Source organism: Cryptomeria japonica, chromosome 5 (assembly GCF_030272615.1).
Source record: "Cryptomeria japonica chromosome 5, Sugi_1.0, whole genome shotgun sequence".
NCBI classification, from domain to species: domain Eukaryota; kingdom Viridiplantae; phylum Streptophyta; class Pinopsida; order Cupressales; family Cupressaceae; genus Cryptomeria; species Cryptomeria japonica.
Window position 1 is genome coordinate 412,048,920 of NC_081409.1, and position 72,089 is coordinate 412,121,008.

General features: G+C 36.0%; 1 long non-coding RNA gene across 2 annotated transcripts; it reads right to left on the reverse strand.

Moving 5' to 3' along the window:
• Positions 1 to 16,663: 16,663 nt before the first annotated feature.
• On the reverse strand, positions 16,664 to 35,516 carry LOC131076473 (uncharacterized). 2 transcript variants are annotated; one of them, XR_009113350.2, is made up of 5 exons: positions 35,372 to 35,516; positions 34,966 to 35,022; positions 31,678 to 31,762; positions 17,219 to 17,304; positions 16,664 to 16,985 (listed from the first exon to the last, which is right to left on the reverse strand). It is a non-coding gene; the product is annotated as an uncharacterized LOC131076473 (long non-coding RNA). The 2 variants fall into 2 exon arrangements; XR_009113349.2 differs by having other exon boundaries at positions 34,966 to 35,444.
• Between the last annotated feature and the right edge of the window lie 36,573 nt (positions 35,517 to 72,089).

Consider the following 72,089-nt stretch of genomic DNA (forward strand, 5'->3'; position numbering starts at 1 on the left):
CAACAAGAAATTGGCATCCAAAACCCAGCATTACATATCAATTGAACACTTGTATAGACTCCTCAGCATCCTGAACCAATAGAATCATTGCCTTGGCCTCTTCCCTCGGATAATTTCTCTCTTGTTTCAGCTGGATGTCTTTCATTTTGGTCTCCATCTCAATGGTGTTTTGCCTAGTCCTTCGCCTGGAAATTTGATGGGTGGAGCTGGAGGTAGGTACATCTTCAATGATTACCAAGTTCTTATCTTGATTTTTCCTCTCTAAGTGATCCACCAAGGCATTCATATTATGTGACAAAACTCTTAGGACCTCAAGACTGTGGTTCGTGAAGCTTTTCAGGGCCTTCTCAGTACGAGCAACCCGGTATTGATATTGTCTTTATCCTTCTTAGCTTGTTGTTTCACAATTCTAATAACATCCTCTAGATGTTTCAAATCCCCTTTAATCAGGTCTTTTTCCAGCCAGTCCTCCATCTTGATTTCCTCCTCGGCTTCACTAGTTTCCGTCTCCTCATTCTTTTTCCCTAAATTTGTTTCCTTAATCAAATTGTTTATCTTATTTTCCAAGTCCCTCTGTTTTCTCTAAATGCTAGTAATGTTGTCAATAACCCATTTCTGGAAGTTGAAGGATTCTAGAGTATAGTTATGGGTAGTATTCAAAATAGTATTCGGTGAATCCCTACCCTATTTAGTGCCCACAAAATTATGGCTGTCTTCCTCCTTAGAATTCAAGGCGACATTCTTGCTATCCAAGCCCATAGGGTTAGAGTAAGGGTTTTTAGAGTTAACCCCTTCTTCCTCTTCACCAACATTCTCATCCTTCTCACTCTCCATTTTTGTCTCAATATCCTTCCCCTTTTCCTCCTCCAAATCACAGTGCACCTCCATTTCCACATTATCTGTATCAGCTCTCTATTTTTTATGGGTAGGGGCATTAGGCTGATCCTCATCCAATTCAGAATTTTTACAACTCTCAGAAATATGTACATTAGTGACCAGGTGATCATCTTTTCTAGCCCTATATTTTTCCTTCAGGTATTCATAAATGAGCAAGATGAGCCCCTGATGGGCTATAGGGTAAGAATTAGGCTTTTTAGCGTGATCAGCCAAACTCTCATTTAGAGAAGATGCTAAGTAAAAATGCAGGGAGATTTTAACCCCATGACAGAAGTGATTAAGAATTGCAAAATGATAGTTATAGATTTTAGTGAATCTACCATCAATAGTGAGAAACTCCATCAAAACCCTTAAAACTTTCTGCCAAAAGGGCTTTACCTACTGGGGAAGGTAGTAGGAGATGTTGTCTTTCTTGACAAGCTTAGCCTTCTCATCTGATTTCGGGAAGTTTTTGAACACTTCAGCAGCAAACTTCCAGTCTCTATAGAATTTAGTGCCCTTCTTCTGAAGACCCATGACCTCCACAACCAGATCCTCATCAATTTGCCATATCTCCCCAAAAAATATGACTATGTTGTTGTTCCAGCCTCTAGCAAAGCCATGTGACACCGAATTTTTGCTTCCGTGTAGCTTTTCCATATAGTCAGTAAAACCATATCTATGAAGCCTCCTCCATACTTTTCGTTCACTCTTCCAATTTTCGCAGCCAGGGGGCTCATTCCTGTTTAAGTTACCACCCATTTTGAATAGCAAGTAGAAGTACCCAAAGATGTATCTCACAATCCACAGGTATAACCCCAAGTTCTTGTGGAAGATTTTGGAATAACATAATAGAGTCTCTTTCGTAGTTTTAAAGCTTATGTTAATGGCCGCACAAAACTAGCATTTATTATTATAATCCTCCTCACACATTTGATCATAGAAATGATGCCTAAAGGCAATCATTAACTAATAGTTAATCTGCCCCCAAACTCTGTCTTTGGAATCTGGACCCCAAAAGATAATCATGATATTAACTTGACCCATTGATGCAATCAAAAAATAATTGCTCTCTAACATCCCTTTTACAATGGGTCTCTCCAATATATTTAACATCCACCTCTAAATTGACCCCTTCATTAGCTAAGAGGTCTGCAACCTTATCGCCTTCTCTTAAAGTGTGAGTTATGATAATACTAACATAGTTATTTAATAATTTTTTAGCACTTTCAACTAAGTTAGTAATATTCCAAGAAATAGAATTAGTACCTTTAAGGGCCTGGATGATATTTAGGGAGTCCCCTTCCAGCCAAATTTTTTAAAATTTGAATCCTTGAGAAAGCTGGAGGCTTTTTAGCATGGCTAGAGCTTCAGCCACATGATTATTTTGGACCCCAAAAGGAGAAGCAATAGCTGCAATACAGACACCTTAAGCATTTCTGATGACTCCTCCACCACTAGACTTCCCAGGGTTGCCTTTAGTCACCCCATCGAAATTCACCTTTATCCAATCATGATCAGGAAAGCACTAGACAATATTATCTCTCCTATTCTTATTGTCAGATCTGTAAACTTTGTGTATTAAGTTCCATTCAGTGAGGATTCCTTTTTCAATTTCATTCATATCAGTAACAAGCCATTGCTTATTATTCCTGTGAGGAATATTTATGTTTTCTTTTATAGCCCTGCAATTTTTTTCAAAGACCACCTGAGAGGTGCACTTAGCTTCCCTAAATATTCGGTTATTTCTCTCTTTCCAAATTCCCCAGCAAGTCATGGGGAGGATCAGGGACCAAAGGTTCTTGATAAGAGGACAATTGGTGGGGAATGTCCACTACCAGATAATTTCCTTGAGACTCCTATTCATGACCCAATCAACTTTCCATTTCTCCCACAACTTACTCCAAATTTCCCAGGTAAATGAGCAGTGGAAAATAGATGATCAACTGATTCTTCCTCTTTCTGGCATAGCTCGCACCTATTAGGGAATTTGAAACCTCTTCGGACCAAATTGTCAATAGTTAGGATCCTATTGTGAGTAGCAAGCCAAAGGAATATATTGACTTTAGGGATCAGAATTTTGTTCCAAACTTTACCCCAAAAGGGATTATTGGTCTGAGTGAAAGTGTTTTTGTAGGCAGAAGCAACTGTAAAGTCACCTCTAGGATTACTTTTCTAGAGAAACACATCATCATAGTCTTTGTTAATAGAAAAAGACAGCAGCTCCTTTCTGGAGCAGGGAAAATCCAGCATGTATAACATCAAGCCTCACTCATTTGTTCTTCTTCCAGTAGTCACACACCATAGGTCCAAACCTCCTTTAACATTCCTCAATAAGTTGACTGTTGCCTTGATCAAAGAGAGATTCATTGTTCATCCAAGGATCCTCCCAAAACCTTATTTTGTCACCTTTTCCAAGGACCCATCCAGCTCCAGCTTTGGCCACTTTTATGGATTTGATAATACTATTCCAAATGAAGGATCCGACAGGGATGTCTTCAGAGTTAAGGAAATCCTAGATAGGCTAATTCTGAATATATTTGTCAAACCAGATTCGGTTCCAATCTTTCTTGATGTCATAAGCTCTCTATAATTGTTTTGCAAGGAGAGCTTTATTAAAATTTTTTAGAGCTTTAATCCCATGCCCTCCTTTTCTCTTTGGTTTACACACTTTGTCCCAAGAAACCTAGGATATCCTCTTTTTTTCTTTAACTCCTGACCATAGAAATCTATTCTGGATTCTTTCTAATGCTTCAACAAATTTAGTCGGGATACCAAATAAGCTGAGAGCATAAACAGGGAGATTCTGGAGAGTACCTTGAAGAAGCTGCAACTTCCCAACCTGAGATAAAATGGATCCTTTCCATCCAGCAAGTTTTTTGTTGAGTTTGTCAATAAGCATATTCCAAAAGGAGTTTGGGGGAACTAAGCCCAAGGGGAGACCCAGGTAGGTGGAAGGAAGCATGTCCACCTTGCAACCGATAATTTTAGCAATTCTCTGTTGTCTTCTGACCCGAGTGTTCATGAAGTATATAGTCGATTTCTCCCAATTGACTTGCTGGCCAGTAGCCAAAGCATAAGAATTAAGAGAAATTTTGAAGGCATTAGCCTCCCCAACAGACGAATATCCCATAAGGATAGTATCATCAACAAACTGTTGGTGAGAACAAAAAACATTAGCAGAGGAAGGTTGAAGGCCTTTGATGATTTTATTCACTTTCAAATCATAGATCAATTTGCTCATGCTCTTTGTCAAGATGGTGAAAAGAATAGGAGATATGGGATCTCCTTGTCTGAGCCCCCTTGACGATTTAAAGAATTTAGTAGGAGATCCATTAATGAGAATTGAAAACATAGGAGTGGAGATCAACTCTCTGATAATTTTGATTATCTTCTCATTAAATCCAAATGCCTCCATGATTCTAAAAAGAACTTGCCAATCCACTCTATCATAAGCTTTTGCCAGATCCAACTTTATCAAAAATCCTTCTTTATTAGCAGCATTGAGGGAATGAATATTCTCATGCACAAGAATGATAGAGTCTAAAATCTGCCTGCCAGGAACAAAACCTTTTTGCTCCTCAGAGATGATGAAGGGGAGGATAGCCAAAATTCTAGTAGTAAAAACTTTGGATATGGTCTTATAGAAAGAGTTACATAGACTTATTGGCCTAAATTTTCTTATTGAATCCACCCCAACAACTTTAGGAATCAAGGCAATAAAAGTGGAATTGAATTCCTTAAGGATTCTTCTAGAGCCAAAAAATTCTTTTACCGCATTGACCATGTCTTCTCCCACAATATGCCAGAATTCCTGGAAGAAAAACATAGGGAAGCCATTAGGACCCAGAGCTTTATCCCCTTGAAAAGACAAGACAACTTTTTTAATTTCCCCAGCAGAAGGGATAGCAGAAAGGGCCTTATTCTGATTAGGATTAATGATCTTGGGAATGATATTAACCAAATCTTGTTGTTGGGTATAATCAATATCCTTGTTTCTGGTCAGGAGCTGAGAGAAGAAACTAACAGCTTCATCCCTAATTTCATCCTCATTAAGAAGAATTTTGTCCTCAGCAATTAATCTAGAAATTTTGTTCGCAACTTTATGTTTCAAAGAAGTCATGTGGAAAAATTTAGTGTTTCTATCCCCAGCCTCCAACCAAATCGCCCTAGATCTCTACCCCCAATAGATTTCCTCCCTAGAAATGATGTTGTGAAGTTTGACTAAAACATCATCTTCCATATCTTTGGGATACTTTTTATAGCCATCTTTATGTATTGAGTTTTGGATCTGTTCTAGTTCCTCCTTCAACTTTTTCTTTGAATAAAAAATATCACCAAAGACCTTCTTGTTCCATATCTTAATGTTGACTTTGATGTTTCTAAGTTTTTTAGCAACTTTATACATGGCAGTTCCATTCACATCAATATTCCACCAGTTGGCAATAGATTTTTCAAGATAGGGGTGAGAAATCCACATCTTCTCAAACCAGAAAGGGAAGCTCTGATTATTCTTAAAGTTCTTAGCAACAAAATTAATGGGATAATGATCCGAACCAATTCTATTGATGACAAATAGGGAGCATCTATGAGAAAGAATCCAATCATTAGTAACAAGGGATCTATCAAGTCTTACCTAAATGAGGTCTTCACCATCCCTTTGGTTAGACCAGGTGTAGGAAGCTCCATTAAGATCCATACCAATAAGAGCATTGACATTGATAAAGTCCATCAAATCAGATCTGCTATTCGGTTGAGCTTGAGTTCCTCCAGATTTATCAGTGCCTTGCAGAGGAGTATTGAAGTCTCCCATCACAACCCAACTTTTCTTAGGGAAAGATCTTTTTTTTTGCTGGATTTTATCCCAAAATTTGCTTCTAGCAAATTTGGAATTAGGGGCATAGATATTGGTAATCACACATTCCTTTCCTTCATAGATGATTTTAACTTTCATGGATATTATGTTATCATCTTCATCAATCATTTCTCCTGAAATAGTTTTCTTGTTCCATAATATAGCCACCCCACCAGATGCCCCATTCGAGCTGCTACCACATACCCCTCCATTTTTAAAGAAGTTTAAATTTCCACTTTCTCCTTACTCATTTTGGTTTCCTTAACAAGGATAATATCTGGTTTTTGGTCTCGAATGAGATTAGGTAATATATCCTATTTATTGAGACCATTTAGGCCTCTGATATTCCATGATATTACCTTCATTTGGAAACCTAGGGGCAGGATTCCTGTATAGTTCGTTGCCTTCCATCAGCTATGTTTTGTTTGCTCTCCTGGTCCCTGTGCCATTTCATAGTTTTATGTCCCGGTGGGGATTTTGATGCACCAAAATCAGCCTTGGATTTGGTCCTAGTTTTCACCCCATTAAGGCCTCCTGCCTTCTTGTTTTTTTTCTTTTTTCCATTCCCTATTATTTCTTCTTCTTGCTCCTCTCTGGGCTTGTCTTGCATAATACTCCACAGTTCTCCTCTTTTCTAGGATGATGTGGGCGTATCAACTCCAATATTCTGGAATAACGCATTTAGATTAACCTTAGGTGATCCAAACTTGTTACTCCTTCCAAGTTTAATTTCATGTCCTTCAAATTCATCTAGGCACTGTTCATCTCTTTTTGTTATAGAAACTTGAGGGACCTCATGATGAGAGCCAGTGATATTCTCAATCTTACCATCTTCAAGTGTCTCTTCACTGATAGCATTCTCCTCCTCCTGAATCTGTAGAGCCTCAAAAGTATTGACTGTTTTGATCTCAAACTCCCTAATTTCATTCTTTTTATCTTCCTTCAAAGGGGGATTCTTAGGAGGGTCATTTCTATCTCCTTCTGATAGTTCTGGTATATTACCAGGACTTTCGCTTCTTCCTTCCACTTTGTTACCTTCCTTATTATTATTCTTTTCTTTCCAAACTTGTTTGTGGGTGTTTAACATCACAGGTTTTTTAGGGTTGCTAGGGCAGGGCTTAGCCTAGTGACCATCTTTTTTGCAAGAAAAGCACACAAAGGGGAGTGATTCAAACTCTATTGTCTGGTCTCATAATCCAAGTTTGGAACTTATATCAATAGTGCTAGGAAGGTCCATCTTCTATGAAACATTGACACAAATGCGCACATAAACCAATCTTTTATGAGCTGTAGTCATTGGATCTATCGCAACAAGCTCCCCAAAGGAGTTAGCAATTCCTAAGAAAACATCCTCAACCCAAAATTCCATCGGCAAGCCTGGTAGCCTTACCTAGACTGGAGCAGATTCAAAGAAAGAGTCATTGAGTTTCATGTTAGGAGACCATTTTCTCATAGATAAAGAGGATTTACCAAACATCCAAGGGCCACCGCTTAATGCTGCTTCCATATCTTCCCCACAAGAGAAGGAGAAAACAAAAAATCCTCTGGACAGGGCAGAAACATCAACCTGACCTTTCATTCTCCATTTTCTCTTTACAAAAGACCTAACATCCTCAATATTGGATCGTGGTCCAACAAACTTCCCCACCAGAGAGAAAGCCATTAAAGAAATGATATGATCGATAACCAAATCTGGAACCTCAATAGAAAGTTTACCCATTTTTCTATCAGATATATCTTTCATAAAGGGAAAGGACGATTTATCAGTCGGTTTTCTAGATGCTTTCCTTGCAAAAAGACTACTCCAAGGTTTGAGGGCTTGCACCTCCTTGGTCTTTTCTAAGTCAACTTTCACACCCTCGGGACCCAATTTTGGGGAATCTAACATCTTTTTGCGGTCAGGGGGAGGGTCTCATAGCCATGGGTCCCCATCCGGTCTCCCATCCTCATCATCCATCGCTTGTCCTTGAGCTATAGTGGCATCTAAACTAGAGGATCTAGCCTCATTGTTCCCTCCATTTCCAGTTTTCAAATTTCCCCCCCTTCTTGTGTTATTCCCTCCATTCTTTGTCAATTTTTTGTAGCAGGGATTTTTCTTTGTGATGTTAACTAGATCTTGGTTTTTTTAATTTTTCAAAAATTCAAAATTTTCTCTTAAAATCATAATAAAACACATCAAATCATTTTTTTTTTAAATTACAAGCATAAGCTTCATCAAGAGTTCTACATTTCTTTATTTTATATCATTTTCAAAACATAAATGCCACTTTTATGTGGTCGAAGTTGACATTTTTTTGTTGTTTTGGTCATTTCCTTTATAAAAGTGTGACACATGATTGCACTTTTACCCTAAGGCAATGCGTGAAGATATTTCCCACCTTGGTATGAGGATTCTTCCACTATCTCTTACCAAATTTCTCCCTTACTTAGGTGTAATTTTATCTATATTAAGTTTATTGGTTACTAAAGGACTATGACTAGTATTAGGTCCATCATCAATCATTTTTTTGTTGTATGTTCTTTTTTTTTCTTTTCCTTTATTTCATCTCTTCAATTCTTATTTTTATGAGATAATGTTAAATCACTATGTCTTGATGAAGTCATCATTGAACGAAAAATCTTCACAAGTCTTCTCCCTAACTTTGTCTACAACTACACCATTTTATGATTGTCAAAATAGTAGAGTCATTTGTTTTTATTAAGAAAAAATAGGTTTTAAGGGACCCAAAACCCGCTTACATTACAAAAGATAGGCAATAAAGAAACAAGACAAAACAACTACAAAAGACCAGCACAAAAACCAGCAGCTAGGACAAAAGGACAGCAAGGAGCCAACAAGAAATTGACCTCCCAAACCCAGCATTACATATCAATTGAATACTTTTATAGACTCAGCATTCTGAACCAGAAGCATCATCACCTTGGCCGCTTCCCTCAAATCATTTCTCTCCTGTCTCAGCTGGATATCTTTCGATTTGGTCTCCATCTCAGTAGTGTTTTTCCTTGTCCTTCGCCTGGAAATCTGATGAGTGGAGCTGGAAGTTGGTACGTCTTCAATGATTACCAAATTCTTATCCTGATTTTTCCTCTCCAAGTGATCCACTAGTGCATTCATATTTCGTGATGAAACTATTAGGACCTGAAGACTGTGGTTCATGAAACTTTTCAGAGCCTTCTCAGTGCAGGCAACCCGGGTATTGATATTGTCTTTATCCTCCTTAGTCTATTCTTTCAAAATTTTGATAGCATCCTCTAGATGTTTCAGATCCCCTTTGATCAGGTCTTTTTCCAATCAATCCTCCATCTCGACTTCCTCCTCGGCTTCACTGGTTTTCATCTCCTCATTCTTTTTCCCAGAATTTGTATCCTTAATCAAATTATTTATCTTATTTTCTAGCTCCCTCTATTTACTTTGCATACTTGTAATGTTGTCAACAACCCATTTCTGGAAATTGAAGGATTCTAGAGTACAGTTACGGGCGGTATTCAGAATTTTATTCACAGAATCCCTACCCTGCTCAGTGCCCATAGAGTTAGGGTTTTCTTCCTCCTTAGACAGAGCTACATTCCTACTATCCGAGCCCATAGGGTTAGAGTGAGGGTTTTCAGAGTTTCCCCCTTCTTCCTTTTCATCAACATTCTCATCCTTCTCACTCTCCATTTTTGTCTCAATATCCTTCCCCCTTTCCTCCTCCACATCACAGCGCACCTCTGTTTCCACATTATCTATATCAACTCTCATTTTTTGTGGGTAGGGGCATTAGGCTGACCCTCATCCGAATCAGAGTCTTTGCAGCTCTCAGAAATATGTGCATTGGTGATCAGGGGATCATCTTTGGTAGCCCTAGCCTTATCCTTCAAATATTCATAAATGAGCAATATGAGCCCCTGATGGCCTATAGGGTAATAATTGGGCTTTTTAGCGTGATCAGCTAGACTCTCATTCAAAGAGGACGCTAAGTAATAAGGTAGGGAAATTTTAGCCCCATGATGGAAGTGGTTAATAATTGCAAAGTGATAGTTATAGATTTTAGTAAATCTACCGTCAACAATGAGAAACTCCATTAAAACCCTTAAAAGTTTTTGCCAAAAGGGCTTTACCTGCTGGGGAATGTAGTAGGAGATGTCTTTTTTAATAATCTTGCCCTTCTCATCCTCCGATTTCGGGAAGTTTTTGAATGCTTCGGCTGCATACTTCCGGTCTCTATAGAATTTAGTACCCTCCTTCTGAAGACCCATGACCTCTGCAACCAGCTCCTCATCAATTTGCCATATCTCCCTGAACAAGGTGACTCTGTTGTTATTCCAACCTCTAGCAAAACCATATGACACCGAGTTTTTGCTTCCGTGAAGCTTTTCCATATAGTCAGTAAAGCCATATCTATGAAGCCTTCTCCAGACTTTTTGTTCACTCTTCCAGTTTTCACATCCTGGGGGCTCATTCCTGTTTAGATTACCACCCATTTTGAACAACAAGTAGCCAAAAATGTAATTCACAGTCCACAGGTGTAGCCCCAAATTCTTGTATAAAATTCTGAAGTTACAGAACAGAGTTTCTTTCGTGGTTTTGAAGCTTATGTTAATGGCCGCACAAAACCAGCATTTAATATTATAATCCTCCTCACACATATGATCATAGAAATGATGCCAAAAGGAAATCATTAACTGACAGTTAATCTACCCCAAAATCTGTCTTTGGAATCCGGTCCCCAAAAGATAATCATTTGTTATTGTGATTCTCCAATACTACATAAGGGGATCTAATTAAAAAACAACCCTAGATAGTGAAAATTTTAAAGGTTAAGGTATTTCCCGTTTCCAATTAGATTACCTTGGGTGGGATCACTATTGGGGTTTTAACATGATCTATCTTGACATTCATTCTTTCTATTGGATCTATAGTTTCTAAAAATGTACCCTAGTAATTGTGATCATTCATATTTATCATTATCTTTACAAGTTTAGTGTATTTCCATATTTTTCTTCTTTGATCCTTATGAACCCAGCCAATGTAACTTTTAATTAAATATTCCTTTTCTATCTATTGGAGTTCATAGCTAGAAATACTAAAAATTATCCTCATGTTTTTAATTAATCCATTTGGATCATATGGATTGGCATCATAGTTTCCTTTCCAAATTTATTAATTAGGTCTCCTAACTTGTCATATCCCTCTTATAATAGGATGGTAAAATTTAATAATTATCCATCTAGGGGTAGGATCCCTATCTTCTTCTAGCTCCTAAATGTATCTAGTTTGAGTTGTGCATCTATCACATTGTTTCAAAAAATAAAATCCTCTATGGACCCTTTTTGGTAGATTACATGGAGTATAGTTTTATCATATACCTTTTTTTAATTGGTAATTTGAGTATATTTCATTAACATAGTAAAAGTCTTATACATAAAAGATTTCTAAAAATAGGGATTAGCCCCTGTATCAAGTCTCTGACCACAAGCAAACACTACTACATATTTTAAACCCTACACCAAAATGCACCTTACTATGCAATCTACAATCTAAATATAATGATTTTTCAAACTCCTACCTACACCATTAAATAGTATGCAAAATCAAAAAAAAGTGGCTTTACAACCACCCATTCTCTATAATGAAAACCCTCCAAAACAAAGTCATAAGTCTTTAAACCAGCCAAATGAATGGAAACAAAAATAGGAATAATTTACAATTTCTTCTTCTTTTTACCTGTGCAATTGATCCAGAAATCTTTTGAGTTGAACTTCATTTTCTTTTTGACATCTTTCTTCTTCTCCTCCCTTACCATCGACTACTCCACTTCCTTGTCACAAACAAACACCTCCAGCGCCTCCCACCCTAAATTTGCCTCCTCCATCCAGGCGGCTCTACATGTACCATCAATCCATAAGATGAAGAATTTGTGACCCAACTCTTCCCCACTTTGCATCATACCCTCTCCAAATGGCCGTCATAGTGCTTTGTCTGCTTTCACTCTCATGAGAATGGAGGTCATTCCATATGTGTATTGCTTTGGAACACAAGCCTTCACCACCCAAAGAACATCCTCCTTGGTGTCGAGCTCCAAACCCCATGCAACAAACATGGAGATAATGTCTTCATTGGTTGTGTAGTGAAATTTGGATTTCATGTAATCTTCTCCAATCAACACATCCAAAATATGAAGAAAGATGGGGTCATCAAATTTAAACAACCCCATAATCCTTTTCTTAGAAACTTTGCCAAAAAAAAGCAAGCTTTTGTTTCAACAAGTGGAATGAAAAGTTGGCTTCCATTCTAGAACTTTCCCTAAACCCCAAAAATAGCCTTTTGTCATTTTCACAACACCTCAGCTTGCAAAATAAAGTCCACTACATACATTTGTGGTTTAATACTAATGAATACACCCCTTGTCAAATCAACAATAAAGAATCATATAAACTTCCTCCTTTGGTAGCATACGACTCATACAAGATCCAACTCAACACCTCAATAATCTTCCCACACCGCTTCACCATTCACCTCCTACAATGATATAGCTACCTTGGAAAGTACATCAGCCATATCATTACCTTTCCTCAATACATGAGAAACTCAAAAATATTGGAAGGCTGCTAATTCAAATTTAATCATTTCAATAATCTTGTTAATTTTCCAAGATAAAGCCTCTTCTTTAATAATTGAATTAATTATAATTTGGGAGTCGCCTTCTAAATGTAAACATGATATCGACAACTGTTGCATCATCCTCACACTCCACAATGTTGCATGCACCTTTGCATTGTTGTTCATGTCATTGAACAGTCTCCTTGCCCAAATAGCCAGGATATCTCCTTGCCAATCCTAGGCAACAAAACTTACACCAGACGGTCCTAGATTTCCCCTCGATGCTCCATCAAAATTCACTTTGATACAACCCTCCTCAGGTCTTTGCCAATCCAATCTTCACACTTTCACCACTCACCTTGTTCCTTTCTGGATCAACTCGGGAGAGCCCATTAATGGGCCATCATATACTTTTATTACAATGATTTTTTCATAGAAGAATGTGCCACTCCACTTATGGCCCACTATAGATCCCTCTTCAAGTGCTTGATGCCTCTATAATTCTTGGAATATTTTAACCAATCTTAGTATTTCATATCTTAACCTTTCAAAAATTGGGGTGATAAAGCAATCATAAAATATAGCAATTTGAATTAGATGACGTGAATCCATGTTTGTGGTCCAAATCTATATATGGCATAGAAAACTTTATGTAACCTCATTTAATTTAATTTGTATTCTTAAAACATCATCTCACTCAACATGCATGCAATAAAATGTGATACAATAAAGAATACCACCTAAAAGTTTGGCTAGAAATTGTCCTCCATGAATTAGGTATTTCATTATGTAGTATCTCTACATATTCTATTATGTATATATTCTTAGGGAATGCCATATCCCTTGATATGTATATTTATAACAACCTTCAATTTTATCTATATCAAAAGGTTCTAACTCATCATCAGGAATAGGCTTTCATTTCTTAACAATTTTGTTCTTTCTAACCCTACTATGTGGTAGCACTTCACTTTGTGACTATACCAATCCCTATTATATTCTATAGATATGAATTGTAAACTAATGTAAGAACCTATATAGTGTGGTTGATAATAAATACTATTTGAATTAATTTTATTTATAGTGAACAAATTTTTAGCCTTTGCGTTTACCACATTTCTATTTTTAATGTTTGCATACCCACTCTACCAACTCCAAGATTATGAAATAATTGAGTATGATGACCTTTTACAAATTATACTCTTATATGTACTAGAAAATGTAACTCTCAAAATGTGTGTTACAAATATTATGAAAAAAATCCCAACCGGTTATAAAAATTAAAGCATCCCTAATGTTTATTTTGGATTCCTCGAGGTTGTTTGTGAGAGCCCCCTCGTTGATTTCTTGAATATTTTTTTTACCCACATGGATTTTTGAATTATATCTTGGGTGGAGTTACATTTAGGAAAAATGGATGTCATGGTGACGAGCTAAGAAAACTTAGGACATAGGGATTTTAGTTACTAAGATATATTATAAGGATAATTTTTTAAACAATGAAACGAATTTGAAACATTTCAAATACAATCAGATAAAACCTAAAAACCTATGAAATCAAAAGTAAAAAAAATAATATAAACTTAACAATTTTAGTATAGAATATTCATCTATAAAAGAAAAAATATAGAAAAATAAAAAATTACTTTATCTAATATAAAAAAGCTAAAATTAAATTTTAGTATTTAATAGCTATAAAAAACAATCATATCAAAGTCTTCCTCACATTCCTAACATTTATGTGAATTCAATCAATCAATTCCCTATCACACCCCTAATTTATCTCATTTTAATCCATCATTAAATTAGAAGGCCTTCATTAATAAATATAGATATACTATTATGGTAAGTGCTCAAATCATTAAAGTTTGTAAATAAATAAATTAGCTATAATCTATGTAGAAGGCCTTCATTAATAAATTTTGAGACATGGACCAACTAGGACTCGAACCTAGGACCTTCCATATGTTGTTGGAGTGCTCTACCACTAAGCTATTGGCCCCTCTTGGACTAGTCCATCGTCAGTTCGGGTGTGACTTATTTCCAACACCAACAAAAAATAGTCAGATATTTTTAAATTAGAATGAAATAGATTGTTGGTGTTTGATAAGGCAAGATGAATGGTGGAACAAAACCTAGAGTACAAAAAAATAGTTAGATATTTTTAAAGTTGTTTCAATAATGTGAAACATATCAATTTCATCATAAACAAGAGCTATGATGCGGCTAGAGTCCCTGCCATTTGCTTAAATTTGTTGTTTTTTTGTTTATGATTAGAATCATTTAAATGGTGCTGAAAGGTCATAGGGAAATTATAATTTGATTCAGAATAGCAACAAAATATGCAATTGGCCTAGGATGAAGAAATCTTTGATCATGTGGTAAATTCCTAATTTATCCTTGTTTTTAAATAGAAATTTAGATGTGCTCAAAGAGTTTCAAGTTCGGGATATAGATGTGATGAAACAATTTCATTCACAGTACAGTATAAAGCTAAAACTACAATCCATAATACAATGGATTTGTAACCATACAATATACATTAGTCTAATGGTTGTAGAGAACTTCTAGATAGGTCACTTCAAGTGCAACTTTATTGCCTTGCACTTGCATTGCTTTATTGAGATTTCATCTTATACCATTAGTACAGGTTATCACAAGATTACTCAAACTTGCAAGAGCGAAAAATTTGACAATTTTCCTTTTTCCAAGTTCCATTTTTCTGCTTTTACCTTCCTTGTTGACTTTGAATCTATTGCTCAAAAAAATGGTTTTGTGAATATTTTTTTTAAGACACTCTGGCTCTATCACCAATCCATTTGTATATAATTTTCAAAAAAGGTGACTGAAACTGATTTTTAGTCAAATTGTATATGATTTCCAAAAATGATGACTGAAACTAATTTTTAGTCAAATTGTATATGATTTCCAAAAATGATGACTGAAACTGATTTTTAGTCAAATTGTATATGATTTCCAAAAATGATGACTGAAACTGATTTTTAAGAATTTGACCTTCGGAGAGACCTCATCAAATTTTCAAAAATTATTATTACAATTATTTTTTAATATTAAGTACATATTTTCTATTGGTTTCTAAAGGTGGCCAAATTTTCACATTGTCTAGTCATACTCTAGAACTAATTTTAGTCATTTAAAGCTTGAGAAGTCTAGTTTTTAAACTTAGGTATGTATATGTAGTAGTGTTCATAATAACACTCTTTTAAAAAATACTTTGAATGTCTTGATATCAAGTGACATGTTTAGGTTGTTTGCATAGTAGATGCTTATAGGTGCTTATGTTGAATTCATTTGACTATGGTACCATTCTTCTATATATTCTTATTAATATGCAATGTTAAATTAGATAAAAAGTGATACAAGTTCATGAGTTTTCTGCAGAAGTAAAATTTGATTTAAACCAACTTTGCTACTTTGAATCCCTAATTGTTGCCTCTTCTATGTCAAACTTTCTTATGTCTGAGAGGAGATTTTTTTTTGCTTTTTGTCATTGGAACTATAGATTTTGTTTGTTTTGGGCTCAAAAAGCTTTTTTTCAATTTACCCTTGGACCAACTTCTTGCCTTTATCAGATTTTGCACTTTGGATTGTTTTGTGAGATGAAGGTGCAAGCACCCTTGTTCTAATTTTTTTATTAATATGTAGTGTTTTGGCCTTAGGAGAAAAGGTTTGTAGTTAAAAAAAATTCTTATAATAGTTTGATTTGAGTTTTTGTTAGGTATGAAGGATTTTGTTTATTTGCATTAATCTTATAGACAACTTTTTTGGAAGAAATGTATATAAGCTCTTGATCTTTGTGGAAATTTAAATGACAACAAAGAGAAAATTGAAAAACAAATCCCTTTAAAAAGTCTTTGAAGCCCTTAATTGTTGAAACAGAGATTTGACCTTGTTAGTATGAATTATGATTTATTTTACTTAACTATCACAATTAAAACAATTTTATAGAGAAATACCAGTTCAAAATATCTTGTGATGTTTCTTTGTTTTTTAACAACATTACTTTAAGGCTTCCCCGAATCTATTAATAGAGTCCCTGAGAAGGGCACATGAGTGTGAAACTAGCAATGTGGAACTAGCAAATTTCTTTGGAAGGATGTAGCCAAACCTTCTTAAGAGAATCAGGTTAAAATATTGTAGATTTTGCTGGATTTAGATCTGTGAAATAAATATTTATGATTTGAATGCTCAAAACAACCCAAAAAAATATGTCATGGAAATTAATTTTCTCTATCAATCATACTCTATAATTCACAATTGGAATAAGATTGCAACAAAGGATGATGAATCATAATATGGATCATAGAATGTAATCCAAAACATCAAGATAAAGAAAATAAATTTATGTAATTAGTTAAAAAAAAAAACTATAAGCCTATAATCATGAGTTTGAATGAATGTCCAAATGTGCAATCCAATCTTTCTCTGAGCCCTACCATCCAAAGGCTCATATTACTTCTATCTTATGAGTTTGAGCATAAAATGTTGGTTGTTCTTATTAAGATTTTGTTATATTATTAAAACTGCTAACAGTGTTGCAAATAATGTTGAGCAATAAATTCACTGGCAATCACATTGCTTGTTCGCACTATGATTTAGTTTTGTAAATAGCATTCACCATGTGCTCCAGGTCATGCTTTGTCATCCTTCCTGCAAGGCAAGAGATAACTTTATTAGGATATATAGAATGACTCAGTCTAAGTCTCGCACACTTACCAATATTATATAAATGAAGCAACTCAGATTCAATAACTTGTATGAACAAGTGGAAAAAGCATTAAAAGTTTGCAGGAAACAAAAGGTGCCTCCATAGCAACCAAAAAGCTAAAAAGGATGTCAAAGTTTTTAACATTTAATGTCTTTGGAGGAAACATGCAAAGTACCAAATCAGAGGGATCTATGTAATTTCATTTGACTATGCTTAGTATGGCATTTGCCTTTGCTGAATTAGGTCCATGCATTCACAAACCTGCAAAAAAAATAAAAGTCATTAATGCCTTGTCTTTCTAGGTTGTAAATGGCTACAAATGTTAACTATGAGATAGGTTTTGTTCAAAATTATCTACTGTTTTAAATAAATTTAATGTAAGTTAATACAAAAGCAAAAAATAAGATGAGTTAACTATTAGTTGGTAACTTACAACATAGTGCTTAAGGCTTAAGGCAAATTCATTAGAGTGTAATGGATAAAATAAAGTTAATGATTAGTATATACTTGTGAGAACCTGTAAAACTACTTGGATAAATGCATAGAAAATAATAATATTTGAAGAGGGTTGAACATGGTTAGGAAGAATGAAATAAGTAGTGCAAGAATATATAACAAGTTACACTTGATTTGGACAATATCTATAGTCAAATTCAATGTGCAAGCTCTAAACTCAATATAGAAGAATCAAATTTAAGGAAATTGTCTAAGTTAAGTGATTGCATCATAGATCTGTAGTGAAGTCGTACTAGTTGGAGGCTAAATGTCATGCCTTTTTAATATGGAGATGTTTTTTTTGGTCAATGCCTGTAAATTAACCTAGGTAAACTTGTAGTGAATTTTATGGATGTTTTTATCTTTCCTTCTTGTTTTTGGGATAGAGGGTTTCAAAGTCAACAATGGAAAAATTGATGTCCAGAAGATCTATATTGAATCTATTGTATGTACAGTGTAGAGATTATATCTTCTTGTTTTAGGTATACGGACAATTAAGATTTTACCTAGTAAAATCAATTTCTGGTAGATATGCAGTAAGTTATGGGTACTTATAGCCTTGTGACTATATATTTTTGGTTTGGGAATGTAGGGATGTGGGGATGATCCTAAAATCAACGCGTGGTAGGTTTTTGGTGATAGTTATTTTATTTGCAGTTTTAAGTTATAATCTCTTTGGTTTAGAGATGTGAGAATTTAAGGGTCTATCTAGTTTAATCAATGTCTAGCAGATGCTATCCAATTTTTATGATATGGAAATAGAAAGTATTTCTAGTAAAACAAATGTCTGGCATCTCTATAGTTAAGTTATTCTGGTTTCATGCTAATGTATATCTTGCTAGCTTATAGGTGTGCACTTCTAAGGGTTCATTTTTAAAAGTTATTTCCTAATAGGGTTGTGGTCAAACTATTTGTGCTTAAAGTATAAAGTTAGCATCACTTTACTTTGGGGGTCTTGGGGTTTAAGTTATTTTCATGTAAAAGAAGTGTGTGGCAGATTAGCTATGATGTTAATGTCATTGTAGTCTATAGGTGTACCTTTTTTAGGCTGGGAATGAGGAGATGAGGTCATTTGTGGTAAAACAATGGCCTAGAACATCCGTAGTGAAGTAATTTAGTTGATGTCTAAGGATTATTTCTCTTTGATCTACATATATGGAGCTTTATTGTATAACACATATCATACAAATCTGTACTGAATTTATTTTGGTTGTTCAGGCTAAATATCTCAAGACAGAGGAGACCGTCACCATGAAGAATGCAAGAACTGAGAGTTGTAGATAATACGTTTCCTGGATCACCCAAATGTAATATCATTGAAGCATTGTTTCTTTTTCACTACCGACAATAATCAATTGTATCTAAATTCGATGCTGGAGTATGAGTCAGAGATTGTTTGTCATGTTGGAAAGCATTATAGTAGGATGAATCAAAGGATGCCTCTTATATATACAAAGTTATATACATATTGGGTGGGGAATGATGTTTTGAATCTCTGTGTACATTATCTAGTCTACTATTCTAGGTAAGGAATTTCTCTATGATTGATAAAGTGAAGAGAAAGATCCTTGGGATAGTGTAGCTGGAGTCCCTGCCTAATGCCAGAAAAAGTAGAGGTTGACTTGCTTTTACAAATAAAATCCCAGCTTGAAGTCTAAAATAAAAATGATTGTTTGTATGTCTTGAATATTACATTAGCAACAGGTTTGCTTGAATAGAGATATCGTATGATTTTACTTTTGATTTTTTTTAGAACCTACTAGCTGGTTTTGAATTCAAAACTCCAGTACATCCAACTTTCCATACATTTTTTTCAAAAAAAGACCAAGCACTACATAAAATTTGGCATATAATCTCTTTCTACTTTTCTCCATTTGTTCATCAATGTAACTTTCAGTCACAAAATTATCTTCTTCTTTCCTTGGTAGTGTGTTGACTGCCCTCCTCTCAAATATATTCAGTAGAAAAAATAGTGACAGAATTATCAACTAAGAAATTGTGCTTTAAAATCCAAATTAAACCTTAAGGACCAGCATGTATTGAAAAAATAGTGACAGAATTATCAACTAAGAAATTGTGCCTTAAAAACCAAATGAAAGCTTAAGGACATGCAATACATGCATATCCAACGAAAGCAACTCCAATCCACACATAACAAAATTTATTTAATTATTTCTTTCGCTATCTTAAAAGTTTCAATGGGTCAAAATCATGCACAATAGCTACAACTCAAAAGTTTCTCCATTCAATTACCCTAACTTTACATGTTCAGAAGTTTTAAGTTTAATAAAGTTTCCAAATTTAGAAAAAAGTGGTGAAATTATTGTTGCTGCTATATGATTGAGGTTAGCTTATAGGGACTCAAAAGACTTGCATTGGAGTTGCAACAGTAAAGCTAGAAATATTTAAAAAAAATAGTCATAGAGCAATTGGATTGTTTCCTAGGTAAGAGTTTTGATGGGGTTGTGTCACTTCATCTAAGGAGGTCTATTGAATTTGAATCCCCATTGTATGGTGAAGTCAGTCAAAGAGCTGAAAAGGGTCATGTATTCTGATTGTACCAAACAAGATTAATAAATTTTCATAAGTATTGTTGCCTTCAAAATACAGTTAAAAAATCTAAAATTTAGGTTGACTATTGACCTTGAAATCCCTCTATGAGCCACAAGCTTTTTCTAATAAAATCTCATTTGGAGCTTAAGCGGTGAAGGTGCATTATGGGCATCAGTTCTACCAAAATATGATAATATTCCACTTGTGGATGTTCAAATTCATTCTCAGAATTTCCATTTTTAGGGGGACAAAAAAATGGTCTTACCGTAATTTTTTATAGTTGAGCCAACAACCAATCTATTTTTTTTAATGTTCAAAGATATGAAATCTGCAAGATTAATAAGCCTTTCTATAGTAGAAATTCTTGCAATAAAAATAAAACTTTAGCGAAAGATGATGCATTGAAAATTATGAATATAAATAATAGCAATTTTCCCTCGAACATAACTAAGCTATGAGCATGATAGCTTTTTTATAGGCACAAAAATTGCAAATGGTATGCCTTCATAACTACTCAACTATAGCATTGATAATTTGGGTACTATAAAGCAATGAAATCCACATCAAGGTCCATTATATAATGTCAAATGTATACAGATATTGCTGCTGAAATTTATTTTACAAAAATATTTCTACGTGGGTAATGTTAAGCAGCAAAACCCACATCATGGTTCACTCTACAATCAAACATAGATGGCCATCGCTTTATCAATCAGAATATAATGTAGTGCCCCTACCCTAGTCAACTTTGTAAAACTGGTTTGACCTTGGTTGAGTTTTTATGTGGCATTCTTGAATGGTTGATTTACCGTGATGTAATGTTGTAGTCAGATATTGTGATTACTATGCGTACCTATTAATGTGCTTTCGCATCGATTCTTATGTAAGTTTAATTGTTCTCTTGATTCTTGTTATTAATCTCGAGCTAACACTTTCATTATATATATATATATATATATATATATATATATATATATGCTTGTGTGACTCATGGTTGCAGGAGATTGCAGGAATAGTACCACCTAGGTGTGAGGTTCGTCTTCATCGAGATTCGCAGGGTTGAGTATACCTCATTCGTCCTTAGAATTTGGGTTAGGTGGTCGTAAAACCCTCATTTTACCCTAGTCATGCTCAAGTGAGTGTCACCTGTGGTCCGTCAGTTTCCCTTTTCGTTTGGGTTTGCGGGTTGTGTATTTGGTTGGTTTTCTTGGGTTGCATGCCTTGCGTGTGGTAAAAATTGAGTATTTTATCCTAAGTATTTAATTTCATTTAATGTGTTCATTTACGTATTAGTAATTGAGGGATTAAAACAAATAGGTTTCTTTTATGTGATTAATCATTAATTAAAATGATCGCTCTATTTATGTTTGTAGCAAGTTTAAGTATTTAATTCGATTTAATGTGTTCATTTACGCATTAGTAATTGAGGAATTAAAATAAATATGTTTCTTTTATGTGATTAATCATTAATTAAAAAGATCACTCTATTTATGTTTGTACCAAGTTTAAGTATTTAATTCGATTTAATGTGTTCATTTACGCATTGGTAATTGAGGAATTAAAATAAATAGGTTTCTTTTATGTGATTAACCATTAATTAAAAAGATCGCTCTATTTATGTTTGTAGCAAGTTTAAGTATTTAATTCGATTTAAGGTGTTCATTTACGCATTAGTAATTGAGGAATTAAAATAAATAGGTTCTTTTATGTGATTAATCATTAATTTAAAAGATCGCTCTATTTATGTTATAGCAAGTTTAATTTAATGGTTAATTTAAAATCGTGAATTTATTTAGTTTATACATTTTGAAAAGGGAAGATTTAAAGTTATTCGAAATAGAAATAATTTAATCCCTTTTTGTTTTTTCAAATAGAAAGGTTAATTTTAATTATTTAAGAAAATCAATTTTTATTAGAAAAACAAGTTTAATTTATATATATATATATATTTGATGTAGTGTGAAAGATTGATTTTGAGAATTTAATTCAATTAAAATATTTTACCCTCATCAATATTGCGAAATATAAATGTTAGCTTTGTTAATATTGAGAAAATTAAAATTAAATGAGAGAGAAGCATTTTAATTTTAATTAGAAAAGCAAGTTAGATTTTTTTTTTTTTTTTGAATAAAAGGGTAAAAACTTTATTGAAAATCAGAAAAAAGCATTACACAGAATGACAGAGCCCCGAGGCCCCAGAGAAAACAACCAACCCAACCACAAATCAACCAGCTTCAAAACCATCCATGTCCTCAGTGAAGATCTTCTACAATTCCTGACAGTAGTCCCAAGAGAGATGCTCCCAACCTTCCACTTCCCAATCACTATCATGATCTAAGGCCCACTTGGCCAAACAATCCGCCACTCCATTCCATTCGTGAGGAATATGGATGAAGGACACCTGCTCCATTAAAGAGCTAATTTGGAGAATCTGTTGAACAATCCTTGCCAATTGCCACTGAATCCCACTCACCTTCTGCTCAGACAACAAGTTGACAACAATTTGTGAATCCGATTCACAAATCACCTTCCTACAACCCAACTCCAAAGCCCACTCCAGTGCATAAAGAATCACTAAACCCTCCATAAAATTATTAGACTGCCATCCTTTATGCACCGAAAAGAAGAAAACAACCTCCCCACTGTTGTTCCTACCAACACCCCCTATTCCAGCAGGGCCTGGGTTACCCCTAGATGAGCCATCAGTGTTAATTTTGATAAACTCATCCTGAGGGGGTATCCACCTTCCCACCCTTTGCACCTTCTTAATAGCCCATCTACCTCTCCGGACACAAGTAGAGGACAGAGATAGCTCCTGCAATCCAAGCCTACTCACAATATTTGCCTCATCTCTACCCAGCGGGAAGTTCACCTCACACTTAGCTTCCATTGTCTCTCGAATCATAACAGTGATCCTATTCCAAACTTGTTGAACAAACAATTTGGCCTCATGGAAAATCCTCCTGTTCCTTTCGAGCCAGATCTGCCACAGAATGAAGATGGGCCCAATATACTAGACAGTCTGGATGAGGGAGGCCAGAATAGGAGGTCTGCCCAAACTGCTCCAAAATTCCACCAGAGAATCTGCATGGACACAAGGACGCTTCCACACCCCCCACCAATAGTGCCAGATAAGCATAGAGAATGGGCATCTGAAGAATAGATGAGAGGAATCTTCCTCTCCGTTACCACACAAAACAAAGATAGAAGGCCCCAAGAATCCCCGCTTGCGGATATTGTCCCAAGTAAGACATCTATTCCAAGCTAAAGTCCAAGCAAAGCAGTTACACTTTGGCCAAGAAGCATTATTCCACACCTATTTCCACCAGTTCACTTCTCTTCCCTCAAGTCTTCAACTCATCAATTCTTAGTAATCACTAGCCACAGAAAAGACGCCCTTAGGATTTGGAGACCAAGCAAGCCCATCCCTACCCTTAAGAGAGCTACAGTGTCTATTCGCCAAAATGCCCTACAGCTCCGCATATTCTTCCTCCATCCCAACCACCGGCCACTCATTAGGATTCTTCCATCGCTCCAAATCTAGCTGACCGCACCTATAGACAACCTTAAAATCACTCACCCTTGACCATCCCGTGTCCAAAAACCTCTGGCCCAGGTTTCCAAGGTTAGGAAACTAATCAAGGATGGGATGGTAACCATCCCAAGAGTCCTTCCAAAAAAGGACCTCTTCCCCCCTTCTGCAAATCCAAAAAAGCCCTGCCTTAATGAGAGACGCCCTCCTCTTTAGCGTGTTCTAGATCAATGAGCCCTTTCCTTCAAGCGGATATCTAGGGATTTCCTCCAAAGGGATCCTCTGCATATATTTGTTGGCCATAATCTTGGCCTAACCTCGATCCTGCTCAACACACCACCTTCAGTATAATTTAGCTGCAAGTGCCTCCCCAAAAAGAATAGACTACCTTAACCCAAGCCCCCCCGACTGCTTTGGGCTACACACTAGGTCCCAATTGACCAAACTCCACTTGGAAGAGGAGAGATTTCCTGCCCATAAGAACTACCTAGCCAGAGAGTCCAAACCCTTCAAGAACCACTTAGGTGCCACCTGAAGCATACATCAATAGGTCGGCAAAGCCTGAACCACCGACTGAATCAGTTGAACTCTCCCCCCAAAGGATAACCATCTATGAGTCCAGTGATCAACCTTCGATCAGAGTTTATCCAAGATCCCCTGCCACGACTCCCTAGGAGGCTTGCCAGGAGAGATAGGAATTCCTAAATAGGTCAAGGGCAGGGAGCCAATTTGGAATCTCAGAATAAAAGCAATCCTCCTTTGGATATCTTCAGGAGTGTTGAAAAAGAGGATAGAAGACTTGTCCTCATTAATCAACTGGCCAGATGTCGCAAGATAAACATCCAGGACCTTACGCATATTAGAAGCTTCATTGATCCGAGCTAGCCCCATAAGGGTTGTATCATCCACAAACTGCAAGTGAGACTACGGCTGCAAGTCATTACCCCAGCTCCAACCTTGAATATTACCCAGGCCCACATTATGCTTAATCATCCTCCCCAGACCCTCAGTAAGAAGAATGAATAAATAAGGGGAGAGGGGATCCCCCTGACGAAGACCCCTTGAAGCCCCGAATAGCTCAGTATGGTCCCCATTGATAAGCACCGAGAAAGAGGTGGACATAACACAACTCATAACCCACTGGATCCACTCATCAGCAAAACCAAAAGCCTTGAGGATCTTCTGAAGGAAGGACCACTGAACTCTATTGTACACCTTAGCCATATCCAACTTGATAAACATAGCCTTTTTCTTGGAGGTTACCATAGAGTGAATGATCTCCATAGCAATGACCACCCCATCTAGAATTTGGCAGCCTTCCACAAACCCACTCTGCTCCTCCGAAATAACACTCCCTAGGCACTTCTTCAATCTATCTGCTATCAGTTTAGAGATGATCTTATAAATCACATTGCAGAGAGAGATAGGGTAGAACTAGCCTAACCAGTCGACCCCTTCACACTTGGGGATTAGAGCGATGAAGGTCGCATTCAAAGCCCTAAGCATCTGCTTATTTCTCTGGGACTCCTGGACAACATCCAATAAATCTAGCTTAATAATATCCCAGAACTCTTGAAAGAATTCAACCGGGAACCCATTTGGTCCAGAAGCCTTCCCTTTCCTCATATGGAAGACAATCATCTCAAGTTCTTCCATCAAGATAGGATGCAAAAGCTGCTCATTCATCTCCCTCGAGACAAGGGAAGGGATGCAAGCCAAAACCAGATTCTCCTCCACTGTTTCCTGCCTGAGATTCTTCCCTAAAGAGGGACTGGAAGAAATGAAGGGACTCCCTAGACATCTCCTGCAAGGATAAGCACTACTCACCTCTATCATTAACCAGAACAGGAATGGAATTTCCGTGTCTCCTTGCTTTCACAGAGTTGAAGAAGAAGGCCGTATTCTTGTCCCCCTCCTTCAACCAATCAATGTGAGCTCTCTGCTTCCAATAAATTTCTTCTCTAATCTCCCATTCCTCAACCACCTTGATAGCCTTGTCTTCCTCTCTAAGAAATTCCTCTGACAACCCATGCTCTCTAATTTCCCTAGTGATCTCATTCAACACAATTTGGGTAGCTTTCTTCTCATGAAAGATGTTCCCAAACCCTTGACAGTTCCACTGTTTAAGCTAGCGCTTAACAAATTGCAGCTGCTTGGCAAAAGAGAACATGGCAGTGCCAAAGGCCGGCCTGCCTTTCCTCCACCAGTCCGCAACCAGATCCTGTAAAGAGGGATCCCGAAGCCACATAAGTTGAAATTTGAATGAAGGCGAGCGAGCAACCCGAGCCAAGGATGAAACCAACTTGATGGGCCAATGATCCGACCCGCTCCAGTCAAGAATCTCATAAGTTGTGGACCACCCCCCGCCAATCCAAAAGCAAGAAACCAAAAAGCGATCTAGCCGTTTAGCAATCTAATTCTCACCCACCCTCCTGTTGTTCCAAGTGAACAAGCCATTGCTAGGCTTGATGTCAACCAGCTACAATAGGGAGATACTATCCTAGAAAAGGACTGAAGAAGGTTCCAACCACATTACACTGCCCTTCTTCTCACTCAACTCCAAAATGGCATTGAAGTCTCCTACCATAATCCAAGGGTGAAAAGGGGCCAACCTTCGCATACCAGCAACATGAGACCATAAGTTTTGCTTACCCTGAAGATTAGTGCGAGCATAGATATTTGAAAACAAGATGACTTCCCCAGTCTCGAGACTAGATAGCACCCCAGATAACGAGGATCTGGAGGCGGCCCACCAAACAGGGCAGAGCCTTAAAGGGTTCCAAAGACAGGTCACCCCTCCCGAGGAACCAGCTGCCCCAACACACTGACACTCGCCTCGCCCCCATAGCTTTGGCACAAGACTCGTCATACTCTCTACTGAAAGTTTAGTTTCTTGCAAGAAAAGGACATCAGGTGAATGATTCCTAATCAAATCTTGAACAGCTTTTTGTCTAGGGCCGTTGTTCAAGCCCCTTACATTCCATGAGAGTACAATCATTTGGGAGGGTTGGAAAAGTGAGAATCCAAGGTCTTTACTGACCCTGAGTCAATCAAATTCTCTCCCATCATTTTGATTTTATCCACATCCTTCTTTCTGCCAGCCTTTGAGATTTTCTCTGAGGCACTTTTCTTAATATCTTTCTGATGAAGACCTAGGTGAACAGAAGACTTGCTAGTCCTATCTCCAGCCGGTTCCAATTTCAGGGCTGTCGGGGACCCTTCCCCCCCACCCAAATTCACTTCCGAACCAGGAATGAGTCCCAACTCGGCCCCTCCAGCCTGCTCCATCTCCATTTGTTGGTTTCCAGTCACTACCAAGGCCTGGGAAAAGTCCTCCCTAACTTTTTCTGGTGCCCCCCCTGAAGCCCCCTGATCCAAAGGGGTTAACCCTAGATTCACTTCCTCATGGCTGAGGTTGTCCAATGCTTCAAATCTGTTAAAGGTATCCTCCTCCTACCTCTCCTGAAGGGACCTCTTCTAGCCTCGATTTCTGTTCCTTGCCTTAACTGGAACAAAACCCTCAGCACCCACTACATTAGTCACCATAGCACTTTTTCCTTTATCAGCCCTATCTTGACTCTGGGCCGGTTGTTGAGGTTGGTGCACCACTAGTTTAAATCTAGGGCATTTACGTTGTAAATGACCATACTCATGACACAGACGACAACGAAACGGTAAAGTCTCATAGTCTAGCTGTTGAACCCATGATTAAGAACCCACACACATATCTATAGCATCTGGTAATGGTTTACTAAGATCAATTTCAACACAAATGCACGCAAAGGTCATTACCTTTCTCCCTAGGGTTTGCGATGAAGATCCCACTGGTTTCCCCAGTAGTGCTGCTAGCATCCGTAACACGTCCTCTCGACAGCATTCCACTAGAAGACGTGGTAACCGAACCCATACAGGACCCCTATTTGGGAGCTCCTCTGAAGGGTTAAACCCCGCATGCCAAGGTTTGATGAACAACCCCACCTGGTTGTAAAAATACGGGCCTCCTTCAAAAACCCTATTTTGGTCCTCCATACAGTTGAAAGTAACCATGAAATAGTTGTTCGCAAGCAGCATAATCTCCATTTCCCCATCTGGTGCCCAAGACCTCTGTGCCCAGTTTTCCAAGAACTGCAGGGAGACCCTCGTTCCTAGAAATTTGCAGTAGAGTGAGTGTTTTGAAAAGTACTCAATGTCTTCCACTATCATCTCCGGAGGAATAACCAGCTTCGGCCTTTCGCTGCATCTCTCCAGACACCCATTAATCTTCATAAGGCGAGAAATACTAGTACTTCCAGACCCCGGTTCTGAGGAGAAAAGGTTATTGGAAAATGTCTTCATATTCTGAGGTGGGGGTTTAGAACCCACTGCAGCACGGAAGTCCATGGTTGGAGCCACATGAGAGGCCTCACCACCAAAACCCAACATTAGAGCTCGAAAAGATTTAAAAGGCGACAAAGGGCAACCAAGGACCCCAGCCCCGAAGGCTCCCCCCTTCCAAGCTCCTCCAATAGATGCCCCAAATGGACCCCCCAACCCCACGGGAGCCCCACCGGAAGCCCACTGCCCGTAGCAGTCCGGAGTCCTTCCTCCCACGCAGCCAACCCTTACTCTCGTGCAGCAAAACCTCCCCCCGACGGTCGACACAGCAACCCTATCCCCCAACCGCTCCCAGCCTACTGCTCTCCCCTGACACCCTTCACTCCCCTCCCCCTCTGCAACTGCACCAGGAACCTCCCGCGAGCTAGGGCTTCAAAACCCTAGCTCGGCCGCTCGAAGACCTCTGCACGTGTGCCATCGATTATGATGATGCCCAAATTAAGATAGTATCAATCAAGATTATTTGAATAGTGGAAAAGAATGATTTTTTTTTTTTTTAAATTTAAAAAGTGTTTAAATTCGAAATTAGGAGATTAGGTCAAATTTTATTCCATTTAACCTAGGTTGGAAAATATTTTTAGGGTTGTTGATTTTTTTTGGGGAAAAATATTTTTGGATGGAGAAAATTGGGGATTTTGGGAAGGAAGAATTTCTATAGCTAGAGGTTGGGCTCTTCTTCCAAATCTTGCCAGGAATGCTAAAAGAGGTAGGATTTTTGTTTACTTTTTTTTTTTTTTTCGTTATTAAATCAAAAATTGTGTTTGGTTGTTCTTCATGAAATGTTGGTTTAAAAAAATCCATGAATGTTCTTAGATTTGAGTTTTCGCTTTGAAAAAATTGGTTTGCATTCTTTTGTATTGTGGAAAGGTTGTTAAAATAGTTGGAGTTCATGCTTGTAGATTAAGCAGATTCACTAATTCTACCCTGAGAGGGGGTTATGTTGGCGAAATTTTGCCAGAATGGGTTGCCTGGGAATGAAAACGTTTGTTTAAGATTGGCTGAATCCATTCTCTGTTTGTCTTAGAAAATTTCTGAGTCTATTTTTTGGGGGGGTTTTGTTCCAGATTAACGGAATGCATTCATATGTCTGAGGGCTTGATAATGAGATTTATTTCTCAGAGATTTATGAGTCTGAGACTGCAGATTGGGGTTTTTAGTTATTTTTATTTTATGGGTTTGTTGATTTAGTTTTAAAATCAATTTTGGTATTCTTGGTCTTTCTGGAAAAAGAATAATTTTCTTAGTCTTTGTGAGACTGGTTTTCTTCTTGGTTGTGTATGTCACAGTAAATAAAATTTATAAATAAATAAATAAAATAATATAAAATAAATGGGGGGGATGGTAGCAAGTACTATCGTGCAGTAGCAGAGCTACCATACGGGTAGCAGTGCTACCGTACGGAAACATGCTATCCTATGGTAGCAAAGCTACCGAGCAATATTAAATTTGCCTTAACTTTTTACATGCCTCCAACTTGTGGTGAATTGTATTTTTTATTATTATTTTATTTTATAAATATATATATATATATATATATATATATATATATATATATATATATATATATATATATATATATATATATATAGTTTGTTATTTATTTCATTATGTGGAAAAAGGTTAAAGTAATATTTTATTTGGGAGATTTTGGAAATAAAATATATTTATTGCTTAGTAAGTTTTAAATAAAATATTATTATATGAGAAATTAGACGATAATAGGTTATCGAGAGATTTTAGAAATGAAATATAATAGTGTATTTGGGTAATTGGAAAATAGGAATATTATATCATTGGGTATTTTGGAAACTTAAATAATATACTATAGGAAATATTGGGAATTAATTAAAGTATCGTTAGGAAAATTTGGCAAGTAAATGAAATTTTCATTTAGTAGAATAAATTGTTAATTTATATTTTCTCTGAATTGGGGAATAGGCAAGATTGTACTAGTGCAATTGTGGTATTGAATTTACCTTGTAATGTTGTTTTGTGTTTTCTGTTATTGTATTTTGAGAACTTAGATCATTTAGAAAACTTGATCGACATTTAGTGTTTAAATCAATATGGGAAAAGATTGCCTCTACTAGTTAATGCCTATGCAAGTTTAATTTCTATACTCACTTTTTCTTAAGTAACGACAAGACTTGATATGTTCTTTTGGACCCTGTCGTTTGGTTGATTTGGGGTACCTGTTTATATCAATGGTCTCTAGTTCGGCTGTTGCCTTGTGATGATGTTATAATTGGTCTTGTCCTTTAATGTGGGAGTAGTGTGTTGATTTGTGGTTGACCATAGTTGGTCAGGTCTCTAGTTAGAGTACCGCTAGGCAATGGACCTTTGAATTTTCTCTTAATATGCCCAGTTGGATCCGTTTTTGTGTAGGGATCGTCTATGTATTTATTGACCGATGTGGTCGTTTGTATATTGGTTATGTTCGCCTTGATGGCAGGATTGTAAATAATGTGAACCTTATGTATCCTTAACTTATTCAAATGATCAAAGGGGTCTTGTCATTGAGCAGACCCAGAGATGTAGCCCGTTAGGGGTGAACTCCGATATCAATTTGGTGTTATGTGATGCTTTTGTTCTTATGTTTCATGTTTAGTGTTAGCATGTATGGATGGCATTTTGATAGAATGTATAAGTGGATTAGATGAAATTAATCATAAATGCATGTATGCAGTTGTCTTAATTAAATACAGTTATGTGGATCATGAAAGGATGTAGATTTGAATAATAAAAGGTAATCAATTTCAGTTATTGATAATACAATTAAGTATGCATGGAAAGAACTCACTAGGCATGGAAAGAACTCACTAGGTTATGATGAAATTAAAGCATGTAATGAAATTAGATGCATGGTATATGATTAAGGAAAAGTTTGAACGAAATGATTGGATAACCATTGCTGGATGAACTCGTCATATTACCCAAATCATAATTCAAGTGGATGAACTCATTTAGTTATTTACATTTTAATCTTAATAAATGAACTTCATCATATTAGCTTTATTTTAACCATAATGGATGTACTCATCAAGTTATCTATATTTTAGCCCTAATGGACAAACTTCATTATGTTATTTACATTTTAACCTTAATATGTGAACTTCGTCTTATTAGCTATATTTTAACTATAATGGATGAACTCGTCATGTTATCTAATTTTAACTCTAATGGATAAACTTCATTAAGTTACCTATATTTTAACTCTAATGGATAAACCTCCACATGTTATCTATGTTTTAACTTTAATGGGTAAATTTCCTCATGTTAGCCTCATCTTCAACCTTAATGGATGAACACGTCCTATTTTCTAAACAATTTTAATTTACTGAATAAATTATATCCATGTTTTAAGTAATAACATGTAATTAAGATACCCTTCTTAATTGGATCAAATGTTGCGAGTTGAGTTAGGTGTTAAATTACGTAATCACGTTGGGAAACTCCTTAGGTTGTTTAGTCTTCTGCTGTGTCATCGAAGCTTTAGATAACTCAATGTATCTTAATGTTGTGTCTTATTAAAAAAAATAAAAAATATTTGCACTCCATTGTGTGTTTTAGCTTTATCCCTTCGAGGTTTCCTGGCGGGGCATTACATATAACTTTTCAAGATGGAGGAAGATAATTAGAACTCCCAACAGAATATCAAAGATTGACATTCGATGAATTACCTGCTATGCTCTGAGCCCTCTCTTTTAGATATAAGAATCAAATCACTATCCCGTTAGTCCAGGTGCCTGACAACTCTGACAACTCCTGCAGTCAAGATTAACACTAAATACTTAGTCAGGTCTACAAATAAGAGAGAACTCCAATTTGGAAGAAAGAGAAATACTAACAATGTTCCTTTCTTCATACACAATCAAAGTATCGAACCAAGCACTCTGTACAATTTATACTAGTGACATTTAACTCAAACTTGCATAATTGTTAATATAATCTGAGATTGCTCAAGTCCACTTAGATGGTACATGCTTTCACCACACCTACAATAAGGCTTAAATTAGACGAGTATTGATGGCACTGTAATCCAAGAGAAAGATACATAGATTCTTCTTATGGAATAAATTATAATTTAATGCTTTCAAATTCACTCGCATATATGTACACAAAAGGGACATAAGTTTGGGTAAAACTACGATCTGCAGTGGCTAACAACCAAATGTAGAAGAATCTGAGTTTGAATCTGCCAATTTAGTGCACAAATAACATAAAAAGTTATTCAAAAAATGAAAGTGAAATTATCAACAGATTCAAATGTTAGTGCGCCCATGGAATCAGCAGTCACGTAAACATTGTGATCTTTGTTTACAGTAGATATACAATGTAAAATAAATCATGAAATAATTTTTAACTATATAATAAAAGAAAAATGGCTGTCAAAAATTGGAGAGCATTAAAATCCTTTGGCTTTTCAACTGAAAACAACTTAAACCAACCCAATTACATAGAAATGAATGTACAAAATATTGGAGAGCTCAGAAAAGAAAAAGTGCAGCAAGAAGTTCAAACATGCCCATGTATTTGGGTGCTCAGATGAAATAGAAGCCTCCTAAGATAAAAATATATGAGAAAAATATCCTAATTTTCAACATGACTAGAAATTCGAACCAGTAAAACCCAATGTTGGCCAAGCCCATATCATGCTATAGATCTGCTAGTTGTTAATGTAAAGACAACCAACGAGACCTCAATTAAGCAAAGCCCTTATTATTTATTGATGGTAAAGAAGAGAAGGCTTAGCATCCAAAGTGAACGTGACATAGATTGGACACATTTGTATCATATTAAAAAAAGCTATTTTACCAAGTTAGCCACAAACCTAGGCATAACCAGGTGCAATTTTCTTTGGAATTGGAATCAAAATCAGAATGGGGTTCAATTTTTTTTTGATTTATCCAAGGAATGGTTTCTTGTGCATAGATTCATTTGGAATCGTTCATAAACATACATTAGTGATTAGCTATCTCAAGAAGATTAGAGAAGCGGGTAATAATTTTAGTGTCTTTGGCTTGACTTTATACCATCAAAATAACTTTCACTGATATCCCAATTGGGCAAATCCCATATGAGGCGAAATAAAGAAAAGCATAGCACTATAATGCAGAACTACAATTTGGAACAACCTTCGCAAAAGATTGTGGTTAAAGATTTGCACGGAGTTGAATGGAAATTTCGTCACATATACAGAGGTAAATAAACAAGTGTTCTATTTGGACACAACATGGTAATGCATTTGTCTCTGAAAAATCCTAAGGCTTAGGAGATTTAAAGCTTATCATTGTATATTTATGTTTTAATCATTAATGTTTAAGATATTAGATAGCCATGTACATGTGAGAATTAAGCATTTTACTTGACATGTGAGATACATTCAGGTCAGCCACGCAGACATTTGCTCACAACTGGGTGGAGCGTCTTTGTTTGTCAAAAAAGACTTTACTTGGAGACGCCGTACTATTTTTGTGGTATCAGTTTCTTGCTTCACTTGAGAACCATTTGTTACTTATCATATTTGTGGCTTCATAAGATGCTTATTTTGTCTAAGAATTTAACTCTATCCTTACAATATCATGGCCAACGGGAATAATGGAGAATTACTGCTAGGAATTCGAAGAGCTGTTCATTTGCGAAGGAACATTTCAGCATCAGTGGTTTCTAATCAGACAATTCATCAGGGTGTGCTTGCTCTTGTTGCTCATGCAGTTGCCACAAATAGTATATTTCATATTTTCTACAATCCAAGGTATTTCCTGTGTATTGCCCTTTACTCCATATCCTTAGTGGAGGGTTTGAAACTATTTAGAACAAAAGCTGCGTATTACCATTGACTGTTAGTCTAAAGCTTTGATAATGTGCCAAGTTGAATCCTGTTTAAAAATATAAAGTATTTTTGCCTTGAAACTTTGTTGGTTTTCTTACCAATACTCTTTTAGCTATACTCATTTTATCTCTCTTACCAAATTGTTCCTAAAAACCCCTAGATCTGGAATCAAAATGTACTCAAATTGGATTCATGCACAAAACCCTGTGGATTCAACCAGGTTTCTGATTTAACATCCTGTATTTGAATGCAAGTGATTCTGCACGGCTTTTGTCAATTTTGACCTTTTTGAAGGTTTTGGTCCTCAAGTTTGGCATGCCGACCATGTTTTGTGTTTGTTTTGGGAAAACATATTGTGAGATCCAATGAAGTCTTCAACAATGATAATCATGAATCAAACCAGTAAGACCCTAATTAAATAAAACCCATACCATCTATTTGCACCAAAACCTTCAAGTTTTCAATCTGAACAAAACTAGCAAAACTAAATTTAGGACAATGGGAGGGGAGCAGAGTGCTACACATTACATGTCAAGGTTGGAGAATCTGAAACTGCTGTGTCTCCTCTGAGCCAACTGATTAATCAAATAAAATAGCAAAGAATACACTATAACAACAATAAAAAAATTCGCTGAATTGAAAATTCATAAAGTGTTGAATGCTCTGTTTTAAACGCATGCCCCTGTTTTATTATTGCAGAGATTCTCTGATACAAAAAATAGTTTATTGCAACTTACAAAAAGAGCTGAGTTTTAAGATATATAAATATTTCCCAGCTGCTCAAAAAGACTATAACAACCAATTCAATGCACCTCAAAAAATAATTTGAAAGATTTGCAAAATAAAGTATTTACTGCTTAAAGCAGAGCATGCACATCATGCATTGTTCGATGAAAGAAACTAACTAATAGTTCCAAAAAAAACTCCAAACTAAATTCGGCTAATTCACGCATGTTCATACACATGCTTTATTTGGTTGCATAAAATAAAAATAAATCTAAACTGGCCGACTAAAAATTGGTTGAAAGAAAGCATTGATCGGTGGAACTCCAGGTAAAGCTTTGAGCGATGGATGCCTGTGCTTGATCGGTGCATGATAGTTTATTACGATGAATGCAAAGAATGCTAGCAGTACCTGGAGCTGCATGCATGGACTCTCCACAAAGGTTCTATGCCATTAGGCTCTCCACACCTTGTAATCGTTTTAAGAAGGCAAGCGCACCAGAATGTTAGAATTCAAACTTGTCGTAAAGAATTACGAGGTAAGGGTCATACATAAGGCAAATATGCATACACATTTAACCATATTACAGAATACAGAGCTCAATCTAGTTCATGTTTTCCATGTGATCTTCTAGTTTTTCCTAGAGAACTCGGTCCACTAAAGAGCATAATGCTTAAATTTCATTCTAAAAGACTTTCTGCTAAATTCATCAAAGAGTAAAGAGCAAAATCCTTCTAGAAATAATTCAAGATATCAACTAAAAATCCATTCTAAACCATTCATCCTTACTCCTGCACCAAATTTTGTCCAAAATCACCTTGAAATTAGCAAAACCACACTAAATAAACTTGAAAAGCACTGCAAAAATCCCAATCCTCAGAGGAAATTGATGTAGAACTCACTCTCTCTTAAGCAGCACTGGTAAACCCTAGCTACCTTCCAGATCGTTGACGTGGCAAATACTAGAACCTTCTAAATAAAAGTTTGGTAAATAATTCATATTTTTCCCTCCTCGTTGCTCATTGGTCAACACATTTTTTTCTTTAAATTTTAATCGAAAAATGGAAAAAAACCCCGGAAAATATGGGAGGACGAATCAAGTAAAAAGAAAAATTCATTAAAATTGCATTTTTTTAATTTAAATAGTGCAAATATTAGAAAGAACGATTTATTTTTATGTTGGTGCAATTCCCAAGCAGAAGTTAATATGCGGAAAGCTAAGCGAAAACATTAGTCTCCTGCCTATATAGGCAAGGACTAATAATAATAAATAAATAATGATATTTATTTGATTTGACATAGAAAGTCCAATGAAGATGTGGCTAAATTAAATGTAGCGTGGGTGAACAAAATTCTTGCAAATAAACACTAAGTGCCATGCAGAATAATATTATTTCATAGCAATGAGTACTAAAGGACAATTATAAGCAATATAAATAAATAAAAACAAGGCTAGCAATCTAGTTTAGTTTAGTGGTAAAGGGTGGGTCCACATAATGTGGCTAATATGTGTTGATTAGGATACAATTTGAACCAATAGGATGTTGGCCTTAGTAAGATTAAATGTAATATGGATTAAAATCACATAATGATGAAGTGGCAAGCATGTGAAGGATGACATGCTATAATGAAGGAATTGTATGATGAACTCTTTATTTTAATTGTTTATTTAAGAAAGATGGTTATGGAATGAGTAATAAGCAACATTGATTAATTGTGTTTTAATCCCTTAGTTCAGAATGATGATACAGAATCTAACAAAGATTACATTACACAACATAGTGGGGTTGTTGTTAGTAAAGTGATGGAAAGAGCTATCTAGCGGACAGATTGGTTCTGATGTGACCATTCTTTCAATTTTTTAAATAAATTGAAAATCATAAGACAGTTTAATTTATCTAATAAATGACAGAAAATATCATATCATACCATTCTCTTTGTTGGATAGTCATTTCTAAAGTGACTATGATAGGAAGGAATCTTAAAGATAGTCACCAACAAGTAAAGACATATATAAGATGCCACTTAAAACATGGTGTGTAGGATAAATGAGCCAACAAATAATGGAAAATATGTCATGGGCAATAAAGATTCTTGGGGTTTTGGGTTCACGGAATCTACTTTGCACTCACAAAATAAAATCAACATATGGTCGAAAAATAAAATTTTATCACTTTTTGGTAGGACAACAATGAGTGTTGTTTAAGATGTGTATTTCTTGTGGGCATGGCGAGAACATAAATACTTTCCAAGAAATAAATCAAATATATCAATTTTACCACATACACAAATACCAAAAAATTAAAAATATTGGCAAAATCTCACCATGAATTTTACAACATTCATGACGTTGGAAGTATGAGCCTATATGGTTGTCATTGATGTCAAACTTGGTTATCCAGGTGGATTCTGGTTCAAATATGCTCCTGATTATTGCAGTTGTGTTTTGTGTTGCAGATTGAGTTTGGTATTTTTGGTGTTGGTTGTGGTATTTTGATTCAGATAGTTATTTGTGTTCTCTGGCAATAAGTGTATCTGGTCGATTGGTTTGAAAAGACTTCAGTGGCCTTCAGATATGTTGCAGATTGTGTAATGGAATGGCTCATGTAGTATTCCTAGTTTTCTTCTCTAGTGGTTTCTTTGTTCCGCAAGAGAGCTTTGTTGATTTATATTCAGGATATGCAGTTGTGTTATGACTCGGTGTGTCCGATTGAGTTATCTTGAGTGGATCATATTCCTTTGGTCTGAATATGCATTAGAGGATGTATTAAGAAGTTTTTATGGGTCTCAACATGGAGTGTGGAGATTCACATGAGGTATTTTGCAAAGGAAGATGTTCTTTGGCTAAACTGATTGCTATGTCTACACGTTACGTTTGGTAACAACTTTGGAGAATGTATTAACATGTGCAGATCATTGGATTCATCTTGGAAGGATGTATTGTGATGTGTTTTGGTTCCCTCTTTCACTTGGAGAGAACTACTTTAAGTATTTTTGGTCTAGGTGGCTTATTTTGTGTAATAATGTTTATTTTGTTCTTGGCTGACCCTAAATTAAGTTTTCAATTATCTATCTCATATTTAAGGAGTGTGTTTGGAGAATTTGTATGATGGATTATGTGTGAATTGATGAGAAGTGTATGTGCACGAAGATTTGAGATTGTAGAAGTGTAAAAGTCAGAGCTTTGAAGGCGATATATTTAGTGAGACAGTGTGTTGTGACAGTGGTGATTATTAGAGATGTTTGACATGATTTTGGTCGCTTGATCTAGTTATTCAAGGATAATTTCATGTTCTGGAGATCCTTCTCAGTTTCAATTCTACTATTTCCTTCGTTTCTGATTGATAGTAAGTCCTTTGGTAGTAGATTGTATCTTGCCCTGAAGCAATGAGCCTTGGTTGTGCAAGTCCTTGTATCTTGTCCTAAGGTAGTGTGCCTTAGCCTTACAAGCCCATCAAGTGTTGTTTCTCCTTGTAGCGAGCCTAAAACTTTGTAATGATTCATATTGATATTGTGAGTTAGATTCTCACCATGGTTTTTCCCTATTTGGGTTTTCCACATAAATTTAGTGTTCATGTGTTGATGATTGATATGTTGTTGCTATGTTATTTGATGTTGTTTATAATTAATCAGTTTTGAAGTTCAAGAATAATTCACCTCCCCCCCTTCTCAGTCTTGGCATGTGTTCAACACATGATTGCATATGAAAATATAAAAGGTTTATGGTAGAACTATGGTGAGTGTTTCCTTGATTTGAAGAACATATATTTTCCAGTGTTGTTCATATACTAACAATTAAAGAAACTCTCCATCAAGACTTCTCAAGTAAAAAGTATTAGTGCCATAGTGGTTTTCAACAATGTATGGACCTATTGAGATTGCTTCAAAATTTTCATACTTTCCTTTATCTTCTATGCTATAACTTCATGTTAAAACCATATCACCCAACTAAAAAAAACCTTGAATTTATCCTTTTTGTTAAATAATAAATTGACCTCTTATTGCATCTTGACATTTTTTGCATGGTAGCTTCATCTTACTTCATCTAACTTAGTCAACTTGTTCATCCTTTGACTCATGAAAATTTCTTTCTTATCATCAAACTATTAAGTAAATTGATAAATGTGGAGCTATATATAGTGGAAACATAAAATTCAATTCATATACCATCTCAAATAGTGAACTCCTTGTTGACTTATTAGGGTTGCCCTATTAGTCCATATGGCTAGTTTCAAATTGTCATTCCATCTTTTCTTGTTATATTCCAAATTTCTTTTAATATTATTTTTTAGATTCATGTTGCTAAATTTTGTTTTGTCATTCCCTTATGGATCGTATAGAGACTAATGAGTCAATGTTATCCCATATTTATTACATAACCTAACAAACTCTCCAACCTTGAAGAAAATGAAATGGTCAATAATTATCTCTAGGGTGACCAATTATGGTGATAATATTGTTCATGAAAATATATAACAAGCCTTGTTTCATTCTTAATTTGGATTGCATATACCTACTACGAAAATATTGTAGCAAAAAATATCCACCTAAACCTTTGTTATATTTGTGTATTATCTCTCTAATGAAGTCAATACCCTATTGGAAAGGATACTTCATGGTTAAGTTTTGATATGAGTTACACCTCATTGTCTACATAGTTGCAACAATGAATAGGGCATGCCACTAAAATGTAGCTCTTTAGATCACATGAGCTTTTGACTTTTCTATAAAGTGTCCCTTGTAGTCCCCTTTATAAAAATCACTAGCTATTATGCAAACCTCCTATACACCCAAACATTTGAGTAAAACAACTCTAGGTTTCTTCACATGAGAATGTTTCTCCAAATAGGTAATTTGGCCTCTCAATTTCAACATTCATTCTTGGTTAAAAGTAATCTAGGTGAATAATTCAAATGGATCAAATTGTATATAATATCATTCTATCATGGGTTTCCAACCAGATTTTATTTTTCTGTGGTTATCACAATATTCATCTCACCAACATTGGTAGCCTATAAAAGAAACTTTCATCAACTTCACCAATCCTTGACCTCTCACCATATTGCTAATATATATACTTATGTTGAATTAATGGATCTTTTTAATCCATTTACAACTTCTTCCTACTACCTCCTACTAAGAAAATATATATTTGATAGTTCAATATAAACATGCAAGAAATGATATTTTCACCCAAAAAATATGGTCTAAAGTTTGTTTTACTACTAGTTAATAAGCCTATTTCTCCATTATATAATATTTTAATTCTACATTCTATAAGGAATCACTAATGGTCTACTAAAATTCTTTACTATTCTATTACAATAGTACAATAATAGTGGTATGAATGGATGTACAAGAAAACAATTGAAAAGTCTTACCAAAGTTTAGATTGGCTAGAACGAGAGCTTGTTCTATAGCTTCCTTGATGTATTTAAAGACCAAGCTAGTTTTCCATCCCAATTTCTTGTTTGTACCTTCCTCAACATCTTTGATTTTTCTTTTGTTTTTGTTTTTTTAAATTTTAGAGACAAACCTTCTAACAAAAATAATTTTGTTGAAGAAGGATTGGATACATTTGATGATCCTTAGTTGCGGGATTTTGACAATGACACCTACTATTTCAAGGATAATTTTAACACCATTCTTTGACACAATGTGCCACAATATTATTTCCTATTGGACACCAAACACACTTTTTGGGATTTAATGATATTCCATATTCTTAACATCTTTAAAATATTTTCTCTAAATTCTCATATTTTTTTAGTGATATCTTTAGAATGTAATTAATTATTTCATTATGCTACAAATATGTCATTAATGAACCTAGTAAATGCCACATCCATTACACTTCAAAATGTTGCACCTTCATTTATGGACCCAAAATGCATCATCACATATACATATATTCAACCAAAAGTTGTATATATTCTTATATTAACCTATCTCTTTAAATTTGACTTGGTTATAACCTAAAAAACCATCCAAACTAGATAAGAGATTACAATTAGTTACTTTTTTCTTGATAGGGTCTCTATTTTTGGTAGTGTATAATTTCACATCTTAAAGAATATATTTTTTTGGTAGTGTATAATTTCATATCTTAAAGAATATATTTTCAAGTTCTAAATCTGCAAATAGTTTGATATTTATATTCTTCTTCCTAATTAGAACCAATTTGGACACCCATTTAGAATATTTTATTGGTTTTGTTATCCTTGATCCCTTAGCTTAACCATTTATTATCATATTTTAAGGGCTAATTTAGGATTAATTGGTCTTTATTTTTACCGTTTGCATCAAGCTTCAAGGGTATTTCATGATAAAACATATCTTTTGTACATGAATTTAATTCATCATAGGACCATGCAAACACCTTCTTATATTGTTTCAAAAGAGTAATAAGTGTCTACTTGACTATAAGGTTTAATTTTTTCCTAATGTGTATGACCCTAGGGGATATTTTAGTGCCTACTTCTATTTCCTCTATGTACTTGTAATTTATGGATAAAGTTTTGGTTTTGAATATATACACGCCATCAAATACCCTTAGAAATTCTACCAATTTTTTTGGTAGTTTGTTTCTTTTTAGTTAAAGTACCTCATGACCATATAACATTTATTTTTCATATATTATTTCTATTATGGGACCCCAATCAATAAATCCCTAGCACAATTTTAAGAAATCATATATTTAATCATCATTTCAAAATATCTTTTTACTTATAAAATTATCTAGAATAGCAAGCCTTGTGAACCTCCACCCTAGAAGTGAAAATATATAAATTTATCTCTCATCAAATTTAGTAGCTAAGACTACTAAGGCATAATAAGAAAAATTCTCCCTTTTTGTCCATTATATCTTATATGCACCAAAGAGCTCAATGGTATCTAAAATATTATATAATGTTTGAGCCTAGTATTTTTGTCATACATGCACCTTTTACTTGGGTTATTAGCAACTCTAAATTCCTAAATACTCTTAAATATTTTGTCACTAGGCATAACTCCATATTCTTTCCAATCAAAATTGTCTCTTACTCCACCTTATTAGTACATTCAAATCTTAATTTTTAACTCAAATACCTTTCAATTAGGTGAGATATGTAGTGCCCCTCTTTGATTCATCTTGTCTTTTGTACATCAATAGATCATATTGATATAGCTTAGTCTACTTTATGATGATTATAATAGTGTTTGGTTGTTGTGACTGTCTTCTACTACGTTTGTGATAGGGACGATGCCATACCACTCATTCATGAGCACGATATGGCATAGTGATTCCCTTTCACTTGTCTATTTATTTCATGATATATGGTATGGTATATGTTGTTGTATGTGTATTGGTGGTGACAGGTTTGCAAGTACTAGACATCAACTCTACCTGACTTCACAGGTTTGAGCGTGTCTTCATCCCAATGGCAAGTTGATCGGAGATGACATGAAATCTCATTCTACACTCTAGGTTTAAGTTGGTACCCTATCAGTCTTAGTTTTGTGGTTAGAGTTGTCTTGTGGTATTTTATGTTACTCTATGATGGGTTGTCTTCGAGAGTTGCAATTATTGGATAATTAAATTATTAATCAATTAATTGTCTTATATAGTTTATTAATAACAAATTAAATTATTGGATGGCAATAGTATTTAAATATAATTGTGTAATTAATTATTGAGGGTTATTATTTATTAATGTTATTTTGTGGATCATAATATTTGACATTTATAATTATGCATGTAAGATTATTTATTTATTTATTATATTTTATATGTTTGTGGGATATAGTAATGGTATTGAGTTCAAATTATATTGGTTGGAGTATTTTTATATCTGTCTGTACATTTAATTATTTGTTTATTGTGTATTTATTTATTTATGATTGGCTTATTTATTTGTTATTATTTGTTTATTATTTATTTATTTACTTACCCCTTGTTATGATTGACCTTTTTGGGAGTTGTGTTTGTAAGATAATATTATTTATTGTTTATTTATTTATATTATTTTTGTGGTTTAACATTTATTGGGCTTTTGATTTATTTATTTTATTTATTAGCCCTTTCTATTTGAATTATTGGTTAATGGGTTTATTTATTATTTATTATTGTTTATTCTTCCTACCCATTATTTATTTATTATGTATCTTACCTACCCTCTCTTAGTATTGACTGTGAGGTTGGAGATTGTAATGATATTATTTTTAATTATTGTTGTTTTAATTTTTGAGATGATTGGTAAGAAATATATTATTTTGGATTATTTTGATTGGGCCTTTGATTTATTGGGTTTATTTTACTAAGCCTTTAAATTTTATTTATTGGTTATTATTATTTAATTTCTATTTTTCCTTTTGGTTTAATTATTTATCCATTATTTAATTATTTACCCTACCTACCCTATTTTATTATTAGTTGAGATATTCAGGTAAGTTAAGTAATATTATTTTATATTTTTTTACCTCGAATTTGGGTAGGGTTTGGTATGAAATATTATATATTTAATTATTTTTTATTGACCAACATATTGCATGGATTTTGAATGGAATTCTATTTATTTGGTTTTTTGAGATTGTCGTTATGTGGGCTTGGCTGGAGAAATTTTGCATTATTGAAGATTTTGGGATTTTTGGTTTTAGAGCTTAGAGTTGGGATTGTGCTTCATCAGTTTGTTGTCTTTCCATAACTTTTAATACCAGGTTGGAGATCTACTTCTTTTGTTATTGAATAGACTATTTGTAAAAGATTGTCTGCGGGGATAAGAAATTGATGTTGTTGTTAAATTAATTATATGGTTTCATAATATATTATGGGGACTATTGTATTTTTCAATTATTTTTTTCTAGAAATGTTTGCTGTGAATTTTAGATGGATGGATTGTTGGTGTTGTTTTGGTTAATTCAATTTATTTCATGTTGTGACTTATTTACGCCTCATTTATGTAAGTCTGACTTTGGTTTAAGTGTTTAATTTATTTTTTGAACTTGGCCGAATGTTTTTGGGTTGTTTTGAGACCTTTTTGTGCTCTATCTTATTTGTGCTATTGTATTACTTGTATGTGCTAAATTGTTAAACAAAAGTATTTTTTATAGGCTTAAGCATTTCACTATTTTTTATATGCACTGAGACAGTCTGCGTAGGCACTAGACTGTTGTGTTTGATGTTTTGAGTCATCTTGGCTTCCTATTCTATTGGTTTTGCCAATCCGGAGGTTGTCCTTTTGGCTTTTCTGAGTTTCCTAATGTTGTTCCAGGAATGATTTATTAATTTGAGATGATTAATTGCACTAATGGATTGAGCAAGATGGTAAATTCCTTGTTGTTATTCTTTGGGTTCATATTGGATGCTTTTGATAATGAGATTCTTGATGTTTGATGATTCTTGGTTGCCTATGTAAGGATGTGATTTTGACATATGTTGTTCATGTTCTTGGAGATTATTATTTGATGTATAACCTTGGTTATCCGGTTATGATGTATTGAGAGCCCATGTTTATGTGATGTGCATTGTTGTCACCCTAAAATCTAGGTGCATGCTAGGGGGAGTGGGCTTCCAAGTGAGTGACTGAGGTCATGGGGAGTAGACAACCAGGTTACTCGGAGTCTAGATTGCTAGAATATCTCATTGGGAGTTTATCTTGTAATCAAGTGATAATTTAAATTAATTGATTTTAGGAGGGTTGGGTAATAGTAATTCACCATGATAAGATAAGAAATGGTTTTGTGGCCTCAACACATGTTCCTAGGGTATTTATAGTGATCTGTGAATGGTTGAGAAGACCTTGGTGATCTAGGTAAGCTGATCTCTTGATGTAGGAGCATCCCTGGTTCTTGGCAATCTTACATCAACCAAAAAAATATATTTCTTTTCAGTTTATTTTCTGTTTTACATTTTTAGTGTTTCTTCCTGCATTTCCTTGCATTTGCTCACTGGATCTTGCAAAGTTGGATTTTTCTTGTGAACATGATTATCTTCCTTATTCCTGAACCACGAGACATTTGGATCTTTTTTTGGCAAGTTATCACTTCTAGATTCCAAGACAGTTTTTTGGCTTAGAACACCGGGACCGCTTGGACCTATTTGTTATTGGCAAATCTTCCAGATCCTTTTTGTAGCTTTAGTTCATTGATTCCAATGTTCCTTGGCATGTGGTCGACCTCCCCTCTGATTTTCACTTCTTCCTTTAGATTTTTTAGAGGATTCTCTTTGGCAGAAGCAACCTGGTGATTTTTCATGTTTGATCTTGTTCTTCAACATTTGATCCCTCATGGGCTGACGCAGATCCCTCTAGACCATATAAATCAATGTAATTAAGCATCATAATTCATCAAGAAGAATATAGAAGATGTCTCATAAGATTTAGAGGTCCAGAGTTGACCGATTCTGTAATTGAGCAGGTATGTAGTAGGCAAGTGGGTCAAATCTTGTAGTCTGGATGTTACTAGTTATTTGTAATAAGTTTTCATGATCTAATTCATTCAATTCTGCATTGCCTCCATCATCTTGCTGCACAATCTAAATAGATCTCATTGAGGTCCCTCCTAGCCATGACTGCACTAAATGATATTAGAGCGAGATTTATTTTTGGACATTGCGTTGTCTTGAAGATTTTGTTGTGGGGTGGCAGATTGTGGATCCGACCTGCAGCTGTAGAGGACTGGCGTGAAGATGGCATGAAGAGGAAATAGGAATGGTGGAGCGCATGGGAATGCAAACCCTGCTATGATAGAAATGTTGAGAGGAATTACAACCCGGTTAAAAGTTGTTGAAACGGCCCAGAGAAGAGGTCGACATATTGAGGATGTGAGTGAAGATGAAGAAGAAGCACTAACAAAACAAGTAGCAAACCCACTAGCGATCGATCCAAATGAAGAGATGTTCTTAAGGTTTTTGAGTAGGGCGAACACTAAACCTCATTTTACCCCACCAGAGTATGATGGTAAGTTGGATTCAGATGAATTAATGGATTGGATTTCAGGGATGGAGAAGTATTTTGATTTTGAGGACACTGCGGAAGAAAGGAAGGTGAAATATGTATGTAACCAGTTGAAAGGTCATGCATCTCTTTGGTGGGAACATTTGTAGGTTGATAGACAGAGAAGAATAAATCATGGGAGCGGATTGTTGCCAAGTTAAAATCAAAGTTCATGCTAGTTGATTATCAAGTGAACCTATTTTGAAAGTTACAGAACTTGAAGTAGAAAGAATCAAGTGTGAAGGAGTATACCAAAGTATTCTACAAGTTGAATATCAGATCCGGACATGTTGATGATGAGATTGAACAAGTTGTGAGATATTTGAATGGATTGTGGATGTCCATACAAGATGAACTCAGTTTGACCAAGTTGCAGAGTGTTGAAGAATCTTACCAATATGCCTTGAAAGCATAAGAGAAGTTGAACAAAAGACATGAGCAATGACAGAGAGGTAGAGGTGGAAGGTTTTTCGGAGGAAGATTTCACGGAGGAAGAGGATATTTCGAAAGGAAAAGAAACTTGTATAGATCAGAACAAGGACAAGAAAGTAAGCAAAGATGGTAGTTCATACCAGAAGGATGACATAAATTTCTCCCAGAGAAAAGAACCTGATGGTTACCGGAATGAAGGTTTTGGAAAATATGATAGAAGACAAGATAAGAGAGTGTTTAGAGGAACTTTCTTTAAGTGTGGAGGAGAAGGACATCGTGCTTTCAAATGTAAGAAGACAAAGAACACTAGGAGAACAACATTGGTAGAAGAAAGCCCAAAGGATCAGCTAACAAACTAGAAGATGGAGAACTGTTGATGATGAGGAGAGCTTTGTGTCATACTGGAGGTGAAGAAGAGTCCTTGCAGAGAACAAATCTATTCAAGACCAGATGTAAGGTATTCGATAAGTGTTGTAAAATAGTTATTGATAGTGGTAGTTCGAATAATCTTGTTTCAGAAGAAATGGTGAATAAATTGAAGTTGGAAAGATTGAAACACCCTAAGACCTACCAAATAGCATGGATTTAGGATGATCATGTAGAGCCCTCCCCGATCAAGCTCTGGTTAACCTAGTTTGACCTTATTAATACATGTTATAATTCAATAGGATGGGCTATGTTAGACAGATAAATTAGTGAGAAAACTAATTGAACCATGCTATGGAATCATTTTACCTTGTGGTGCATATTTGATGCATTATGGATTAAGATTATATATGATCCACTGATTTGATAACCTTGATATGATGTATGTTAGTTATCTCTGAATTTGCAGTACTTCATTATGATGTTAGAAAACATGGATGCATGCCTTGTTAATGATTGGATTTCATGATGATTATGATGATGCCATTGAGTAAATTATTTTATGTGGATTTTATTGGATAATCAATAATTTGATTGTTATGGTTTAAGGTGTTTGCAAAGTGTCTGAATTGTATATTTTCTTATGTTAATATTATATGTGATTATTTGGGATTACTAATGTGCAAAGTGAGATGTGCAGGAAAACTAATCTATGTGACCATGGAAACTATTCGGAGAATCAAGCTAAACCTATGTGCATTTGTGAAGCTAAGGGTTGTCTATTTGGAGAGACAACACCTCGTGTGTAAATGTGTTTTAATTTGTAAATGTTTATGCTTGGATGTGTGTTTAATTTGAAATTGTTAAATTTATTAATTCCAAAAAGGGACATTGCCATGTGTATTTAAGTAATGTGTAATTTTGTGGTGACACTTGACATGTGTTGTAAAGTGAGTTGGTAGTGACATGTCCCTTGAAGGGAATTTGTTTTACCAATGCATTTTTCAAATATCCTAGTATGGTCCCAAGAAAGTCTTGGATAGGGAGCCATTAGAAAGGTCAACTTAAGGTTGACCTATAGGTAAACTTTGGGTGAGTTTCTAGAGGGTTCAACTAACTCCTAAGGTCAGGTTAGGGGCATTTTTAATGGGCCATATGATGTACCTATGGGTAAAGGCTAATTTTAGCCACGTGTCCACTCCCTAGGGACTGTTTAGTCACCCCAAAAGTTGAGTTTTTCAAGATGGCCGAATTTCAACTTTTGAGGATCTTACCCAGGTTAGACAACCTTCCTCATGAGTGATATTTCTCTTCCCCATTCTCTTTTACCTTTTTGAGGTGTCTTGGCTAGAGAGCTTGTAAGGTGTTGGGAAGACCAACCAATGAACATCCCTCACCCTTCCCAAGAGTATTGGAAAGAGTGAGGAGTGTCTTCTTAGGGAATGGTTTGGGAGGGAGAAGTTTGATCACCCACTCTCCATTTTTGAAGACATATATTCTTGAAAAGTTTGATTTTTGATATAGAAGTTTTGGCTAAGTCTTGAGAAGGAAAAGATAGTGGATTTGGGTAGCTCTCCTACAACTTTAATTTATCCATTTGCAGGATTTAAGGTTGATCGATTACTTCTTTTATGTTTTGCTTTGTGTATGAATGAATGTATGAGTTTGTCTTTGGTTGTTTCTTTGTTGTTTCGGAAAAGATGTGTTCTTCTTGTGTTTTTCTTTTGTTGTTTCATGTTTATTGATTTGGGAGTTTTCAAGGCCATACTCACCCTTGGGAGGGTAGAGTAGCCTTGGGGTGAAGGGTTGCTTGACATCATAAGAGTGTAGAGGCTCTCTTCTTGGAAGAGAGTGAATCTCAAGGGTTATGGGACCCTTGCTGCATAGTGGTTTATGTTTATGCAATGGGGGTCATAAGGGGAGTTTGTTGGCTTGCATGCCTTGGGGGACATAAGGATTTTTTGGGACAAGTTTGGAACTTGTGGTTACTCTTCTTGGAAGCCTTGCAAAGGCAATATGTTCTTCTTCTTGCAAATTTCTCCTCTAGGTATTTGGTCCACCTTCACCCCACAAGTTATAGTCACTAAGTGACTTTGCTCATCCTTGGGTTGGGAGTGTTGTGTTGTGTATTCTTCATGCTTGTGTGTTAAGCTTGTGTGTAACCCATTTAGCCTTGGTTCTCCTAGCTCGGGGGTGGCTTCTTGTAAGCCTAGGTTGGGAGGTGAGCCTCCATGGTCACAACCTACAAACTTTTATTGCAGGTTTTCTTGGGAAAAGATTGGAAAGAAAACTATGGTTGATCCTATTATTTTTATTTGTAATTAGCTACAAGAAAATAAATGTATTTGTCAAGCCCTCATTTAGTAGAAATGAGAGGCTTGATTTTGTTATCTTCTTATTCTAGTGAAGGGAACCATGATGTACTAAATGTAACTATTTGACTAGTTTTGCCATGTAATAAAGATGTATTTTTACTTGAGTATATATTCTTGCAAAGAAAAAAAAAGAGATATTTGGGTTATTTCCTTATAGATATTTATTTCTTGAAATAAAATAGGAATGAAATTCATTTCTGCTTTATTTGAGATTGAAAAAGAAATGCATGTTGATAAGGGAAAGAGGAAAAATAGACATAGATTTAAAGTTGTTCCCTTTGCTTTTTATGTCATTCTCTAAGAAAAAGAAATGAAATAAATAAAATATTAGTAGTGTAGTTATTAATACAAGAAAATAAATATTTATTTATGTCTATAGTTTAAACACATAAATTATTAGACTTCTTAGAGTTAATTTTAATCTTCCATTACATCTTGTTGTTGTTGATTAAATGGATTTTAGAAAAGTTCAGTTGCAGCTGTAAATAAAATCATTACTGCTATATTTTGACTATTTTGAAAATGCATGTGTAGTGGAAAACAAATTTATCTAGGTATTGTTATTTTAAATCAAAAACATACTATATGTTATTGAAAGAAAATAAAATTTATTCTATTCTGATTAATTGAAAATATCCTACTCTAAGCTATGAAAATGCAGATTTGACCATATATATATATATATATATATATATTTAAGTAAATGTCTAATGTTTTAAATGTAAAACTAAGTTGTTGTATTCTTTTAAGAAAAATGTATGTTGCTGCCATATAAAAAAAATAGATTATTAAGTATGTGCATATATTTTGTAATGTTTATATAATCTGGTTAAACAGATCAGCCTTTAAATCAGATTAAATATATGGACATGAGAATATGTATATAAAAATATATATATAAGCTGTGGTAAAAAAAAAATTACCAAAAAAAATATATACATCTCAAGCAATGTGTTGTTCTCAAAATCTGATTCCCCTTCAATGCCCTTAATAATACAATCTAAAATGGGTGCCGAGAAGACATCAAGGATAAAGGGATTTTAGAGACAACATATGACAAGGTTTGGTTAGACCTTCTACACTTCGGGCTCTTCCTTGAACCCAGGTGGGTATACCCTTTGTGAATTAACTTCACACTCTTAAGCAACAAACCCATAGCAAACCAATCCAGAAAACCAGTGAGTTTATTCACCTTGAAAACAACTGAAAACAAAGAATGAAACAATACTCAACTTCAGCATATTTGATCAACAAAGCATGCAATAAACAGCTTCGATTAGTACCAGTGCTTTATCCATGGCTACAGAGTCACTCAAACTCAAATAAAACTCCTGAAACAAAATATCCCTATACTTCCCATCAACTTGGTTTCCATTAATCCTTGTGAATGCCTAACACCAACAAGAATTTAATCACTTCAAACTAAACTATGGTCCTCAAAATTCAAAGTCTCTCCCGAAGTATTTACTGGTAAGAATGATCATGCATATTTAATTTCCCTCCTAGAGAAAAAACCTAAAAACACCCATACGGAGATTGCCTTACAATTTCAATCAAACAGAAAATCTTGGATTATTCATAATGAAAACAGTAAATAGACTTAAGGACAAGATTGAAGACGACATAGAGCTTTACTCAAAACTGATGGCCTGTATATTGATATTCATTTGAAAAGATTTTACAAAAGTCTGATTCTCCATTGAACTTTGGAAAAGCTCAGATAATTTTCTGCAACGTTTTCTTACAAAAATTTTGTGATCCCTTTCTCTCTAGTCCTGGTATCCATTTATAACAATATGGATGCACAAAGCTTCGGACTTCTCGAGGAAAGTTTGTTACAATTTATTTCAAAAATTGAAGAGGTTATGATTTTTTTGCATGAATCAGTTATGCGCTCTTCTCAGATTCCCCAGCAGTTTGTTCAACGGGTTGTTCAGTTGTAACTTCTTCTGGCTCTTCAGGGACGCCCTCCAACTGCTCCGAATCTCGAGTGGAATATTTAACTCCCCACTCACTATATGTCTCCTCTGTCGGCCATACAAAACTAATCACATCACTCTTAACTTTAGTCAACCTTTTCCAAGAATTCCTCAGCTTGTTGACTTCTGAGTTAAGAAAACTATAGTGTGATTTAATTCTTTCTATTTCCTGTATGGTTATAACAAAAAATGAGGTATCATCCAGATCAATGATTCCCTTGACCCTTGCTGACAATTTGACATCCATCTCATTGAGCCATATCTGCTTATCTTTCAGCTGATCTGGATTGGCAAAAATTCCTGGGAGCAACTCACAAACTTGATCAGTGTATTCCTTTTTAAGCAATTTAACCCTTCTTTCCACATTGTCCACCTCTGTTGCCAATTGCAATAAACTCTTAGTGATATCAGAAGTGGATTTGATAATAGGGTTAGATCTTGCTTCATCACAGGAAACACACATGAACTCTAAGTCTTGCTCCCTAGGCCTCCATCTGTCAAAAATGGGTGTCAAAATGGCCTTATCTCTTCTTAACTCAGTCCATATCTCCATGACCTTTCCTACACTATTGTGAAGGAGTGAGGCATTTATAGTGTCTGCAAAACTGGAGATTGTGGCTTTTACCTTCTCCTCATACTTCCCCGCATAATAGGCCTGAGTCTGCTTTAGATTCTCCAATTCTTGGGGAGTTATCTCAATCATTTGAGAGCTAGAAGGCGCAGGAGATGGTGGGAGCTCAATGATGGGGCTAGTAGGTGGAGGTATTGCAGGAGAAGAGGTGATCATTAATGTTGAAGACTCACCTTGTTGGCGTTGTCCTGCCAGCTGGCTCTACAATTTAGCAATAATGCTATCTCTGCCTCTTATCTCCTCCTTGGCACTATCATAAGCCTTCAAAACTGTTTCCAATTTAAACTGGAGGGCCTCCTTTTCTTTGGCTTCCTTTTCAGCCACTGCAACACTAAATTTGGCAGTCTCTAGCACAGTGCTAGCAGCCTCTACTACCCCTGTACTCTCTACTCTCTTGACCATCAATCCACCAATGTGACTTGTCCCTGAGGTATCTTTACCTTTCTTGTCCTCATTTCTTTTAAGGGACCACATGACCAGTGCAACATTGTCCTTACTGAATGTAACCCCTTCCATGGGTTTGGTCTCTTTTCTCACTGCATCCAGCACCAGAGCATCAGCAATATTCCATTCTGGTAGAATGAGCACTCCAGCTTGTGCTACTAGATCCCTTCCCTGTTCAGGAGTGATGGTTTTGAATTCTTCCATCATCTCCTGTTTTATCTCTTCCTCTACTGAGGCTGGATCTTTATTAGGCTGCTCTGCCCTTTTTGCTTCACATCTAGCATTATATTCATCTATATGTTGCTTCCAGATAAATTGCATAAATGCTTCAGATGTGACGAAGCCATCATCAGCTAGAAAGGCACTAGTGGCCTTCTTTATCTTAGGATCCCACTCCTGGCCTTTACGTTCAGTTGAAGTGATGTCCATCTGTGCTTCAGTGGGTTCTTCTGGCATCCCTTCTTCCACTTCATCATATGTATATGCAATCTCCCCCAAGCTGCCCAACTGAGAGAGGTATTCAGTTGCTGCTTGCTCATCTCCTATGTGGAGAGGGGATTGGGATGGGGAATACAGGGGTGTATCTGATTGCACTTCCTTTCCCACCCTCTGCTTCTTTGGGCTATCCTGGATGTCAATGGCATCTTGTACCTTCCTCTTTCCTTTGGATGAAGAGGGCTCCCCTGTTGTAGACACCAACACACTGTAACCTGCTTTCTTATGCAGGGTGTAATCACCAGGAGGGATTGCTTTAATGGGAGCTGATTTTCCCAAAATCATTCTTGCTTTCTCAGGGTTATTCTTGATTACAACTTCCCTCTTCTCCTTTATTGTTTGCATCACATCCTCAAAGCAAATAATCAAAAATTTTATTTTCTCTTCCAATGGGAAGAAGCTAGACAATGGGTCATAGCTAGCATCAAATTGATGCACAAAATCCAGGGCCTTCCTGTAAGCCACCCACTTTTCCTTCCTCAACTCCTGTTCATCTAAATCAAATTCATTCCTGATGAGGTCTTCAGGAAAGTGGAATTGATGAGGCCTACCTCTGCATGCTACTTTCTTCCGGAACACACCATTGTAAAAGTCCTCTGGATCAACACATCTAGACACTGCAGTGGAAAAATGGTAGGGTTTGAGGAAATCCTCAAAACATTTCCAGCCTCCCTTGGTGATTACAAATTGGTGGGCTATTGTAGCCATAGGGAAAATAGTCCCTTTACCTCTGCCTATTAACTCTGCCTCTTGCAGGTTACCAATTTGTCTGAGAATCTCAGCTATTCCCACTTTGAGGGGGACCTGGTATGGTAACAAAAATGGGGTGCCTCTGAAACCAAAAACTCTAAAAACTGTAGAGACTGGATATAAGTACATATCACCCCAATTATGAACTATCTTGATATTCTCTGCGAATTCTTTTGGCCTTAAGAACTCCAGAAGAACCTTGGGGACTCTTGGGTTGTCAGAGCAAAGGAGAGTCCTTATTTTGGATGCAAAATATTTATCAAATTTCAGAAAACTAGCATCCTCTCTGTCCCATGACAACACAGTACTCCATAGTTGTACCGACATCTTCTCTCCCTCCTTTTCTTTTACCAGGTCCATACCACTGGCGAAATAATCACCACCTTTGAAGAGAAAGAGGTGCATCAAGAGTGAATACCACCCAAATGGCCTATCTACCTTTCCATTCTTTATCCCTATCAATCCTCCATGGATAGCATCGGCAATATAAGAAGCATAATCAAATGTAATAGCAAGGGAAGGATTCAAAATTTGAACACTCATTAGCAAGTAATGGTTTGGCATATTCGATTCAGCATCCTCTCCTAGAACTTGGCAAAGTGCCCAATACATCCCTTTTGCCCTCAAGGTAAACATACTTAATGAAAAAGGCTCTTGTGTATTGGGCCCTACAACTGCTAACCCTCCTACTTTCAGAAAAAGTTCTTTGAGAGTCCCGTTCCTAAGATGAGTCCTCTGTGCCCTGTACACCTGGGCTAATTGTGTGAAATTTACAGGTTCCAAGAAGCTTGTGAACTCACTGATCCCAAATGTTGTTCTCAACTCTTCTGCATTAATCTCCACGAGGGCTTTTCCATTTACATCCCGGATGCACCTTGTAACTGAATCATAATTCAATGCCATTTGAGTTAACAAATCTGTATCCATGAACACCCCTGGGACTACCAACTTCCCAACATCTAATTCCCAAATTCTATTTTGAGGAGTAGGAGAATTCCTCATCCCAAATCCGATTCTAAATAACCCCAACCCAGATAGTCCAACCTGTGGGTCTCTTAACCAATTACCCTTGTCATATAATCCTTCTCCAATCTTCAGACAGGGAGCCCTGGGTACTAACTCTTTGGCCTTAGATGCCTGGTTGGTTGACAGCGTCAACTATTCTAAAAAGTCATCACACACACTTCTTTCTAAATAATCAACTTTACCAGAAAATTCTCTTTTAGGGGCCATTTGCAATACAACCAGAGGAATATCACTTCTTAAAACACTTCTGTAATACGAGAATAATTTCACTTATTACAACACAAGTATGGTTGCAAAATAAGAAAGAACCTGATGCTTGCTTGAAGAAATTCGCTCTGCAACTGATTCACCTTCTCTGTATTTGCAAAAGATAACTCTGCGTTACTCTTCTGCAAAATCCTTTTAAAAGATCTCTATACTTGGTTGTTAGGAAATCAAATGCTTGTACTTTGGGCCTTAACTGTAACATTGATTCCGCATGCTCCGGCCGTCCCTTCAAAATCGAATTCATACGAGAATTCATATTTTAACTCCAATGGGTCGCAGCCTTCCTGCAAGTGTCTCACTGTGAATTGCATTTTGATGGCTTTGTCTTTAGTCTGGGTCCCATCCTTCTATTGGCTACATAATACCACGCGGCATCTGATCATTGGCTTAGAAAATCCCTTTACATTCCATTTTGATATTGGCCGAATGTATCCCTTTATACTGTGGCGGGCCCATGTTTTTCCCTTTTTGCCATGTCATCATCATGACACGCGGACGACCCTCGTTAACTCTCGCTATTTCGCGGCCTTAAAAGGTGAGCACCTCACCCTTGCGAAATAGCGCGGGCCGTTGGATCATCTTTCAAGTTAATCACCTTTTAATCCTTCGAATAGGTCCTCAGGAATGGTGGGCCCGCTGAGCCGTCACTAACACCTGGCATCCAGTCACCTACCGTGCTGATTTGTCATTCTGTCATTTGCCAGAAGAAGAACCATGGGGGCCCTACCTTCATCTCAACAGGTCTATCTCCTACGTCATCATCAAGACATGTGGACAGCTAATATTAACCCCTTGAGAAGGCTCTCAGAGATGGTGGGCCCACGGACACGCCATGGACACCTGGCGCCTTGTCACTTTTGGAGCCGACCTGTCAATTTTTCATTCGTCAAGCAGGAACCATAGGGACCCACAGTTTCCTTTCAGACCGCATGTCATCAAGACACGTGGACGGTCTTGGTTAACTTTCGCTATTTCGCGGCCTTAAGAAGTGGGCATCTTACCCTTGCAAAATAGCGCGAGCCATTAGATCATATCTCAACTTGCTTGGCATTTAAACCCTGTTAGAAGCTCTCAGAGATGGTGGGCCCACGGACACGCCATGGACACCTGGCACCTTGTCACCTTCGGAGCTGACCTGTCAATTTTTCATTTGCTCGAAGGAGCCACGGGGTCTCAGTAAATTGTAAGAGTTGTCCTTGCCAGGTCATCTCCACCTGTGAGCCAACTCATCTTTGGGGCCCACTGACACGTCATGGACACCTAGAGCCTTGACCTGCTGACCGTGGCGACCTGTGCCACGTGTTACCTTATAATACGCCAGAAGAAAGCCACGGGGCTCCAGCTATTTCTGACAGCTATGCCTTCCACTTACCCCGTCGTGACACATGGACGGCTGATATTCATTCTCGCTATTTCGCAGCCTTAAAGGGTGAGCACTTAACCCTCGCAAAATAGCGCTGACCGTCGGATCCTTTCTCAAGTTGATCGGCATTTACCGGGCCCGACACTTTAGAATGAAATAATACAAGGCGAAATTTTTTCAAATAATCAACATGACCGCCTAGGTAAATAGCAAGGGGGGACACTTCTTACGACCCCGCGACCCATGACTTAAGTGGAATAAAGTAACGAAGGAATAGAAACCAGGGGATCTAATACAAAAGATAAAGTTTAAAACTTGGAAAACCCTTAAACCCTCTAGGTTTAGAACAAAGCTGAAGCACTTAGACCATACCCTATTGAAAAAATTTCAAAATACCATAGCCAATTATGGGGAAAGAACCCAATTTTAAAACAGTGATAACACAATGCATGGCGGCTGGTCCCCTTGGGGAAGCTGTGGGCCACGACCACTAGGTGGTCTGTGACCCCCGCAGTGGGTCGCGCCACTGTGTGGGCCGCGGCCACTGGGTGGTCTGTGACCCCCATAGTGGGTTGCGCCACTGTATGGGCCGCTGCCACTGGGTGGTCCGTGACCCCCATAGTGGGTTGCACCACTGTGTGGGCCGCGGCCACTAAGTGGACCATGACTTCCACAGTGGGTCATGACCCACACAGTGGCCAAGGTTGCTGCGTAGGCCGCGACCCACTGGTGGCACCACGGCCACCTAGTCGCCAACCCCCCTACTTTAAACCCACGACCCCTCCCTCTGCGTTAACCCTTCGGCCCCCCTCTCATCAACTTTCGCCTCCTTCGCCATGCATGGCCTGCTCAGCCGCCTTGGCCGCCACACCTGCACACACACACACAAAAGAAAAAATGTTTAGGGTTGCTCCATAAAACCCTAACCCAATTTCGGGTTAGGGTAAAATGGAGAGAAGAGAAGGTAAAAGAAAGAGTTAAAATATTTTAGAACAAAACCCTAGTTAGGGTTGTAAAAGAAAATAATAATAAAATAAACAAATAAAGGGGGGGAAAACCTTTTCAAATTTGAAATGGGTAAACCCATTTGTAATTTAGTCATTGTTAGAAAAGTTATTTCTACAATTGATATTGGGGTTATTATTATTTTTTAAATATATATAATAGGTATATATATATATATATATATATGTTTATATATATATATATATATATATATATATATATATGTGTTTAAGTTAAATTTCTTTTGTAAATTTTAATAACGGATGTTATTAAAAGTAAAATGTTTAATTTTAATCTATAGGGGTTAATATTGGCCGAATATTAAATACTTGATATTTAATATTTAAAAGGGATTTACTTCGACAATAATGTGGAGTTAATTGTTAGCTAATTATTATATTGTTTTAGTTAACTTTATTAGTCGAATTTAATAGCATTGTTTACTTTTGCCTAATTAATTATTTTAAGCTCAATTAAATAAGCGATAACATTATTTTAATTATCCCTAGCACAATTAAATACCAGTTGAGATAATTAATAGCTCTTGATTTGTAATTAAAGGATTATTTGGTTAAATTAATTTTTAATTAATAAAGTGGTAAAGGCACCTTCTTTTGGAGAATTATTTCTGCGTAAAAATGTTAACTCTTGAGTGGTTAAGTTAATTAAATTAACTCTAAGAACCCATTCATTTAATGCATGAGTTAACCGTTCACTTAGATAAATTTATTTATCTCATCTTTATTATCAAGTAATTAGTATTTTAGGTTGTTTTAAAAAAAAAATTGTTGTGTTTTTGCCCAAAAGTTTGGGCATGATAGATCATAAGATGTTAGTGAGTGAGCAATGCATGGTGAAATTAAAAATTGGAAATTATCATAATGAAGTTTTGTGTGATATTATGCCTATGAATATTTGTCACATTTTGTTGGGTAGCCCTTGGCAGTTTGATAGACAAGAAATACATAATGGGATAAAGAACATATACACTATTTTTGTGAATGGGATGAAATAAACCTTGTTACCCTTGGAGGAGCCCCTAAAGAGTGAAATTTGTACGAATGCTAGAATCTGTTTGGTGGATGGAATGAGACATGAGAATGTGTGTTTTGCCTTAGTTCCTAAAAAGACTAAGAACCCAGAACATGAGGAACAACTGGAGGAGATAAAAGAATTGCTGACAGAGTATAAAGACATCATTTCAGATAATCTACCTGATTGATTACCACCTGTGAGGAGTATCAGTCATTGCATGGACCTGATTTCCGGAGCTAGTTTGCCTAACAAAGTTGCACACTGGATGACACCAAGAGAGAATGAAGAATTGAATAAACAAGTACAAGAATTATTGAAGAAAGGTTTGATCAAAGAAAGTTTGAGTTCCTGTGTAGTACCAGTAGTGTTAGCACCTAAGAAGAATGGAGAATGGAGGATGTGTACTGATTCCAGAGCAATAAACAAGATCACAGTGAAGTACCAGTTTCCTTTGCCTATGATGGATGCCATAATGAATTGTTTGAGTAGAGCTAAATACTACACAAAGATTTAATTGAAGAGTGGATATCATCAGATTAGAATCAAAGAAAGAGATGAGTGGAAGACAACTTTCAAGACAAATGAAAGATTGTATGAATGGTTGGTGATGCCTTTTGGGTTGACTAATGCACCAAGTAATTTGATGAAATTAATGAATAACGTATTGAAGAAATTATTGGGTAAGTTTGTTATTGTATATTTGGATGACATTTTGATTTTCAGTAAGACAAAAGAGGAGCATTTGTTGCATTTAAGACAAGTTTTTCAGAGGTTGAGAGAGGACAAGTTGTTGATAAATCTAAAGAAGTGCAATTTCATGAAAGAAGGGTTGGTCTATATGGGATTTGTGATATCTGTGGATGGATTGAAGATGGACCCTAAGAAGGTAAGAGCAATTGTTGAATCACCTACACCAAAATGCATTGGAGAGGTAAAATCATTTCATGGATTGGCTAGTTTTTACCAGAAGTTTATCAAGAATTTTAGTTCAGTTTGTAGCCTTATGACTAAGACAATGAGAGGAGATAAGAGGGAATTCAAGTGGACAACTGGAGAAAATAAAAGTTTTGAATTGTTGAAGCAGAAGGTGACTGAACAACATGTGTTAGCTTTACTGAATTTCAACAAAGTATTTCAAGTAGACTGTGATGCAAGTGGGAACACAATTGGAGCAATACTGAGTTGGGAAGGGAGAGCAGTAGCTTATTTTAGTGAAAAGTTGAATGATGCTAGGAAGAGATATTCAATGTATGATTAGGAACTTTATGCTATAGTTCAAGCCTTGAAGAAGTGGATACATTACTTGTTGCCTGGGGAATTTGTGTTGTATACTAGCCATCAAGCCTTGCAATATTTGACCAGTCAGAGTAAGTTGAATAAGATACATATGAGATGGGTATAATTCTTGTTGAGTTACACCTTTGTGTTGAAGCATAGAAGTGGAAAGTCAAAAAAAGTTGTTGATGCATTAAGTAGAAGAAGAAATTTGTTGACAGAGATGAGAGTGACAGTATTAGGATCTGAGGAGTTGAAGACCTTGTATGATGATGACTCGGATTTTGCAGAACCTTGGAAAGAATGTAGAGAATCGGTTATGGTTGACAAAAGTAAGTGGTTAGATTATTTAATTCAAGATGGGATGTTATTAAGAGGATTTTGGCTATGTATATCTAATAGATCTATGAGGGAGAATCTGATAAAGGAGAAGCATAGTGGAGGATTAGTCAGACACTTTGGTATTGACAAAATAGTAGCATTAATAAGTGAACATTATTTTTGGCCTCAAATTCACAAAGATGTTAGGAAATTTGTGCAGAGCTATAGAATTTGCCAAGTTGCAAAAGGTAGTAGTCGAAATATGGGATTGTATAAGCCTTTGATGATACCAGAGAGACCTTGGGAGGACATAAGGATATATTTCATACTTGGATTACCTAAGACACATAGAGGAAATGATTCTATATTTGTGGTGGTGGATAGATTCTCGAAGATGGCTCATTTCATACCTTGTAAGAAGACATCAGATGTAGTGCATGTAGTTGACTTATTTTTCAAGGAGGTAGTGAGATTATATGGATTACCTAAGAGCATAGTTTCAGACAGAGACACTAGGTTTTTTGGTTATTTTTGGAGAACACTTTGGAAGAAGATGAAGACAGATTTGAAATTCAATTCTACTTTTCACCCATAGACTGATGGATAGACAGAGGTAGTAAACCAGAGTTGGGGAAATTTGTTGAGATGCCTAGTTGGAGAGAAGACCAGAAGTTGAGATTTGATTCTTTATCAAGCAAATTTTTCCTACAATAATTCAATAAACAAGAGTACTGGAAAAAACACCTTTTGAGATTGTTACTAGAACACACCCTAGAGGTATATCAGAATTGAGGGATATCAGTAATGAAGACAAGAAAAGTGCAGAAGCAGAAGAATTTGCAGATCACATGACGACCTTACATATTCAGGTTAAACAACAATTGGAGGATATGAATAAAAAATATAAGGAGAAAGCAGATGAGAAGAGAAGACATAAGGAATTTGAAGTTGGTGATGAAGTGATGGTGTATCTAAGAAAAAAAATATTTCTAGTTGGAACTTATAACAAGTTACAGATGAGGAAGTTTGGACCTTGCAAGATCTTGAGGAAATTTAGTTCCAGAAATGCATATGAAGTGGAGTTACCAGATAGTTTGAGTATTTCACCTATATTCAACATTGCAGACCTACATCAGTATCATGAATCAGAATTCAGTGAAGATAGTATTGCAGACTTGGAGAAATAGTTGCCCCAGAAGGAACCAAATCAGATTGAAGACATTTTGGATAGTAAGATTGGGCGTAGCACCCAAAGCAATCAGTACAAGAAGTATCTTGTGAAATGGAAGGACATACTAGTTGAAGATTCATCTTGGATTTCTTAGGAAGAGGTGGACCACCTTATTTTTCCTCTGACCCTAGCAAAGTGAGGGACTCACTTTTCAACAACCCTGGATGTTTGATGCAGAAGCATCCCGGGTTCTTAGCAATCTTGCATCAACAAAAAAAAAATTCTTTTTAGTTTGTTTTCTGTTTTGCAGTTTTAGTATTTCTTCCTGCATTTCCTTGCATTTTCTCACCAGATCTTACGGATATCGATTTTTCTTGTGAACACGATTATCTTCCTTATTCCTGAATCGCAAGATGTTTGGATCTTTTTTGGCAAGTTATCGCTTTGAGATTTCGAGATAGTTTTGTGGTTTAGAACATCAAGACTGCTTGGACCTATTTTCTATTGGTGAATCTTGTGGATCCTTTCCATTGCTTGCAGAGTTTTAGTTCATTGATTCCAATATTCCTTGGTGTGTGGTCCACCTTCCCTCTGATCTGCACTTCTTCCTTTGGATTTTCTGGAGGATTCTCTTTGGCAGAAGCCGACCTGGTGATTTTTCACATTTGATTTTGTTCTTCAACATTTGATCCCTCTTGGGCTAACGCGGATCCCTCTAGACCATATAAATAAATGTAATTAACCATCATAATTCATTAGGAAGAATATAGAAGATGTATCATAAGATTTAGAGGTCCGAAGTTGACCAATTCTGTAATTGAGGATGTATGTAGTAGGCTAGTGAGCCAAATCTTGTAGTCTGGATGTTACCGGTTATTTGTAATCAGTTTTCATGATCTAATTCATTCAGTTCTGCATTGCCTCCATGATCTTGTCTTGCTTTAGTCATGTTTACTCTTGCTGCATGTTTCAACTAGATCTCATTGAGGTCCCTCCTAGCCATGGTGAAGAAGAGAACCACCTACAACATACACTCTTTGGGATTTCTCCCTCTTCCTTTTCTCCGCTCCACCAGATGATGTTGTTTGTGACTTGGGTGGAGGAATGGGCTTCTGCACACTGGAGGTGGGTGCAGACTAAGACTGTCTAGGCTTGACCTGCTTGGGAGGAGTGGGAATAGGTTTTGACTTCTTGGGCTTTGCCATGTCCTCCTCCTTCAGTATGTTTTTTTCTCTTGTCATTTGCACAACCTCATTAGATAGACCCATTTGTTCTGCCAGCTCCTCAACCTCCTTTCTTACTTTCCTCTTGCTTGTCGATTCAGTGAATTTCTTATGCAAGTCTAAGTCCTTTTCCTTGTATGTTCCGAACCTTTCTTCCTTATCATCCACCAGCTGACTCAACAAGTGTTAAGAATATGCATCAAGAGTGTTTGCATCAACTTCATACCCCATGAGAATGATCCAAATAGTTCTCAGCTCAACTACCTCCATGTGACATTGGTCCTTATCAACCATGAAGCAAATAGTTTTCTCATATTTCTCAACAATATCTTTTAGAGTCCTCTCTTTGCTTTGCATTGTTGCTTGAAAGGATTTCAAATATCCCCACAAAGCATATTTTTGTGCAATTGTATCACCTAAGCCCTGCAAACCTTCCTTTATTTGTTCTACATGTTGGTCCTCACAATTGGAACAGTAACTAGGTTCTAAAAGCTTAGCACGGGGATTGGACATCCTTACTGAGTAGCTACTTTTCCTATGACAAATATTCATTTACTTTATCGATCAGGGTCATGAAATAGAAATGGGTCGACACTATATGTGCACTGAGCTCGAGTTGAAGCCATTCTACCCTATTATAGGAAAAGGAAAGTTTCTAAAAGAAATATGCAAAATCATAATGACTTAACTATTTAATCGAAACTCACAATTAAAAGAAACTAAAGCAACTACTATGGGTAACAATGTTCTAGTTAGTGGATAGGAACTACTTTGTCTTCTTTGGCTGCAGGAATAGTCGAACACCAAAACAACAACTATAACGAAATGGAAACTAATTAAAAAGTGCATAGGAATTACTCACCAAGTGGGCCCCCTTGAGTAAGTATATCCATAATTTAGATAACAATTGATAAACTTAGAATACCATCGCCATCATCTTATTTATTTGAAGTTAATTTTAGTACACAAAAGTTTGAGAACCAGAATACTATCCATGATATGGTCATTCTATCTACCCTCATGAGGAAGTAGAGACCTTTATTTATAATAAAAACTCATAACAAACTTTCAACTAATCAACCCACATTCCAAAGTAATAGGTGGGAAGGATTTATTACATTACTAGAAGTAGTCAGCGCGTAAATGTAGAACAAACAACTGTCCTACTACTGAGAAAATATAGCATAAGCTCCTTCCCTAGATTTATGCTTCATCGAGAACAATCATGAATGATCCATTAATTGCTCTACTAAGGAAGCAATTAACTGGTTATGGACTCCTTCAATGCTACTCCACTCTGACTGGGTCCACATCTAACAACATGATGATGTGTCTCCCTAACCACCAACTTAGTTATCCTCTCATTTTGGTCATTCCTGTATTATGGTGTTAATGTGCACAAAAGCATGTGTATCCATTGATGCTAACATAACATAAACTAATCCATATTTTAAGATTAATTTAGATAATTCACATAGTTTGATTGCATAAAGATCATCAACTAACATCCTTAGGTCTAGGATAAATCAATTGATTTGAATTATGGCTCTGTAGTACAATACCTAGTGTTAACCTATGGTATTATCAATTTTGTTTACAAGAACAAAACTAATACATAATTGTAGTAAGCCAAAAAGTGATTCATTTCATCCCAAAATCAAGTTTATACAAAATTTTGAACTTCCTGCAGTCACAACAGACCTTTGGGATGGATGATTGTTCGACTCCCAAATCCTGAAAAATCAAACTAGACACATACATCGGAATTACAATCCTGAAATGACCATCCACTACTAGACACCGATGTTGGAATAGCAATCCCGACCCAAGGTCTTGATCACCCATCGGAGTAGCTAACACAGGCGGTGAAACCACTTTATGCAAACCCGGTAGAGAAAACTATCCTTATGACACTTTATCGAAATAACTATCTTGATGATAGACTTGACACTTTGGACATCTATCGACATAGCCATCAACAGTCGGATAAACATCATTTTCCAAACCTGATAGAGAAAACTATCTCGATGACAAACTTGACACTTTTCACAATGGAGATGCCTTATTGGGATAGCTATCTCGATGACAATAGAGACGCCTTATCGATATAGCTATCCCGATGACAACATTGACAACTTTTTACAATAATAACACTTTATCGGGTTAATTATCCCGATGATAACAAAATGACTCCAAATTTGATATTTTTGAAATTCGTTCCTGATCATTCCCCCCCCCCTTGAAAAGTAATGGGCCCCATTGCATTCATAGTCTATAGAAGATGAGGAAAATGAAGTTGAATCTGATCCCGAGTAAGTCATTTACCCTGTTGAATAAAATGGCCTGCTTGAATCACTTTGTACAAATAAATTTGTTGTTGTTTCAATTTTTTCACCATGGTGTCCATAACCTGATCACATTGTACTGGAGCAACTGCTTCTAATTTCAATTATGTATTATTAATTGTTTCTGCAATATCAGAAACATCCAATAGTGAGGAAAATATGGTTTCAACAGTTCTACATTGAAGACTGGATGAAGACCCAAAAATGGAGGTAAATTGAGCTCAAATGCATTATCACCAACTTGCTTGATGATTGTATATGGGCCATAACACAAAGGGAGAAGCTTCTTGTTGGCACCTTGCAATCTCTCATTTTGAATATGCAACCACACCTTATCCCCAACTTGAAAATTATGGGGAGTGTGATGCTCATCATTCCTTTCCTTATATTTTTTATTGGTGTGTTCCAAGATTTCATGAACTTGTTGCTATAGATGATGAATTCTATCAATAAACCATGTTGCCTTGTCTTTCTCCTTATCAACAATTGGGACCAAATCAGATTGAATATGTGCTATAACAACATCCATGGGTGCTAATGGCTGATAACCAAGATAAAATTCAAAGGGGTTTTGACACATCGAACTGTGAATTGCCCTGTTGTAGCTATGCTGAACATATAAAAGGCATCCATCCCATGTGCGAGAATACTTTGAGTGATACATGCGTAGAATTTGGATGATCATTTGATTGACTACCTCTATTTGGCCATCTGTTTGAGGATGGAAAGTAGTAGACTTAGTTAATTTTGTGTCCATCTTCTCCCAAAATGAAGACCAAAACTTATTGAGAAATATGCTATCCCTATCTAAAATAATACTATTTGGAAGACCAAAATGAAGCCATATGTTTTCGAAGAAAAGCTTTGCAGTGTCCTTTGCAGAAATTGTCTTTTTACAAGCCACTATTTTTGCCATTTTTGAAAACCTACTAACCACAACATATACACAATCATACCCTCAGTTGGTGGCAGGGAGACTAGACATAAAATCTATAGAAACAAAATGCCAAGGTTTTTCTGGAATAGGAAGTGGTGTATATAAACCTAGTTTACGATTGGTAGGCTTTGCAATAGCACATGTTGTACAAGCCTGAATATATGAAATTACATCATTCCTCAATTTTGGCCAATAAAAATGTCTCCCAGAGTATAGTAGTATTCTTACCTATTCCAAAATGACCGACAACCTTGCTATAATGAGCTTCCCATATCAACCTCTAGCAATTTGCATTGGGCACATAGATTTGGCCAAAGTAATAAAGCATACCATCCTACAAATAGAAATCATTCACATGGTTTCCCTCTACCAACTGATTGTAAACATCTACAAAATCATTATCATTCTCGTATAAGTGAGCCCAGGTTTCAGTTTGATGACCACATGATTCTAGTACCATACTTACAGCTGCAATTGGAGGCTTGCTCAAACAATCTGCTACTTTGTTAGTGCTTCCCTTCTTATGATGAATATTGAGATAAAATTGTTGAAGATATGCTGACCATCTTTGGTGTCTATCATTTTGCAACTTCCCTTGTGTTTGCAAGAATTGAAGAGGTTTGTGATCTATGTCAATGATAGTATCCTTACGCAAAATATAATGCTTCCACTACTTACAAGCTTGAACAATGGCATACAGTTCCTTGTCATAAGTTGGATACCTACATACTATATCAGAAAAAGTCTCACTGTGATATGTAATTGGATGACCATGTTCCATGAGAACTTCTCCTAGAGCATATTCAGATGCATCAGTTTGTATCTCAAATGACTATTGTAGATCAGAAAGAGATAAAATTTGTTCAGAATGTAACCTTCATTTTAACTCCTCGAATGCTTTTTGCTGAGCACCTGTCCACTTGAACTTCAATTTCACTTCTCCTCGCAATGACTAATTTAAGGGCCAAGATAAAAGTAAAAATCCCAGCACAAACCTGTAATAAAAAATTGCCAGTCCAAGAAAACTACGTAAATCTATAAGGTTTTTAGGAGAGGGCCAGTCCTTGATTACTTGTATTTTATTAAGATCAACATGAACACCCTCACTATCAATAATGTATCCCAAATATCTAATCATTTGCATACCAAAGGAACACTTCTCTTTATTTTCATATAATCCATGATCTTGCAAAGTTGAGAAGACTTAATCCACATGTTGTAGATGCTCCTCCCAAGTCTTGCTGAAGATGAGTATATCATCCAAGTACACTACTACAAAGGAATCAATGAATGATATAAGTACATCATGTAGGTCCCGGGGACAACTGAGAGGGGGGGGGAGAATCAGTTGTCAAATAAATTCAAACTAAAATCTTATTAACCAACTTATTGCTTAATACTGGTAAGACAGTTAATTGTGCTAGTAAACAATGTTAACAGGAAATGCTGTACCGGTAAGAATTAATGCATGAAACATAAGCACAAAGTCAACCATAACACATGACACAAATATTTGTACGTGGAAACCCTGTAAGGGGAAAAACCACAGTGGGAAACCTTACCCACAATTAGATGATACTACTGCAGATAGTAAGTGTATAAAGAGGGGTCTGCACATGCAGAAAGGCCAACAGCCTAGAGCTCACTGCTCAAACACAAATTGGAGTCACACTAACTACAGATGGATGGTTAAATCCAATGAGAATGTACTGCACAAAATAGCATCTTCATATGCTGGATTCAGTACCGGTGTAATGCTGATATGCTTTTCCAAAAACCTAACTTCACTTTCAAATGATGTCTTCATGTATATCTCTGCTTGATCTCGCATATACCCTTCCTTAAATCTTTTTCGCATTCCACATTTGATCTTACAAATAAGATCTTACATTTATACCATACCCTAAGACCAATTTTAGTAGGTCGTCTCTACAAGATATTACAATAAAACATTTTACAAATAATACAATATCCGATGCAATAACCGATTGAACATGTTGGCTTAATGCATTTACAACAATAATAAATCATCTCCATAGCGTGCCATGCTGATCTGGAAAAGATAAACCTGCCGGTGTAACCCTAGATAACCTGGACCTATTTGCCGGTAAAAGCAAATATGCAAATAAGAATATACCAATGATATTACTTCAAGGAAAAGTGTCCACATGATGTCTTCGACATTACTAGGTGTCTTCCATGTCATTGCATGTACCGGTGAACATTATATCCTGCCGGTTAACTATATACCGGTGATTGTTTGAGCATTTTACTGATTGTCGATGAATGTTGCTGGATCTCCAAAGTAGGTGTGTTAGCAGGTGTTGACATCAATGACAAAACCATACCAAAATACCAACAATCTCCCCCTTTGGCATTGATGGCAACACAAGATGGAAAAACCATCAAAGTGCCAAAATAGAAATGCCAAGTACAAAAACCAATTCTCCCCCTGGGAGTAATATGTGTTTATACAAAGATTTATTTACAATACCAATCTCTCCTCAAAAAGATAATGCATTTTTCCATATATTTTTTCTTTAATTTTTTTCCATATATCTCTCCCCCTTTGACATCAAATGCCAAAGTCACAAAAAGGTCAAGTTCATACAAAATACCAACCAATTCAATATACCAACTACTCCCCCTGAGAAGTAGCTTCCTCATCAAATACCAGAATAAAAGATTTGTCCATTTAATTATGCCGGTTGATGACAATCATCAACTGTCTAAGTCTCTACCGGTGGAGGTAAGACTCCAAGTTGATCTCTGAGATACTCAAAAGTTTCCTTAGGCAAAGGTTTTGTAAAAATATCTGCATGCTGTTCTTTAGTATTCACATAAACCAATTTTATTTCCTTTTCTTCAACTTTTTCCCTTAGAAAATTTAGTTTGATAGAAACATGTTTTGTTTTAGAATGTAATACTGGATTCTTAGATATATCAATTGCTGCAGTGTTATCACAATATATAGTTATAGGTTCCTTGCATTTTACCTTTATGTCTTTCAACATTTGCTTAAGCCAAAGTACCTATGTACAGTTTGTTGCTGCTGCAACATATTCTGATTCTACTGTTGATAAAGATGTACAACTCTGTTTCTTACTTAACCAAGAAACTAATCTCTTTCCAAGAAAGAATGCTCCTCCAGTGGTGCTCTTTCTATCATCCACATCTCCTGCCCAATTTACATCTGTGTATGCATATAGATCAAAATTTTCATCTTTAGGATACCATAATCCAAGATTTGCTGTGCCTTGTAAGTACCGGAAAATCCTTTTTACTGCTGATTCATGATTTTCCTTGGGATTACTCTGAAATCTAGAAACTATACATACTGCATTCATAATATCAGGTCTGGTTTATGTCAAATACAGTAAACCTCCTATCATAGATTTGTATCTAGTTGGATTAACAGGTGTAGATTCATCCCTTTGAGATAATTTGTCATTTGTAGTCATAGGTGTGCTTACCGGTTTAGAGTTCTCCATCCCAAATTTCTTGAGTAGTTCTTTCAAGTACTTAGATTGACTCAAAATTATGCCTTTATCAGTCTATAAAATCTGCAATCCTAAAAAGAATTTTATTTCTCCAATCATAGACATTTCAAATTCATGCTGCATTTTAAGAGAAAATTCTTTGCATAGTCCATCTTCTCCTCCAAAGATTATATCATCAACAAATACTTCCATAATCAAAATGTCATCATTAGTTACTTTGTAATATAAATTGCTATCTGCATTTCCTTTAGTAAAACCAATTTTTAAGAGATACTTATCCAATCTTGCATACGAGGCTCTTGGAGCTTGTTTTAGTCCATACAGAGCTTTTCTTAATCTGCAAACCATATCATTGTTATCTGTCAAAGAAAATCCATTAGGTTGTTCAATATAAACTTCTTCTTCAAGATCTCCATTCAAAAATGCACATTTGATATCCATTTGATAAACTTTGTAATCCTTGTGAGCTGCAAAGGCTAAGAATAATCTAACTGCTTCAATTCTAGCTACCGGTGCAAAGGTTTCATTGTAATCAACTCCTTCTTTTTGAGAATATCCCTTACAGACTAGTCTTGCTTTATTCCTGACAACCTTACCATCTTCATTGAGTTTGTTTCTAAATACCCATTTGGTTCCAATTACATTTTTATTTTCAGGCCGGGGAACTAATGTCCAAGTATTATTTTTCTCAATTTGTCCTAATTCTTCTTCCATAGCTTTAATCCAAAATTTATTTTCACATGCCTCATTGATAGATAATGGTTCAATTTGAGAAATAAGACATACCTCTTCATTTGCCAATCTTCCTCTTGTCATGACTCCTTTAAATTTGCTTCCAATTATCTGATCTTCAGAATGATTCAGTCTTACATACTGAGGTGTCTTAGTCTATTGTTGTTCTTCAATTACTGTGGTATCCTCTGATGATATCGAAGTAACTGGGTCATCATTCTGTACTAGTGGATTTACTGTTGGTTCATTTGTCATAATTTTTGTTATCGGTTCAGAGTCTATATACCTTGAAGTTCCTTTGAATTGTTCATCAATCTTTACATTTGTACTCTCAACAATTTTTTGTAATCTTTTATTAAAACATCGATAAGCTTTACTCTTAGATGAATAACCAAGAAATATTCCTTCATCACTTCTAGGATCGAACTTGCCAATATACTCATCTCTTCTAATATAACATTTACTTCCAAAAATTCTGAAATACCTAAGAGTAGGAGTATTACCAAACCATAGTTCATGAGGGGTCTTACCGGTTTCACCTTTGATGTGAACTTTGTTGAATGTATAGACAGCAGTGCTTACTGCCTCTCTCCAGTACACATGTGGTAGATTTGCTTCTGATAACATACTTCTTGCTGCATCCAAAATAGTTCATTTTTTCCTTTCAACAACTCCATTCTGTTGTGGTGTCCGAGGTGCTGATAACTGTCTTTTGATTCCATTCACTTCACAAAATGTATTAAAATCTCTAGATGTAAATTCTCCTCCTCGATCTGATCTTAAACATTTAATTTTCTTACCAGTTTCATTTTCAACCATTGCTTTGAATAGTTTGAACTTCCCAAGTGCTTCTGACTTTTCTCTGAGAAAAGTAACCCAACACATTCTAGAATAATCATCAATAATTAGCATGAAATATCTATCACCTTGTAAGCTTTTAGTTCTAGCCGGACCACATAAATCAGTGTGAATTAAATCAAGAGCATTATTGGATTTTTCTGGAATACTTTTGAAACTAGCTCTAACCTGTTTTCCAAATTGACATTCCTTGCAAATTGTATTCTGAGGTTTCACAATTTTAGGTAGATCTCTAACTACCTTAGAAGTACTGATTTTTACCATGCAATCAAAATTTACATGACATAGTCTTTTATGCCATAGCCAACTTTCATCTATATGAGCAATTAAGCATGCCTTTTCACTGTTATTCAAATGAAAGATATTACCTCTAGTTTGATTACCGGTTGCAATTTCCAAACCAGTTCTATTCATGATTTTGCATTTTCCATTTTTAAATTGTAACTGAAAACCTTTCTCAACTAATTGACCAACACTTAAAAGATTATGTTTTAATCCTTCAACATAGTAAACATTGTCAGTGTTATGTTTACCATCAAGAGATATTGAACCCTTACCTTTGATTGAACAGGCTTTGTCATCTTCGAATCTTACTAAACCTCCATTGTATTCTTGAAAGTTCAAGAATTTGCCTTTGTCTCCAGTCATGTGATGTGAGCATCCTGAGTCAATAATCCATTCATCCTTTGATTCAACTTTAGCTACTAGGGCTTGTTTTACTGGTGGAGCAATAGGTACCGGTTGATCTTCTGTTATAGCAACAAAGACCCATCCGTTGTCTGCTGGATCCTCATCAGAATCATCAGTCACACCTTCATCAGCAATGTAATAGGATTTGTCTTTGTTTTTCATAAATCTGTATCTCTAATATTCAGGATTAGGTTTGTATGTCCTTCTAGCTTCTTCTCTTAGTCTAGCATGTCTATCAGGGCATCTTGAAGCCATATGACCAATCTTATTACAATTGAAACATTTAAAGGGTGCTTTACCTTCATACTTACTTCCAATTGGACCTTTTGGCATTTTTCTTGCAAATAGTGCTTCAAGTTCTTCAAGCTCTTCATTCTCCTTCCTGGTTTCTTCAAGTTCTCTTGCATAAAAGGCTCTCCAGTCTAATTTGTCAAAAGATGGAGCAGATGATGTTGATGCTTTGAAGGCCAAATCAGTTTTTATAGCAACAGGACCAAATTCCTCTATTTCAAAAATTGAAAGTTTTCCAATCAATGTATCCCTAGTTACTGATGTATTAGGCATTGTTCTCAGCTCATTAATAGCAGTAACCTTCATTTTATATGCCGGTGGCAAACCTCTTAAGATTTTTGAAACAATCTCATCTTCACTCAAGGTTCCTCCACAACATTTGATACCTAAAACAATTTCATTTAATCTTTCCATAAAGGTAGAAATTATTTCATCTTCTTCCATTTTCAGATGTTCATACCTGACTCGGAAGCTTTCAAGTTTTGCAATTTTGACTGTGGAATCCCCTTCATTCAGTGTTTCCAAATGATCCCAAATAGCTTTTGCAATAGATCTATCTGATAATCCCATTATTTGTTGATCTGATAATGCGCTCAAAAGTGCTTCTCTTGCTTTGCAATCATTTTCTTCATCTTTAGCTAGAGCAGGTTGACCAACTATAGCAGTAGTATAACCATTCTTAGTAACTTCCCAGATGTCTTTACTAATGCAATTCAGATGTGTCTCTATTCTGATTTTCCATATTCCATAGTTGGTTCCATCAAGTTTAGGACTATCCTTCCTGAAATAATTAGTAGACATTGGATCTCCTCAAGTTGTTAAACTTCTGCAAAAAGAGGACTAAGCTCTGATACCAATTGTAGGTCCCAGGGACAACTGAGAGTGGGGGGGGTGAATCAGTTGTCAAATAAATTCAAACCAAAATCTTATTAACCAACTTATTGCTTAATACCGGTAAGACAGTTAATTGTGCCGGTAAACAATGTTAACAAGAAATGTTGTATCGGTAAGAATTAATGCATGAAACATAAGCACAAAGTCAACCATAACA